The sequence below is a fragment of the Populus trichocarpa genome, chromosome 14 (genome assembly GCF_000002775.5).
Source record: "Populus trichocarpa isolate Nisqually-1 chromosome 14, P.trichocarpa_v4.1, whole genome shotgun sequence".
In the NCBI taxonomy this organism is placed as follows: domain Eukaryota; kingdom Viridiplantae; phylum Streptophyta; class Magnoliopsida; order Malpighiales; family Salicaceae; genus Populus; species Populus trichocarpa.
In genome coordinates this window covers 11,835,854-11,904,804 of record NC_037298.2, presented here as the reverse complement: position 1 = coordinate 11,904,804, position 68,951 = coordinate 11,835,854, and the positions used below count along the sequence as shown (strand labels likewise).

Genomic DNA, 68,951 nt, shown 5'->3' with positions numbered 1-68,951 from the left:
AGGCAGAGAAGCAGTATCTGTTTGAGAAGATTAAGCTGCAGGAGAGTTCGCGTGCATCACAAAGCAGTGGTGGGGCTGACCCCTCACAGGTGTTGGCATATTCCAAAATCCATGAAATTCTTCACGGCTACAATGTCCCCCCAAAGACAGAAGCACAGCCAAACGAGCGCCGCCATTTCAGGACAAATCCCTGAGCAAAAATGCCTTCTGCTAAGTTAAAGTTTGATTAAGATGTTTAGAAATGTCGCTCTCTTGCTGAACGAATGTGACTCTTGCCGAACAAGTGTGAATGAAATGCTATTTGGATTGATTTCAACCTTGTAATTTTTAATTGGCGAGTCGGTGGAACAGATTCGAGTTGTAAGTTGCTTTTACACTTCTGCATAAATATGCAGTTTTTGTGCATGCATGTTGGAAAGTTCTCGCGCACATCTTTGATCATGCAACCTGGGCTGATACCTTATCAGTTTCTTACAGTTGCTAGAGATATCCATGCAATACTGTACATCTGACAGGAGGGATTTTCTGTGAGCAGGATGGGCCGCTTGGTTACTGTACTTTCTCACCGGAGGAGTTGCCTGCGAGATGCACGGCGTAGACAAGTCAGAGCTGCCATGTGCTTCTATTTTTCGTCCATCAACCTAGCCTACGTACTTGCACGCTACAAAGCCGTGCCGGGGTCCCTCTTCACTTGAGCAGATGAAGATGTTGTATTTCTGTAGGTGCTCACGGAATTGGACTCCGAATTAAGGACATCGAGCTGTGGTGGTTCAACGGAAGAATCAACCATGTTGAAAGCAATGGCACGGCTGATTCCGTCTCTAGCTGTGGCACCGTCTCCTGGAGTTTAAAAATGAAAATGCGGTGTTTTTCATATAGCAACAACACCTAAGCAAGATCTGTCATACCCGCCATGTATTTTTTTCCTTTTTATTTTTTTGGAAAGTCCACGCATTCATTTAAAATAAATATGGACACACTTGATCATGAAGATTCTCAAAACACCTTGTCATATGATAAAGATAATGGCTGAAAACTGTATGCAAGCATGTGCACAGGCCGATTCTCCGGTCACAATCTATCGGATTGAAGTGACTATAAATTATTCTCATTAAATAAACTTTAAGATCATATTAGAGAGAGAGAGAGAGAGAGAGAGGAGCATCTTGGCTGCTCTTCCAACATTTTCTTTTTTCTTTTTTTATTTATTTATCTTCAGAAGATTAATCCAAAAACGAGTCGGGACCATTTGTGAGTTGGAAAGGTTACGAGTCTTGGTTATAAAACTACTTTGTTCCATGCTCCAATTATACATAAAGTGTTCAGGAGAAGGACAAAACAAGGATGCAATATCGAACTTCATATCCCATTGAGAGGATGTCTGAAACTTCCTTCGTGTTTTTCATATCAAAAAGCAATTCCTTTTTAAAATATTTTTAAGACAATAATCTCGGTAATAAATTGTATGATTGGATATTCATGGATGGATCTCGAATCTTTCCCTTTCTCCCCCTAACAAAAGGGAGGCTGGATTCGAAGACATCTCAAAAAAGAAGACAAAAATAATGACACGTATGCCTTCCATTAATCTAGTGACAACATGCATAATAAATGGCCTCCAGACTGCATCAGTTTTTATAAATGTGTTTTTAGCATGATTTGGAGTATAGGGAAAGTTGTTTTTTTAAGTGTTTTTTATTTAGAAATATATTAAAATAATATTTTTTTTATTTTAAAATTTTTTTTTTGATATCAACATATCAAAATATTTAAAAATTATTAATTTTTTAAAAAAATTAATTTGAAGAAAGTGACCGAAGGGCTTGTTTGGAAGCAAATGATCGTTAGGTGGTTGAGCAGCAGCAAGCTGTACAGTACGCTCGAAACCCCATGTTTTCCTCCTCTGCCAGCCACAGATGAGCGCGACCTTTGTTGGTTACCTGATTGCCAGCAAGGCACAACTGGTTATGATTGAATATATATATATATCAAGTGTGTTTGGTATTGTGATAGCTGATATAAAAAAATTATTTTATAAAAAGTATTTTTGATTAAGATTGATTTGGTATTTATATATGTTTGGTTAAAACTGTGGTTGAAATTGAGATTGAATAAAAAGTAGTTTAATGTGTTTGGTTAAATATGCTTTTCAATTTAATGGTTTTTAATTTAAATATTGTAGATTTAACTACTATTATTACATTATTAAATAAAGAATATTTTATATCAAATACTTTTTATTATTCCATTAAATTATCTACAATTTCATCACGTATGAAATTCATTTGATAAGAACTATAGTTTCCATGATTTTTTGAGCGTGCAACAAAATCAGGTAAAATATCATCAGAAACAGAATTGAAAGTGCGATCAAATTCCACAAATGCTACGTCATCATGCGATGTTCTTCTAATTTATGTAGTGTTATTAAATAATATTAAACATTATTTTTTTGAGTAAAACACAATTTTAAAAAAAATAAATTTTTTTTTACCAGGTCGGACGCAGTCAATAAATTTTACTCGCATGAATAGTGCAAAAAAATTCACCTGGCACTGTTGGACACTGTTCACTTAAGAAGTGAACAGTGCCAGATGAATGCTTCTCGCGGGTGAATTATAATTCACCTGGCATGGGCACTATTATGAACAATGCCCATGTGAATTACAAGAGAAGCAGCTCCCAGCTGCTTGTGCAAAACGTCGGTTTGATGCAAAAAATTATGGGACCCACCAAACAATAAACTGTTGTTTACATGTTACCAAATGCCTGGTTTACGCGGTTTGCTTTAAAACCTAAAGCTACCGCGTAAACAAACGCCTACTTAGTTATGTCAACCGCGCTTTATTACAGTTAAATATTTTATTTCTTGTAAAATTATTATATATGCAAGTTTTCTCAATTTATTTTTATAGTTTAAAAGTTCAAATAATTTTTTATATATATATAATTAAATAAATCAAGAATGGTGTGTGTGAATAAATAAATAAATAAATAAAAATCATCAATGATATATAAAAATAAAACTTGAAAAATCGAGAGGCAAGTATAGATCAAAATATTTAATCTTGAAAGCAAAGGCTAAGACAGCTCGCCTGACCCATTTTATCAAGGCCCACGCGCAGATCTGTCCTAGCAAGCTCGCGTGACCGTACCCTTAATTTTAACATGTCGTTTGCCCTAAAGTTTTTTGAAAAAAAAAATCAAATGACGTGCATCGTATGATTTTCTTAGATTCTGGCCATCAAAATCGAGACTTAAGTTTTTTTACTTAAAAGACTATTTTCAATTTATTTTTGACCAAAAACACCTATAAATCTCCATAGAAACAGTGATAAATCTATCTATGGTCTAAAAAACACAAAAAAACAGCTCGAAAAACCAAAATCATCCTGAAACAAAAAATGAATTCAAGTTCAGATCTGTTTTTTCACGAACTTTAAAGGTAAAAAAACATCTAATATGAACTCTTATTATCAAATAGAATCATTTTAATAAATATTTTTTTTTTAGTTTAAATTAAGATCAACGATTTTTTTTTTTATCGTCGGATTTTGGTTGAAAAAGTTGTAGTTATATAAAAAAGAGTTGTTCATATGCTTATCTTTTTATGATCATTTTAAACTTATAAAAATTGATGACCAAAATGTTTGAAGCTGAAAATAAAGTTTTTAATAATTTTTTCGTAATAGAATTTGACGACTTAGTGTTGGGTCCATAACTGAACAATAATAGTCCTTGTAGACGTACTATGAACCCCATGCTATTTTGGTTTTTTTTGGTTTAATGTCGATGTTCGGGTCAGCTTGTGCGCACCTCGACTAATCTCACGGGCCTTAAAGTTAACGACCATGTAAACCTCCAGTGGCCATCATATGAGCAACCACAGGGCTCGAACCTGAGACCACAGAGAGAGCAAACCTCTTGGTCCCACGCTCTTACCACTGGGCCACCACCTAAATGGTTCATACTATTTTGGTTTATTTGTAGTTATGGTTGGACTGGTTTTTTTTTTATTAAAAAACATTAATTTTTTTTATTTTAAATTAAATATTTTTAAATCATTTTAATTTATTGGTAATCAAAATGTTTTTTTTAAATATTATTTTAATATATATTTTTAAAAACAATACTTTGAAAATAATTTTAAACACGTCCTGGACATGCTCTTCTATGAGTAGACATTTTAAACTCTTATTTTGTTTTTTTTTCCTTTCAAAATACTCTTCGTGTACTATGGTGGAAGTGACTTCGAGAGAGCTACTAAATTTCTATAAGATATAGTCTTATCACTCGTTGTACGTTGTTGGCTCTAATAAAAGAGAACGCGTTAATATTATGGATATATTTTAAAATATTATGATTTTTTTAATTAAAAAAATATAAATATATTGCTTACACAAACAAACAAGCTGTTTATGTTACGCGTTAACTTGAAAAAAAAAAATTATGCATATATATTTTTATATATCATAATGTTTTTATTTTGAAAAAAAAAAGATATTGTTTATATTTTATAAAATAAACCGATAAATATATATAAACTGATAAATCATATAATAATTTTGTTAACACAAATTAAATATTAAAATGATAAGATAATTTTTTTAGTATGAATAAAAGATAGATATTCATGCAATTATTTTATAATATCTATAAATTTTCATTTATTTTATCTAAACATTTAAATATTGTTGCTCACGAACAAATGATTTTTGTTTTTATAAAAACCTTTTAAAGTATCATGCAACTAAAAAAAAAGAATATTGATCACTATTAAAAAAATAAAACTAATTCAATTTGTTTAAGAAATAAGAGAGATGACATAAATTAATACTTAAATAGAAATAAGTGATGAAAAGGGATAAAAATATAACGATAAAAAAAAGGTCAGATGCAGATGAGTCAAGCACGTGTGCATAGCTTTTATTAAAATCCCAGGCGCACCTGAGCTTAGAAACCCAGGCCCACACCTAGTTTTTTTTTTTTTTAATTTTTTCATTAGGAGTAAATGACATGTTATTTGCTTCTATTAAAAAAAATAAATCAGGTGACTGCCTAGAGTGGAGGTGACCTATCACCAACAATGACAGTCATCATGTCACTGATTGATCTATTGTCTAGTCACCTTTAGTGACCAGAGAAATTTCAGCTCAAGTTTCTGGATCCCTAAAACCTAAATTTCAGTTTTTTTTTAACCAAAAAACACCTTTAAAATATAATATAAACATCAAAAACCATTTGCCAGCTTCAAAACACTTTAAAAACAAAAATTAACCAAATAAAAAAGATCAGTTATACACAGATTAACTTTTCTCTCAATGGTTATAGGAAACAACACTGGTATCTCTATTGAACTCTTCTCAAGAATAGAAATTTATTGACACTAAAATCGTTCTTTTTAGTGGCTAAAATGTGACCAATTGACAACGTTTCTCTCATTTACAAATTTTAAGTAAGTTTCTCTCTTCTCACTCAAATCTATAAATTAAAAAATAAACTAAATATTCTTTTAGACTAAAACAACTTTTAGCATGAATTCTAAATTGGCCAAGTATGTTTTTACATGTTGGTCCTTTTTCTTTAAATTTCCTTTTCCTGTTACAAACTTAACCATAGCTCATTAAATTTGCCACAAAAAAATACAATCGAGAAAAAAAAATTAAGGTATTGTTCATATGAATAAACCTATAAAACAACAATCATGTAACTTAAAAAGAGTTAAAATGCAATTTTAAAAAAAATCTGGAGGGGAGGGGGGCCGTCACCATTCTTATGCAGGTGACTTGTCGCTAATTGATTTGTTGTTCGGATAGTGACCGAAAAATTAGGATCCAAGTTTTTTAACTTTAAAAACCCAAGTTTGTGCAATTTTTTTTTCACTTGAAAATGCTTTCAAACACACAATATAAACCTTGAAAAACTACTTACCAACCCCAAAACATTCCAAAAATAAAAATCAATCAAAAAAAATTAACGAATGTCAATCTACTTTTCCCATAATATTTTTAGGGAAACAACATCTCCATTAAATTCACCGGGAAAAAAAAAATACATTGACACAAATATTATTCTTTTTTGCTATTAAAATGTGACCAACCAACAATTTATTTTTTTTTTATTATTTTTTGACGAGTTTCTTTTTTTTTTTTCTCAAATTTAAGGAATGAAAAATAAACTAAATGAATGGTTGAACTAAAACAAATTTTAGTGTGAATTTCATGTTGGCGACGTTGTTTTGTAGATTGGCCACGTGGTTTTCATGTTTTTTACATGTTGGTCCTTTTTCTTGGTTATAAAGTTTCCACAAAATTAAAGATGCAATGGAAAAAGAGTTCACAGACGACATTGAAATTTTGTTGGAGTACTCTTCATATGAAAAGACCTGTAATAAAACTATATATGATCATATATGTGATGATGAAATTGCAATTTAGAGAAAATTAAGAAAGAAAACCGAGGACCAACAAATAGAGAAGGAAGGAGCAACCTCAACTTATTTTTTAATAAATATAATTTATTTATTTATTAATATTATCAATGTTGATAATTTACTAACAGTTTTAAACTAAACATATAAATCAATGGCCATAAGAAAACCTCATACCAACGGCTTGAAATCCCGCCGAAAGGTCCACCTGAACAAACATATAAATTGCAATTATTTGATTGCATAACCTTCCGGGAGAGAGAGAGAGAGAGAGAGAGAGAGAGAGGTGTCCGGTGGCCATAAAGAAATCCCAGAACCCTTGCAGAAATACAAGTATTTAATTATGCCCACCAAAAAGTAAATTAAATATTAAGAAACTTAAGAAAATCCTCTCTAATACAAGATTAGCAGGCAATTAATTGGCTGCCTCTTTTTGTTAATGCACTAGATAGTCAGTGGTGGGAAAATAACATTATTAATTCTCTTCTTTTAAGTGGCAGTACTCGATGCCCATAGTAAAACAAGCAGCTGGCATGAGGAGACAAAGGTTGTAATCAAACTGTAGCAGTTGGCTCTGGCACATGCCAAGGGTTAGAAAACATGGTAGCATTGATGTCTTAATTATGAACAATTAATTATTAGTCTAATAATAAAGAAAAAAAACGAAACAAACGAGAGGGAGCATCATGGTGGAGTGTGTTCTTATTGATAATAATGCATCCTTCCTCCTTAATCATGCACTCAAGTCTGCTAGCTTGTGGTGGATAGATATACAATGATCTTAATTAAACCCTAATCGATATCTCTTGATACACCGCCACTTTACATAATTCCTTTTATTTTTGGATATGGAGAGCGTAAAAAGAAGAAGAAAAAGAAGAATCCCATTGCTTGTAGAGCAAGTAAAAAGTAATAGATCGATTGATTCTCAAGTTATTCCAGTACCCTTCTAAGAACATGACTCCATACAAGAGCTAGATCCGGATTGTTGGAGATATATATGTATAGAGCTGTACTGGAATTATGCATTGATAGCAAGGTGATTGACCTAGCTAGCTAGAGGGAAGGAAATTAAGAGCATATAGGGACATTGTTCTGCATGCTGAGGGTCTGGGATAATCATTTTTATCAGAGGGATTAGAGGGATAATCATTTTTATCAGAGGGATTAGAGGGAGAATTAAGAGTAATTAATTAATTAGGCTTCACGTCCATCAGATGAAATCGTCATTGGGGAGAGGAGAGGAGATTAACAGCGTTGTGGTGGGTCTACGTCCAACTGGATGGAGTAATTATTGAGGCTAAAATGCTATCGCTAATATGGCCCCCATGCATTAAGGCATGTACTTTGGTAGTTCCCATCACAGCACAAGAAGCGAAGGGCAACAAAAGCATGAAAAAAGATAAAGAGGATATCATAAAGCTTCCATTGGCATTATTATTAAAGTAACTTGCTACGAAGCACCCCCTCCCCTCCCCTCCCCTCCCCTCCCCTCCCAAGTACAACATCACCATATTTCTTGACCTAGCTAGGTGCCTGCATTCATACATATCATTGAGAAATTACTCTATATATATATGTGTGTGTGTGTGTGTGTGTATACAAGAGAGGAAAGGAGAAATAGTTGAGTTACAACCTACAAATTAACATGTTTTCATAGTGATGCTGGACTTTATTTATATATATATAGTACTTTCTCGAACACAGTACTTCTAGTAAAGATTTGGCAGCTCGATTTATGAGATTCATTCATTCAATGTGTGCATGCAATTCTTGACCAATACAATTTTTTCAAGAAAAAAGAAGAAGGAAGAATATGTAGTGAAATTAAATTTAGATACTTTACTTGTTAATTTTAGCTGTTATACGGAGATAAATATTTAGAGTCTGTTTGGTATGTGATAGTATGTGGTTGTTTTTTAAAGTGTTTTTTATTTAGAAATGTATATAAATAATTTTATTTTAAAAACAAATTATTTTTAACATCAATATATTAAAATAATCTAAAAATACTTTTAAAACGCAAAATAAATAACATTTAACATCTTTTATTGCTTGCAATTGCGAACCTGAGTGAAAGAAATAATTTTCAAAAAATAAAATGTACATAATAATATTATGTAAGTATCATTTTTGTTTTCTTATCTCGACTTCAAAGAGTACTTGAACTAATGATTAAAGATTTTTTCTTATTCTTATTCTTAGCTTTTTGGATTCAAATTTTAGGATTAATTACCATCCAACACAATTTATAATTAAATTATTCTAAACAAATCAAATTAAACAAAGGATGTCCTCTGATCTTAATTAATTTGTAAATTAGTAATTCGATGATGATATCTCTTAATTAGTGTGTGTGTCTATATTATATATATAAAAAAACCTTTCAATGAATGACCTCACCAATGGGTGTGTTCACTAGCTAGCGTTTGAAGCAAATCAAGCCTTATTATCTATAATATAAAAATATGTTCCAATAATGGTCAAACTAATCATGGCATATAATATAAAGTTTATTAGATTAATGCCCTTGCTTTAACTAGAGATTTCTAAATTAATTAATGGTTGGGTAAGGTATATAGCCGACATATATTGTCACCGGCCGGTGTGTCCATCCATCATCTATTATAGCAATAATACTAATTAATAAAATAATTAACACTAACTTAATTATTCAGTATCCATATCGATAACCCAATTAAAACCAAACACCGATACACAAGCAAGACTCCAAAAATATAATCTCGTGGTATTAATTGGAAATTAATTTTGTTATCAGGCTCGGAAGGAAGGAAGGAATAATATTAGCTGGCTGTTTTCTTTGAATAAATAGACCAAGTAGCTACTATTATTAATTAGTTCACAAACAATATATATTCTCAAAACTCCAAGTTGGTTTCCGAGTAAGTGGCGATTTTTTATTTTTATTTTTTCTGTTGACAATTGTCAAAATAAATAAATAAATAAACAACTACGAGGTGAAAGTATTTTTCAGATTTGTAGGAAATTTAAAAGCATTTTGAAAAATATTTAGAGATTATTTGGTATTGTGGTAAATTTTATTTTTTACCTAACCATGAAGAAAAAACCGCGGATTAGTTGAATGATTTCTACTTTTTGCACTGACTCGGTGTTTAATTGCGTTTCAAACTTTAATTTTGTAAAAGATAAAACAACTTTATTCTCATTAACTTAGACCTGTTTTTTATTTATTTTACATGTAAAAATCACTATCATAACAGGTTTGATTAAATACATATTTTTTAAAAATTTATTTTTTTAAAAATACAATTAAAGATATTTCTCTTAAATATGTTTTTTTAACTGCAACAACAAAAACTACTATAATACCAAACATACTTGAAAATATATATTTTGTTAGATATTATAATAATAGTTGTTTTCTAAAGTATTTTTTTACTTGAAAATATATTGAAATAATATTTTTATTTATTTTTTATATAAATATATCAAACTAATTTAAAAAAATTAAATTTTTATAAAAAAACGCTTTCTAATCACAAAACAAACCGGCATAAAAAAAGGTGGAATAATAAAAATTGGAAGCAGAAGAATCAAACGAAGAAAGAATCAATGCGTCCTTGTGCTTTGGTAAACTAAATGAAAACTCTCTCTGCAAGAACTGGAAGCTCCTACTGTATTGTATTATACTTTTAAACACCTTTTTTCCAGCTCTCTCTCTCTCTCTCCCCCTCTCTCTCTCCTTATATTATATATATATATATATATATAGTGGGGGCATATGGGCATACATTATACTTAGACATAGGCCCGCGTATAACGTGGATATGTATTTTTTTTCTTTATGAAAAATAATATTTAGGTATTGCAATTGCTTTAGAAAAATAAAAGATATCGAGGTTAATAAGTTAATTTGATTTTAATTAGATAATAAAAATAGATAATAATAACAAACAAACAATTAAAAAAACAGAACAATAAGAAAAATTTCATGGAGGCACAAAATTAGATATAAAAAGGGATAAAAAAAAGATCCAAGTCAACCCGATGTAATGCAATAGACATATAATCCAGGTAATAAGGGGCGAGTCAACCAGTGGTAACTCGTAAAACTCATGGCTCAGGTCATGAGATCGGGATAACCGGATAAAAAAAAATTAAAGAAAACCGCATAGTTAATTTTTTTTAAAAAAAACTAATGTTACACAATGAAATAAAAAAGAAAATAAATATAAATTGACCTACACCAACTTTTTAAATCCATGACTTGGTCATTAAACCAAAAGCATTATACAAGGAAAAATGATGAAGCATAATCCTAGGGAAATTAAGTACTAAAGAATGAAAGGGGGATTTAACAACAGAAAATGATCTAAATTAAAAAATAGTAATTAAGAGAATGAGAGCGAAAATCAAAATTAAAGGGAAATTAAAATTTTTTGATTGGAGGGTTAAATTTAAAAGAAAACTAACTCCAACAAAAAAAAAGGATCAAATTGAAAATAATAACACAAAATAAATTTGGATTGGAGGGTAAAATTGAAAACCAATAAAAACTTTTATAAAATGACCAAGGAAAAAAACAAAAAATTAAAAGAACAAGAATAAAATTTTACTATATATATATATATTTGAATTGAAGGTCCAAATTGAAAAAAAATAAAACTTTAATAAAAATATAAAAAAATCAAAATTAAAAGAAATGAGGCCGAGGTAGAAATATAAAAAACCAAGAAGACCAATATGCAATTTACAGTGAGAAGAGAGAAAAAAAAAAGAAAAAAAAAAGTCACTTAACAACAAACCATCTACTCTCCGATGACATGTGCCACACTAGAAAAAAGAAGGCGTGGCGACGCATCCAAAGAGATAGTAGAAAGGTAGTTTCCACCACTAGATGGAGCTACACGTGTTGATCAAATTGCACATGTGACACCCACATAATGGTACGTTTGTTGCACCTGCCGATAATTTTTTAAAATTTAATATTAAATAATTTGTGTAACCATACAATGATACCCTCAATAACCAAAAAAAAAAAAAAAACCAACTTGAAATGTTAAAAAAACCCTTGACCAGAAAATTTTTATTTTTGAATTTAAGGACAATTAAGCAATCTCATTGTTTATAAAAAAAAACTGGACTACCCCTACAAGCCAAATATTTTTTTTGGTGACCCTATAACCACTCAACCAAGACAAATATTATATAATCTAGGGATAAAATAGTTATTTTATTATTGTAGTCCATAATAAGATTTCTTCGGTGATCCACCAAAGACACTGTTTAAACTTTTTTTTTTTTTTTAATATATTTGTTATATAGAAGGAAACAAGAAACAAAAAAACCCGGCCCATCCATCTTTTATTTAAACACTGAATAATGGAGGAGAAGTCACTTTCAACGCTTCTAAAAAGCAAAAGCAACACCCCAAGCTGCTACCACCAAGAACTAATAAAATACATGGATAGTATTAAACTACAATCTGCATATTGGTTTAATTATAAAATTAAAAGTATTTATTTACACTGTAGTTTTATACGTATCTTTTTGAGAATTCTTTGTTGAAATCTTAGTATTAAGAAACTATTTTCTCATGCATGACAGTTGCCATTGGGGTAATGCAACCACCCTTGATTGTCCAATAACTGTGGTGATAAATCACTGCACATTATTTCCTTATAACAATGCATAATGTATTATTGTTTGCTTTTTTTTTTTTTTTTTTTCAAGTTTCCCCCCACATAGATGATGAGATAATGATGTAGCCAACCTAAATTTCAAAATGCTGGACAGCAAACTGAACAGGAGAGAGGAGAGAGAGAGAGAGAGAGACCCCACTGTCTGATCATTGATTCCAGTTGGGCTTACACAGAAACCAACCTCTTTTTTTTTTTTTTTTAACTCGGTGAGGAGTTTTTCTTTGAAAAAGTAGTTTCTTTGTTTCATTCTTGTGTATAGATGGATGGATGCTCCTACTAACTTTTGTGCTAATACACAGAGCTAGAAAGAAAGGGAGATGTAAGGAAGGAAACAGCTATGTTTTTTCTTACCTCATTAAACGATTCCCTTACAGCTTCCTAAATAATAACTGAGCTTTACCTCAGCTTCCTGTTTGCTATGATTAGTTTCTTCATTTAACTTCTCTCTCTCTCTCTCTGTCTCTCTCTCTCTCACAGACAACAAAAAAGAAAAGATAAAAGAAAAAAGGTGCCTGTTTTGATTTGGATTTAATGCTCTTGCAGAAAAGAAACTTAGTATTGAACCATAAAGTGGAATATATCATAGATCAAAGAAGGTGGACCACTTTGTTTTTCCTTGCAAATTTTGCGCTCTAGCTCCTGCCTTCTAAGTGGGTTTTGTTTGTAAAGTATAAAGGATTGATTTTGATGAGCTTTCCCAGGTGGATTCTTACAGTGTTTGAGTCTGTCATTGGGGAAAGGGGGTGATTTTGATGAGTTGTACTGGTGGTGGAGCTGGGGTTTTTGTCAAGTTTTCTAGGCTCTTTGTGAAGAGACACAGGTGGGAGTTGGTGAAAATGTCTATTAATTGCAAGCTTTCTGGTTCAAATGGCACATCACAAGAAAGTTTCAAGCTGAGGAAGTCAAAGGAGGTTTTGCATGAAACTAATTCTGCCAGGAAATGGAAGAGAAAGTTTCTGCTTCTCTGGTTTCTAGGTGTTGCTGTTACTATAGGGAGCATTTGGCTTCTCTTCAGCTTTGATAGTGGGGCATTGGGAAGGAAAGGTCAGAGTCTAGATTCGTGTGAAGAAGGAGCTCAGGTCTTGCTTCGCCATTTCAATGTCAGCAAGAACCAGCTTCATGCTTTGGGTTCTTTGTTCTCTGATTCAGATCAGGTTCTTTGTTTATAGCTCTTTCACTATATATATACACTTTTGTTTTTGGTTTTAATCGTGTGCTAGAATTAGTGTCTGTTGATTGCTCCTGTTAATTAGTCTAAAAGCTCATTTCCTTGTTATTATTGAATTTGAAATTTATTCTTCTTTGATTAACTTGATGAACATACGAGTAAATTGTGCATTCTGGAATTAAATTAGGACGCAGAAGGACTTGTTACTATACAAATTGTTAGATATGTATTTGTAGAGATTACATGCATACAGATATCATGAGTCTTGTACCTTTTCATGCATGGACGGAAATATATGGCTATCATATGCTGGGATAGGGAAACCAAATGACAATTTAAACACATCTTTTTAAGTATGAAATTAGCAGAAAAAATTGAAGGAATACTTTTTGGAAAAGTTGCTGGAGAAGTCTCTTGCATTTCAGAAATAGAATGCTTGGTTAAAAACTTATTTTCACTGGTCTGTGTATTGCAGGTAGCATCCCTTGATTGTACCAAGGAACCAGGACCGGAAATGCTAATAAATGATGGCATTGCCTGTGCACTGAAGGTACCATGTTCAAAGAAGCAGGAATTTCAACAGCACATCAGATGGGTCGCTGAAGATGTAGGGCCTAATGGAAAATGCCCGGTTCAAGATGAGAATGAATTCAGGAAGCTTGATCGATCATTGCTGGATGAGTCTGCATCATTTGTTTCACAATCTACAATTTCATCAATTTCACAGGATTTTGGAAAGGTAAAGCCTTGTTGCTGAAGCAGTTGTATATGCATGTCTCTTGCTTGAAAGTTTCAGAATTCTTGTTGTCAGTATTCAATGTCCTGAACTTTAGTGCATTTTGAGTATATTAAAATTTTCACACACTGCATGCATTCCTAACACAGACACACACACAAAAAAATAAAAAAACACCATGAAAGAGGGGAAAATATATATGACTCTACCGAGTGGATAATCAAGAGGCTATGCTTTGTGTTATGTTGTGGGTTCTATGCTGCATCACATCCAACCACTAACAATACGGAAATCCAGTAAAAAAGGTTCTTTTGTATATTTTGGGTTTTCGATTTGTCTCTAAGTGTCTTGAATACACAAAGTTAGATAGTTCAGCAGAGTGTAATTGGCTCACCAGAATATCCACCAAGTGAAAGATGAAAATAAGATAAAAATAATTTCAATGTAAGAAATTTATCAGATGTGCTTACAAAACTCTGTTGGAGGTTCTGTTATTGGATGCTTCAATCTATTTCAAGTTTGAAGCTTGTGCTTAGGTACTTTGGTGAAATTATCATAGCTGCATGACATGTTTTCAGTCTTCCGTTTGAGTTACTAACTGCACTGCCAGGATCATGCACTCAACTTTCTTCATTTCTACAGTAAGTATAAAGAGCTGGAAAGTAGCCTTTAGACTTGACAAAATTGATGCAAGAGAAATATGTATTTCATTACTCAAAGAAAATTGATTGGAGAAATCAAAAGCTTATTATACCTTTGAGTGATGCTACATAGGTATTTTGTCTCTTGGGCTGTTTTGACTTTGGTCATAATATTTTGCAGAGAAGGGAAGTGGACTGTGCAGAAGATCATTGTAAACTTTTTTCATTTGATTTGGTAAAAGAATGCTGGTGGGTCCTTGTTGGAATGATAGTGAGCTGCATACTATTGGGTTATAACTTAAAATTTTGGAGGAAACAAAATCAGAAGCTAGTTCAGCTGGAGCCAGTGCCTCAGCAGCGGCAACAATTGTTGCAGATGAATCAACATCAACTATCCCACAGTCCTCCTAGAGGTGCTGGCAAGTGGAGGAAGAAACTTCTTATAATATTTGTCCTGCTTGGAGTGCTTGTATCTATTTGGTTGTTTTGGCACTTGCATGAAAAGATAATATCAAGGAGGGAAGAGACTCTTGCTAACATGTGTGATGAACGGGCACGAATGTTGCAGGACCAGTTCAATGTTAGCATGAACCATGTACATGCCTTGGCTATCCTTGTATCCACCTTTCACCATGGAAAAAATCCTTCTGCTATTGATCAGGTGATATTTGGCTTTCCATATTTGTTAATCTGTTCTAGGAATTGTGTGTATAAAAAATAATTGGGAATGAACTTGTACTAATTGCATTTCCTTCATTACATAAATCATGCAAAACCTCTATAACAACAAGATGCTATGTTAATGTCAAACTTATGCTCAGGGACTGGAGATTTTAACTGAAGAACTCAAATTGTTACCATATAGGAGTACCATGCAATGCCCGGAAGAAAAATGATCTTACCTTGAACTCTCTTTTATTTCACAGAAAACATTTGGTGAATATACCAAGAGAACAGATTTTGAGAGGCCACTTACTAGTGGTGTTGCTTATGCTCTAAAAGTTCCTCATTTAGAGAGGAAGCAATTTGAAGAGCAGCATGGATGGACAATTAAGAAAATGGGAACGGAGGACCAGACTCTAGTCCAAGACTGTATTCCAGATAAATTGGATCCTGCACCCATCCAGGATGAATATGCACCTGTGATTTTTTCTCAAGAAACAGTCTCTCATATTGTCTCAATTGACATGATGTCTGGAAAGGTGTGTTTCCATATAGTATACATAGCTTTGTCATTTCAGTTAATCTGTTTTCTTTTTATCCAACAAGTTCTTTTCCCTTGTAGATAAGCATGATTACAGTGCATGTACTTGATCATAATTTCTATTTGACTTCCTGTATTTTTATTTTTTCTACGAGTATCCGGACTTTTAAAGAAGGACAAATGAAGTGCTTTTGTTCCAAAAATACCCTTCTCAAGATTTGATTAAAAAAATTAAATAAATGTGTTGTGATATCTAATTTTCCTATTGCAAACCTTCCATTCATCAGGGCTTCTATATATTGTTTGGATGATAAATTAAAATTTGAAGTATGTTCATTGTATGGTTCCAAGAATAGAACCTATTGCTTACTCTTCTTCTGTTTGAGGAAAGCAATAAGGGTTGGATTAGAGCTGTTGATTCATATTTAGGTAAATCCTTAGAATTTTAGTGATTTTGGAACTATGAAGCTGCTTTTCTTAAACGGCTAGTTTTCACCTCTCATGCAATAGAGCCAAATTAGTTGATGCCAACCATACTAGCACCTGGGTAATAATAAATCTACACTGTTGCATTAATTTTTAATATAAAAAACTAATAAATGTTTGAAGATGGTATTGAAGAAAGATGTGGCTCTACAACTCTGGATGAGTGTCATACTTTTGTTGCTTCTTTAGCTTGTATGTCAAGCATTTTTTTAAAGGAAAAATATTATATGGATTTTGGCAGATAATATAGGTTTCTGTTTATATTCAAAACCTTGTTCATCTTGCACAACTATCATTACAGGTCAATATGAAGAGCATCTGCTAGTTGATAATTGAGATGCACACTGAATTTTATCATAATATATCAAGAGATACAAGTTCAGAAAAAAATATTTATATTAGAACATTTCTTCCATGTTACCTATATGGAGTTTGTTCTAACAACAATTGCCATATTTATATAGGAAGACCGCGAGAACATCTTGCGAGCAAGGGCATCTGGAAAGGGAGTGTTGACATCTCCTTTCAAACTTTTGAAATCGAACCACCTGGGAGTTGTACTCACATTTGCTGTCTATAATACCGACCTCCCTGATGCTACACCAGAACAAAGAATTGATGCCACTGTTGGGTAATTCTTTTTTCTCCAAATATTCTTGGTTTCTTGCACATGGTATGGTGACTTCAAATATTGTCATATGGTACATTTCTTTGAGATGAACTTACCTTTAAATCTGGGCTCGCTTCTTATAAAGGTATCTTGGCGCATCTTATGATGTACCATCTCTAGTGGAGAAGCTTCTGCACCAACTTTCCAGCAAGCAAACAATTGTCGTGAATGTTTACGATACAACTAATGCAACCGCTCCCATTCTCATGTATGGTACTGATGTTACTGATACTGGCCTTCTGCATGTCAGTAGCCTTGACTTTGGTGATCCATTGCGGAAGCATGAAATGCATTGCAGGTTAGTTCTCTTAGTGACAAGGTTTAGATTATCACAAAGATGAGTGATCAAGAAATCTCCTCATTTCCATTGGGTACAGGTTCAAGCATAAACCTCCTTTACCCTGGCCAGCAATAAATGCATCAGTTGGGCTCCTTGTTATTACTCTTCTTGTTGGCCACATCTTTCATGCAGCCATTAATAGGATTGCAAAAGTTGAGGAGGACTATCGTGAGATGATGGAGCTCAAAGCTCGTGCTGAAGCTGCGGACGTGGCAAAATCTCAGGTACATTTCCTGGTCCTTTTGATGGGTTTCATCCTATAAATATGGCTTCTACTCCTTGCATGTTTATTTATCTTCTATTTGAAATACTATTACTTAAGAAGTTCTACATTCTTCCGGCAACTGAAGTATTCTCATCCTTGCAGTTTCTTGCAACTGTTTCCCATGAAATAAGGACCCCAATGAATGGTGTTTTAGGTAATTAGAAATGTGTTGTTTATACAATGCATATCCTGCCAATATGGAAAAATTAATATCTAAATGCTGCGTCCAACATGTTTTAGGTATGCTGCAAATGCTGATGGAGACTGATCTGGATGTAAACCAAATGGACTATGCCAATACTGCTCATACTAGCGGAAAGGATCTAATTGCACTGATCAATGAAGTTCTAGATCAGGCTAAGATAGAATCAGGCCGGCTAGAATTGGAAGCAGTTCCCTTTGATCTGCGTTCTGTTCTTGATAATGTTCTATCACTATTTTCAGGAAAATCCAATGAAAAAGGGATTGAGGTACATATATAGCAACTCTCTTTATTGCTCATTCTCTTCTCCTTTTCTTGGCATTGATATCATTTCTAACCCAAGCTTGTTTCCAATTGTTCTTTTGGGTGAGAGAAGTTGGCTGTTTATGTTTCTGACCGGCTCCCTGAAGTTGTTATTGGTGACCCTGGACGGTTTCGGCAGATAATTACAAATCTTGTTGGAAATTCGATAAAGGTTGGTTTCAGCAAAATAATTATGGCTACATTTTTTGTTCAATATTTGAAATAATGTTTAATACAACTGCCATTGCTATAAGCTACATATCTAATTGTGGATGGTGTCAGATTGATGATTCATCACTATAACTAAAAGCTTTGTATATGCAGTTTTCTATTTGTATGTAACATCTTATTGGTTGTGCAAATTTGGTTCACTAATGTTTTCCACTGTTATACCCTCAGTTTACACGCGACAAAGGGCATGTGTTTGTTTCTGTGCATCTGGCAGATGAAGTGAGAAGCCCTCTTGATGCCAGGGATGCAGTGCTTAAACAAGGCCTGGAGTTAGTTCAGGATACATCAAGCAAAGTTTATGACTCATTGAGTGGGTTTCCTGTTGTCAACCGATGGAAAAGTTGGGAGAAATTTAAAAAGTCAAGCTGCATAGATTCTAGGGATGAACCTGAAATGATTAGACTACTAGTTACAGTTGAGGATACAGGAGTGGGAATACCAGAAGATGCACAGGGAAATATTTTCACGCCTTTTATGCAAGCTGACAGTTCCACTTCACGAAAATATGGTGGAACTGGAATAGGATTAAGCATTAGCAAATGTCTGGTGGATCTCATGGGTGGGGAGATTGGGTTTGTTAGTGAATGTGGCATTGGCAGTACCTTTTCATTTATTGTTTCTTTCAGAAAAGGAGAATCAACTTCTCTGGATACAAAGTGGCAGCCTTATGATCCAGCTGTTTTGGAGGTCCGAGGAGGGAGAGCCCTGGTAATTGATGAAAGAAGTGTCCGAGCTGAGGTCACAAAATATCACTTGCAGAGGTTGGGAATAACTGCAGATGTAGCTCCCAGTCTGAAGTCAGCATGTGCATATCTATCTAGTGGTTACTGCACAAGGTACATTCGATTTTATTAGCATAGTTGTGTGAAAATTTGAGGTTGGCTTGAATGTGATTAATGTTAAACTGTCATGAAAAAAAACTCTTTTTATCGCAAATGCCAATCCATGCTTGCAAAAATTGTCATCTTATCTCACAATTAGTGAAAAATTTGGAAATTTATGAAAGAAAGTTACTACTTGATGAGTTTCAGAAAAACATTACTGTCATATGATAATCAATTTGATTTTCTGATATGCGCTTAATTCCTTTTAACAGTATTCCAGCCGATTTGCCTATAGTTCTTATTGACAAAGACGCATGGGACAAAGAATCTGGCATTGCTTTCCATCATTTGCTGAAAATGCCCAAGAAAAATGACGGGACAGATATCCAGGTAGACCTTTCAAAGATTTTTCTCTTGGCTACCACCATCAGCTCTGATGAACGCTTAGAGCTAAAAACCTCTGGTTTAGTAGATAATGTACTGGTGAAGCCTCTTCGGTTAAGTGTCTTAATCGCTTGCTTCCAAGAAGCTTTTGGAAGCGGTAAGAAGAGTGAAGTAAATAGGAAGAAACCACCAGCACTTCAGAATTTACTGAGAGGAAAACAAATTTTGGTGGTGGATGACAATTTGGTAAACAGAAGAGTGGCTGAGGGTGCTCTTAAAAAGCATGGAGCAATTGTTACCTGTGTGGAGAGTGGCAAGGCTGCTTTAGAAAAGCTTAAACCACCACACAGTTTTGACGCTTGCTTCATGGACTTCCAAATGCCAGAAATGGATGGGTAATCTCTCTGTTCTAATAGAATAATTATGTTTTTTTGACGTTCTTTCTTTCATTGGAAATGTTCAGTCACAGATTCCTACATCCAAAAATGATTCATAGTCTGTAATCATTATGCAGCTTTGAAGCCACACGTCAAATCCGGTCTATGGAGAGTCAGTTTAATGAGAAAATTGCATCTGGGAAAGCATCAATGGAGCTACCTGGAAATGTAGCATATTGGCACACACCAATATTGGCAATGACAGCTGATGTGATTCAGGCAACAAATGAAGAATGTCTAAAGTGTGGGATGGATGGTTATGTGTCAAAGCCATTTGAAGATGAGAAGCTTTACAATGCTGTGACACGGTTTTTTTAGTCTAGTTGATAGAGTGGATTGACATGCTAGAAGTTGCTTACATCTCTTCAGCCTGCTGGCTGATCCATGTATTTTGGTTGACCCTAAATGCATTTGTTTGGCCAACTGGCAACAAGCCACTGCTACGAGGTCATGGAAGGAATGGTCGATGCCACATTCTTCTAATCTTTCCACCCCTCGTAATTTCTTGCATCATGGTAAGTGTTTTCCAATGGTCATGCATATATGTGCATCAAATTCCCAATGTCTTCATGAATAAAAACTTTTCATCCATATCCTCAAATAAGGCTCCTCTCTTCTTTGAAACTCTTAAATAGATTTACTTTATGAGACCTTCAATGTTTGCAGAAAACCTATCTTGTTCATACCGCATTATTCTTTGTTTCTTTTAAAGAATGTTTCTTTCGCAGTTCTTCTCAAAGGGATACGTTATGCATCAATGTGAAACTAGGTTAGATAGTTGATATTTCTACAAACCATGCCCACTGCTGTTTAAATTGTCTAAGCTTATTGAAATTCATGTTTGCACTGAATTTCCCATATATGATGCTATGAAATGCTCTGTAAAATTGAGAAATGTTAGAAGTGTCAGCAACTGCAGAGTCATCACTGTATTTCGTGAATTTAATTGTTCAACTTCTCATATAATAGGGGGTGTGTAAAGAATAGTTATTTGTTTCCAGGAATCTGAGCTTGCGACAAACTTATGGGTTCAAGAATGCATGGATCTGGTGAGCGCAATCAGGGTTCTTTGATCAGTTGTTGGCACCATTTCCCACTCTGTGATTGCTCCAAGATGACGATAGCTAAATGATGCTGGTGGCTTTTCTGCACATACTAGTTTTGTCTACTATTATTCTATTCCCTTCTCAATTTTGTTTTCCAAATTCTTCATTCTTGTAGGCAGTTCATAAAATGTCACAATGCTGCATTCTTTGAACTCTAATGAGATGATCAATTCGTCTTTCTACCCTTGATGGATTTGTGCATAAGAACATGTGCAAGCTAATGAGGTTAGAATGTTGAACGAGCCATCTAATTAGGGTTGGGTACAGCATTATGACATTTTAATATTTATCTAAATATTCTCCCTCCAAGGAACAGCACAATAATAGCAGGCGATGAACATATGATGTGGTGAAGCCCCAGAGTGTACAGGAAACCGCAGTTACCATGAGGCTTTATAGGGAGCAGATTTTTTTTTTTATTCAAGTGTGAATTTGTATTCATTCTGATTGGTTCCTATGGTCTTGCATGTAGATGAGAATGAGGTGCTGTGACTGTTGGTTATGTGTAAAGTAGGAGCTGTTTGTAACTCGTTCATTCTTCGTTGTATCATAAATTGTAACATTGTATTGTATACGGTGTGAATATGAAGTTAACTAGATTCTTTTTTGGGGGCAAAGGTGTTGAACTAAATCTGATGCATCCTTGTTTTGATCCTTTTTTTTGTATTCATCAATGCATGCCCATGTTTTCGCTGTTATGGCGCCGCGTATAATACCCGCTGATATGCCCCATAATGCATTAGGAGTTGGGAAGGGCCGTTACCTTTGATACTCACCTGCAACCTGATTTGGTGAAGATGATGTGCAGCTAAAATGTGGTTGATAAATGTTAGGGAGAGACTGCTTGGAGAAATACATGGGCATTTGCCTTCACATTGGGCACGAGATACCATTAATCATATTGATGGATACTGTTTACGATCCTAAAGCATAAGCTCCATCTTTTTACACAGTTACTTCATTTTCCCCACTTCTAATCATGCGAGATATGCCACTCACATGGACACCTAAGAACAGGACAAGCAAGGCACCTTTCATATTGCACTGGGCAGAACATAGGATGCCTGCAGATCGAGATTCCATGGCCATGAATAATTTGAATCATTTTAAAAGATGGAGTTGTTGTTCGCTTTATACAATTGGAATCCCTTAAACTCAATGTAAATAATATAGTATAGCAGAAGCACAACCTTTCCTTGTTGGGGTGAAAATCAGCTTATGTGGAACGCATTCGCAAGCTGGCCTCGTATACCCCCCTTCACATGACTGTCACTATGTTGTCTAGCAACCGAATTACCATGTAATTTACTCGGTGTAAGGGTTTTTTTTTTTTGTGTTCTATATATGGATCTAACCAACAACCTTTCTGTGGATACACTTCTCTGCAACAGATTAGGTTATTCTGCCATTGTGACCTGTCTTTGTTTCTTTCTTTCAAAAATATGCCAATCCTTTGGAAAAGGACAATGCTAGCCCTTCTTATCCTGTCCATAGCTCCTAGGAAATCAGGTAAGCTAAGCAATACAGCCTGAACTCCCATCCGAGGAGAAGCTGTATCATAGCTGGTTCGTTTTATCATTATTTATCACAGGTTGTCTTGTTCATATCTCACATAAGTTCTTGTTTGTGTATGTTTGGAAATAAATACTAGATGGGGAGTTAGAGCAATGGTGCATAGCAGATGAGCAGACCCCAGATGATGAGTTGCAGATAGCATTGGACTGGGCTTGTGGGAAAGGTGGTGCAGACTGCAGTAAGATTCAAGTGAACCAGCCTTGCTATTTGCCAAATACTGTGAGAGACCATGCTTCCTATGCCTTCAACAACTACTTCCAGAAGTTCAAGCACAAAGGTGGATCTTGCTACTTCAAAGGAGCTGCTATCATTACAGAACTTGACCCCAGTAAGCACTTGCTAAGCTTTTTTTTTTTTTTTAATTTTTTTATCTCTAGTTATTTCTCGACTTGTTTTTAATGAGGCCCCACCATAGGAAATCTTGCAGCATGTAAATATCAAATTATCTACTTTTGATTATGAAAAGAAAAGGGAGACAATTCTGTCTTCCACATGCTTAGAAAGTGTAAGCCATGTGAGAGTAGCAGCTGGAAATCATTTTCTATACTTTCTCTGTGTTAAATGATTCTCATTGTTCTTTTAAAAAATTGACGTGCAGGTCATAGCTCTTGCCAGTACGAGTTCCATCCCTGATTCAAATCCATGAGAACCATTAACAAAGAAGATCGGCATTTCACTAGGGATAGAGATTTTTCAGTTTCAGATATTTTGTTCCTTTAATTTTTAGCAGCATTGAGCTTTTCTCATTGCAAATTAAATCAGGTTTTCACATGAGATGAGCTTAGACATATACTTTGCCAAGGTCCCTTCCTAGTTTTCCTTCTACTTCATATTTTCTTCAACAGATTTGCTTCCACTAATGTCCGTTTCTGGAACTGAAAATCTTTCTTCTTCTAGCCACACATGAGATTGCTTTCATCATGTAGCAACATGAAGCAATCATGCAAGAAAACTTGATAATAAGTCGCATATATGATGTTCTATGGACAATCACCAATTCATGATTATCTAAGAAAGAATCGTTGGAGTGGACATAGTAGTACATTGGAAAAGCAACTGCAAATCTCTTTCAGAGAAGTTTGAGACTCGGATTGAAGGATGCACTGAAGAATCGCAAAACTTTTTCTCTGCCACAGATTTTTTCGTGGAACATAACAAATTGAAATCATCACAGCCAAATAGCGATTGCACATTTTTCCAATAAGAATACTCGCAGCACGATAGAAAATATCAGCAACAAATGTTAACCTACATTTACTTCAAGTTCCCTTAGACTCCGACCAGTGATTGAGAAACTGCAACGAAGCAATCCAATAATTTCACAAGCAACATTATATATAATACATAAAGATATGAAATATGAACCATCATCAAGATAGTGAATAGATAGCTAAACAAAGTTTCTTCAGTATCTGCTAAAACCCCAAAGCATCGATGCATGATACTGGTGACGCAGAAATGAAGATTCGCCGCCATCTTAAAGAGGTCTATCCTTAGAAAAGCAAGCTTGCCCAAGCACCAATAAATGCAAAGCCACCAAATGGAGCCAGAGTAGAATACTTTCTGTCCTCAAGAAGAGCCACAGTATAACACCTACACAATTCCAGATTAACTTCTTTCAGACTTTAATCTCCAATGGTGTATGTTGCGAATGGAAAAGATAACTTGCTCAAAACAGGACACTAAGAAAAGAGAAAAGAATAATCTAGATGAAAGCAAACCTCCACTAATGCAAGTTAAAATAATTGTAGAAAAAGTAGTGACTGAAATACGGCGTTGCAATCAATTTAGCTTAACTAGAGCCGCGAGAATGGAGCTATCATAAGGTGTTTTCCTTTTTCGAGACAAATGCTACCCGAGCTGTAAGTCCAGTCAAACAAATCATATAGCTTAGTTGGTATAGGAACTCCTTTATACGGCTATATCTACAGTCTAAACTGAGAGCAAATACATGCTTGGTTCCTGGTTTTTTCCCAAGCAGCAGAAATATAACATTGTTCCAAACATAAGCTGAAACAATAAAAGCATTGAGTTCCAGTAAGTCTATATCCTAACAAAACAAAGAAATCAAATGTAATGTATGGTTCTTGATGTTGGTAACTGAGGCTCAGTATAACAATAAGACAGTTGCAGGTCAGTTTGTTATTGATATATTTTAAGGTTTCTTATCATTACTAAAGTCACCTGGTCGATTAAATTGTCATGAGACATTTGCATATGGTCAACGCCCCCCACCAAAAAAAAAAAAAAGAATTTTTCAGTCGCAAATCACCAACAAGAGCAGCTTTAGCATCAGAAAAAAACGATGCAAATGCAAATTCAAAATCTCAACAAACTTTCATTCGAAAACTGGTAAACATGAAAACATAATGACTTACGTTCCAGAGAAAGCAAGAATCCCAGTAGTCAAAAGGCCTCCAAACTGAGACAACAAAGTTCAATCAGAATTAACAAAAGAAATGAAAGGAGAAAGAAGGTGGGAAAGTGGGAAGGAACTCACAATGTTGGGGTGTTTGGTGATAGGAGCAGCAAGAAGGGCTGCAGTGTGAACCAAATGGTATAAAGACGCTGTTTGCCATACCTTCACAATCACAATCAAGAATTGCTTGCTATCATTTAGTACTAGTATTTAACAAAAGAAAGAGAAAGATAAAAGGAGGACCTCTTTGTAAGTGGGATTTTCGGGCTTGAAGACATGAGCACCGTAGGTCCCCAATCCGAGAGCTGCTACCCCTGTTTGTTTGTGATTTTTTCCAGTCAATCAAACATAAATTATACTACCAGGAAATATAAATTTGAAGGGGTAGAATAGCAGTAAATTACCGGAGACAGCAGCTATTCTGTGCCACATAGAAGGATCCATTCTTCTTCGACTTGAACTTCCTTATGCTTCGCTTCTTGATCTCTCTCTCTCTCTCTCTCTCTCTCTGGGTTTCAGCCTCCAGGACAGGAGGGGAGGCAACCACTCTAAAAGATCTATGGGCCAAGATTGATGATACTAAGTGGGCCGATTATCGATTGGGCAATGGGTAATATCTGATTGATTCAACTTCTTTATTTTTATATTGGGCTAGATCTGGAGCCTAACTCCCCAAATCTCACTTACCACATGTAAAGAGTAATTGGTGTCCACCACCTCTTCAAACGAGGGCTCCCCAGCTTAAGACGAATTGTACACAAAATAGAAAAATAAATAGACAAAACTATAGTTGGTGTATAGCATAAAAAACCCTAATTAATAAAGTTGTGTTTCCTAGAGGTTATACCATCGTATGAATTGTTATACATGATCCCGTTTGTTTTCGTGTTTCAAAAGTATTTTAAAAAAGTTTAATTATTTATTTTCTTTTAATTAATTTTTTCTTTTGTGTTTTCCGATAGTTTTGATATGCTGATGTTAAAAATTAATTTTAAAAAATAAAAAAAATATTATTTCGATACATTTCTAAGCGAAAAGTATTTTGAAAAGCAACCGTTAACCCAATATTATACTAACATAACTCATGTGGAAAAAAAAAAAAGAGAGATGGATTAAGTGATAGCAAGGATATCCCCACATGTTGGAATGTTTTTAGTTTTTAGGTTGTACCCAATAATCATGGAAACAAATTAGGGACAGGAAAAAAAATAAAGCTTAGCCTTTATATGGTTTTTGATGTGATGTGTGAAGGGTGTGCACGCTTTTCCTTTTCTTTATTTTTTTTTCTTTTTATCTTTAGATTGCTTGGCAGGTAATGAAGTTGGTGACAATTTAAAGAAGATCATCATCTATGATGCCAAACAAAGAGGTGATTTTGTCCAGCAACCTGCTAACAATGGTAGGGTAAACATTCAGAAATGTCCTCCAACTCAAGATCCACTCCAAGTCCTGTTTCAAGCTCGAATAAATGCGTCAACAAGGCCAATATATCTACATCGATCATATCATGTCCAAGTTCATGCATGGATTATGCGGAATACGGCAAGTTAGAAAAAAAACGATGATATTTTAATTAAATGGGGTTAGAAGGAGAGCAATCAAAAGAAAAAAGGAAGACTTTGATCTTCTGAAAATCAAATCTTGAACAAATTCTCGTAGGCTTTACTTTATTATTTGCATCTTATTCATAGAGAATCTCTACGGTAGTTGTTCCATTCTTGAAATCTTAGGTCGAATCTTTCCGGTTCAAGAACAAATTCTCATATTTAAGCATTGATAATTAATATCTTTTCAACATTCAATCGAATGCTGGGTTAAATTAGCTGCTTCTTGAGACTTCAAGTCTAAGAAAACAAAAGGTTCTTCTTTTAAGCTTTTTCCCCCCTCCAATAAAGAGTATCTTTTAGGGTTCTTCTTGAGATTTCAAGAGGTATTTATTACCCATATCAATTCAGCATATCCAAGATAATCTTAATCTTTGATCATCATAACCAACCAACGCTCGAGTGACATTTTACTTGAATAAAATCAAAGTACTTGAATAAAATGAAAGGGAAAGAGTGTGTGTATATAAATATTAATGTTTGCAACTTGTGTTAATGGGATATATTCTCTTTGGGATATAAGCACGCATGCCAGCGAAACCAATAAACAAGTTCCCGACAATAGCTTTATGAGTTCCAAGAAAGATGTCTAGCTTAACTTTGAATCCCTACGTTGACAATGCGATCATATGATGTCCTGCCGGTGATAAATATTGGCAAGGACAGCATTGAAACTTGTCTGTGTTGAATTTGGTGCGTACGTGCACTTCACAAATGAGCCACGCATGTGTTTTTAGCAAGCAAGAATCCATCGACAACACCAACAATATGTTCCATAGCGCCCATCCATCCCTTGAATTTGGTGCGTACGTGCACTTGTCATTGCAATATTTGCCTTGCCATTCCGACAATGAATCGAGTTAAGGGCCCAAGTTTTGAGTCACAATATGTTCGATAGCCATCCCTTGATCATGAGAATTCGTTGGCCATCCATTGTCATTGATCCCTGGTTCATGCACATTTGCCTACGGTCTCCAATGTTCTGTGAAAGTTGTTGCAGGATTAGCAAAAGCTCGAATCATTGCCTGCCTGGTCTTCAAGAATTAGGTCTTGTCGAGAGACAAACAAGTGTCGAAAGGACCCGCATGGGACCCAAATAGCAAAGTGAATTAAGATGGGTCAATTTGAGGCTCAATTGAAGGGATTTTAGCTTTTACAGAAACAACACCCAATCTGCATAGCATACGCAAGAAAGAGCAGAAAATAAAATGGCATCCAATCTCCCAAAAGCCCATGAATTTGGTCGGCAAAACGAGAGGGATGTTTGCATACAAAAGTCAAAGTCTCATCATGGCTTGGCTCGTCTAGTTTTGTCTTATGGCCTCATAGAAATTTGGGATATTGATTCTTAGAGTCATTTGCATGTATCATGCGCGCGGGGTTTTATCCGGACACCGTGTGTGGGGTTTTGGAATCGAGTAGGAGTCTGCCCCCCTGAGCCTTGACTTTTTTTATTGCTTTCTTGCTTTTTCATCTTGTTGGTCCAATCCAAATAAAAAAAAAATAAAAAAAAATTTGCAGTTGATTTAATGGTCAATGACTGATTTTGCAGACTTTGTCAAATAACGAGCACTGTTGTTTTTCTTTGACAGCAACAATTTTTTTTTGAAATAAAATGTATTGATATTAAAAAAAAAACAAAGAGAGAGAGCAGTGGCCTTGCATTCGAATCAGCCCCCCACAAACGGTAAGATGGGTGTCTCTTCCAACTTTTTTTTTAGTCCTCAATAAATGAGGCCTCTTCCTAGCAACTCAGCGATGGAATTCAATTCCATGGAAAATTTCAAGAGGTTTAGTGACTGCCACACACCTTACTGTCTAGTCAGTCACACTCTCAATGTGGAGCTATCTTTATCATCAATGGCTATCTTTTTACAAGGTGATAACCTTTCTTTATCAATAACTATCTCCTATCAATATGTCTTATTAGAAGAAGATACTAATATTTCTTGTCAATCACCCGAGAAGATCAATCCTTCCCACCAATAGCATAACGACTCATTTTACAAGTTATCTATGCGGTAAAGGAAATTATTTTTTATCATTACTCCACTCTAAAAAAAAAAACTCACCTGATCGAGATATATAAACACCTCAAGTCATCGAGTAAAAGCATAAGGCAGCTAGAAGCCACACACCCCCTTACACACTTCATCTTCATTCTCTTCCTATTTCTTGCACATTTTCTTTATCGATAGCTATCTCCTATTCATCTGTCTCATTAGAGGACACTAACATTTCTTATTAATCACCCGCGAATATCAACCTTCCCACCAATAACATAACAAGACATAACAACTCATTTTACAAGTTATCTATGCGGTAAAGGAAATTATTCTTTATCATTACTCTACTCTCCACAAAAAAACTCACCTGACCGAGATATATAAACACCTCAAGTCACTGAGTAAATGCATAAGACACCTAAAAGCCACATAACACAAATTCATACAAGAACAAACATGCACCCCTTACACACTTCATCTTCATTCTCTTTCTATTTCTTGCACATTATTTTCCCCTAACACCTTGTTAACTTGGACATTTAAGGGTCTTTGAGACTTATCTTGCAGGGAATACCAAATCTAGAGATAAAGCTCGTTTCCAAACCTAAATACTTTTTTGCATATTATTCCCCTCTTATAGCTAGCTATTAATCTAAGCATAAAAAAGGTCCTCTATTTGTGATAGAAAACTTGTTTCAAGAGAACATCAAGATCAAGATGAAGCCCGGATACTTTAGTCCAAGACGCACGGCTGTGGAAAGGCTTGAATCAATGCGAAACTGCTGCATAATTAAATAATTACGACCAAAGTAGAGGATTATGATGATTTTTATTTGATCTGATATATATATATATATATATATATATATATATAGCTTGTAATTTTCTTTTTTCTTGTAGTAGAATCGTGTTTAATCTGAAAAGGAAAAACAGCCTAATAAAGACAGACATTAAACCATTTGCTAATAAATTATCTGGTTTTTTTTGGATCAAACAGCCTAGCTTGATCATTTACTGTAGATTATTATTGTTTCTTTCTCATTGATTCGTACAAAGGAGATAAACACAAAATCCAAGTGGGCATCGAGAGAGGCCCTCGCTTTGGAGGGGACAAGCTATTCCTTCTTTTAGTGATTGTTTTGCACATCCGATTCCCATAGAACATTTTTTAAGAAGGAATCGCTTGGATTAACATGCCCCAGAGAAAGGAAGATCTCTCTGCCTAACAAAAAGAAAGACGACGAAGATTGTTTGTCTGCTTCGCGGGTCTGCTTGAGATTGTGGTAGCGGTTGTGGTTGCGGTTGCGGTTGCGGTTCAAAGTGTTTTTTATTTAGAAATGCATCAAAATATTTTTTTTATTTTTAAAACATTATTTTTGAAATCAGCACATCAAAACAATCTAAAAATATTAACAAAAAAATTAACAAAAAAAATTTAAAATTTGAGAGAATACGGTTTCAATCACGTTCCCAAACGCGCCATCCATCTTCTAGATAATGAGATTTGAAAGAAAAAAAACATTATTATTATTTGATATTAACATAGTTGGATTGAATTTATTTCAAGTTAAGAATTTTTAGGATGCCATGTTCGTGTCTAAAACGGGATAAAGGGTTTGTGTCTTTTTAATTATAATAATAATAAAAAATATTATAATGTTTATCATCAATGTCTAATCTGAAAGATTAGAAGATACTGTAACACTAAAAATTAAAAAGAAAAAGAAAAGAAAAAAAAAGCATGATATTGATATGAATGAAACTAACAAAAAGGAACTCGAAAAGGAAGCATGTCGTTGTTAGCTGAAGTGTAAGGCACTACTTCCACGTCATCTGTAATCTATTTGCCTTTAACGTTAGCTACTCTTCGTGTAGGTCCCTTTCCTCTCTCTCTCTCTCTCTCCCCGCGAATAACCTTTGATTTCCATAGGAATTACCATGACTGCCCCGATCTCCCTCCACTCCAATGACCAAATTTCTTTGGGTGGTGTGTTTTTTTTATTTGTTTTTTTTTAGTTTAATGTGGGTGTCCGGGTCAGCTTGCGTGTACCTTGACTAATCCCACGGATCCTGAAGTTAACGATCATGTAAGCCTCCAGTGGCCATCATATGAGCAACCACAAGGCTCGAACCTGAGACCACAGAGGGAGCAAACCTCTTGGTCCCAATCTCTTACCACTGGGCCACCACCTAGATGGTTATGTTTATTCTTGAATCTTGTTTACTTGTTTTTTCCGTTGGGATGTGTTTTTTTCAGAATATTTAGAATTCTTTAAATTATTATAATACATCGATGTTAAAAATAGATTTAAAAAAATATATTATTTTAATATATTTTTAAATAAAAAATATTTTAAAAAACAACTGCAATACCAACAGAACAGGTTTAAGATTACCGAACAATTGTTTTATTTAGCTAAATAACATGCAAAATAAAATAAACAAATAATGATAATGACAGATTTTCTTTTCAAAATTGATCGACCAAATGCAATCTCATGCTTTAATTACTTGTGGGGTGGGGTGGGAATGTTGATTTCGATCAATCAACCACTAGGAAACAAAGACTTGATTAAAGAATCCGTAAACTTATTTAATAATTTCTTCTCTTTTTTTTTCTTAAGGTGATCTTGTAGATCTTGGCCTGATGATGCTTCCTCTAAAATGCTTTATTTTCTATTTTTTAAATGTTAGGTGGCTAATTCAAAGTCTTCAAGCACTGATTTAAATGATTAAAAAATAAAAAAACTTTATCGGTATAAGGTTTTAAATTCGAGTTTCATCGTTGAGATTTTAAAAAGTGATATACCGTGTTGATTTGATGTTATATTAAAGGTGATATATTGTATCAATTTGGTGTTACGTGAGAGGTTAATTTTTAAAATATTTTTGACTTAAAATATATCTAAATAATATTATTTTTATTTTTTAAATTTATTTTTAACATTAATATATCAAAACGATCTATAAACATAAAAAAAAAATTAAAAATACATGGCAAGTCGCGTTTCATGTGGAGGGTTTCACCAAGCTTCAAGTACTTTAACATAAGTATAGTAAGAGTTTTATCTGACATTTATAGATATAGAATACACAACATTTCTTGTCTAGTATATAATCAATCTATAAATTTTTATACTCATTTTATGAAATAAAAAAGAAATATATTTTATAGTTACACTAACTAATTTTGAAGGCCTAGTCTATTTGAGAAGTGGTTAAGATTATATTGTTAGGAACATGAGTATTGTTATAAAGAACCTACTTAAACTTTAATTGATTTTTAAAAAAAAAATTGATGTGGAAAAACTAATTTGAGCATGCTATTACTATTGAAATAAAAATATTAATTTATTTATAGTTTATTTTTTAAACAAATAAAAACAAGCTTTTTCATCAAATTGTACAAATATTTTAAAAAGTTTTTTTAATAAAAATTGAATTTCTTCTAATTTAAGAAATGAATTAAATTTACATTTTAGTGAGATGCATTAGAGGATGAGTAGAAAAATCAAGGGTATGTCCACTAATAGAAAAATATTTTCCTTTTCTATTTTCTATTTTTGGTTTTCTTTTCCTTTTTCATATTTCTTTTTCTAATGAGAATTTAAAAAACAAAAACATATTCATTGATTGCGAACAAAGATAATAATTTTTTAAAAAGATATACATTGAGATTACAATTATATATTTTTTTAAAATCAAAAGTATAATTTATAATAATCATCTTAATATTTTGTATTCGTGATAATCTAATAATAGAATATTAATTTTATTTTATTTAAATTAAAAATTTCCATTAAAAGATTATATTGTTAACCCCAAAAAATATCTTAATTTTAGATTTATAATAAAAAATAATTTATGACACTAACTATAAAAATAGAAAAATATTTAATCTCTTACAATGTTAAAAAGTGCCTATATATAAAAGAAATATTTATATTGTTAATATCTTTTCTTCATTTGAAAAACAATACAAAACTTGTATAGAAAAATTATGAAAATCTTTAAAATGTGTTTTTCAAACCTAATACAAAATTGATAAACTAGAAAACTAGTTTCTCAATTTTTATGAATGAAGAAATATTCAATTTAAATAAAAATTTCAAGTTCTACTCTTTCTAATTTTCTAGAAAGTCAAAGTATCTCCTTGTTTTTTTAATGAGATCTGACTCGGTCTAAGACTTGAGTCTGGAGTTGACCTAATATTAACTAAAAACTAATTGTCATGGGTGTTTAACTGTTTCTTCTACTATGGAATGATTGTTTGGAATTTTATTTTCATCCTTTGTTTTCTATTTTGCGTAGCCATAAGTTTTTTCATTTTCATTTCATTTCTTTTATGGTTTTTCTTCTTAGAGCCGGCTTTATAGTCTTCTTCAATTAACTTATTATCGGGTTTTCGTTGTGTCGGGTTAACATCCCGGTGTTAGGTTAACACTCAATTAAAAAAAATTACTTCATATTTTCAATTGACAAATAATTAGAAATATAGGGACTGAAATTGATCTTGATTTAAAACAAAAATCCTTTCTATATATATAAAAAAGAAATGCAAGATTCAAGAAAGAAAAAAAGAAAATAAAAGAGAGAAAAGAGAAACTGGTTACCATTGGGCATTTATAGGTTACAACATTATGAGAAAGGTTATTACGCCATGATCCCAACAATATCAAGGAATACGACATTCAATGGTCAGAGGAACCCGCATGTGTTGTGCCAACATGGTGGCTCCTCCAACTCACGAGCATGTGTAATGCATGCGCCATTTCTTCTCTTTCTCTTTTGCATTTTCATCCCTAAATTTATAATAGCTTTTTAATTGGGTCTCGATTTTATATTCTACTTGAGCTCATACCATATTCTTTTATTTTAGCCCTTATTTGTATAATAACTCCTCGATTTAATCCTGAATTTCATAAAACCCGAGACCATTGAAGGCCCACCATGGGAGAGAAGAAAGAGAAGGGGAAAAGAAAGGGATAGCTAGCTAACCAAGTTAGTGTGCTGTGGTCGTGCCTATTATTCGGATCGCGCATTTAACGATTAACCCGAGGTTGATTTGATAAATGGTTGTTCCAATATTACACTTAAAAGATATTACTCTAAATTAAATCAACTTTGGTTTAATTAGATAAAACACATTTAATTTTTGTTACATAATCTTAGCTCTGTGTCTAAATATTATTGCAAGCACTCCTAATGTCTATGCTTTTTTTTTTTTTTTTGGCATTATCTAACAAAAAATCTGTGATCCGCAGTATAGCGGATATGGCTGTCTGGTTTAACTGTTTTCTTGAAAAAAAATCTGAAACAATATTATTTTAATAAATAAAACATTCAAGCTAAATTCCGAATCGGCGGTGTCATGCTTCGGCTAAGATTAAACTAACAGTAATAGACTTCTCTTACACATCAGTGGTAGAAATGTAGTTTTAGAATAATTATAGGGCTCTTGCTGACTCCAATGTTTTTTTCGATTATTTTATTATAATACAATGTTAGAGTGCTAACAGTAACAACACTCTGGTCTGGCAATGATAAGAAGATAACTCTGCTCTCTCTCTTGTTTGTCCGCACTCTCTCTATCAAAAACCTCTGGTTTTTAGTGAAACACCAAAAGAACTTGGAGATTCCTCAAAACAAGGTGGGTGTCTGAACAATTTATTTTGTTTCTTGAAGCGACAATGATGCCCACTATGAAAATTCGTTCCCCTGCCTCCTTGAAATCCTTTGTTTTTTATGGAACTATTTGCTGTCTAAGATTTATTATCTTTTTGGCTTGATTGAGCTTCCATGGATGACTCAATGAAACTAAAAATGGGTTGGTGTTGGATCTCTCGATGGTGGGATTTCATTACAAGCTTCTAAATTTCTTTAGTTGACAGATTTTGTTGCTTTGATTTATTGAAAATTTAAATTCTGGTTTAGTTTGGCCATGAAATGTGCTCTCATTTTGAAATGGCAGTGTCTCATATCTTTGTTTTCTTAAGAATTTATGTTTAATTCAAGAAATGAAATTATTCATGATTACTTAACCTGCATTTCATATTGGTGGAGTGCAATTGTTGTCTTGGGATAGAGAATGTTTTTAGTGAACCTTTTCTTTCAAGCCTACATTCAAGCACTTTGATGATCTGGTGGTTGAAAAAACGTTGTTTGTAATAATGAGAATTTACTTTTGCTTTATCAGATGCCATGTACCTTCCAATATTACTTGTTGTTTTCATTAAGGTTTATGTCACAGAAACTTGTATTCTGATCAGTGGAGAAAAAATTCTGGGAAAAAAACTATTTTTGACTCTACTGGAATTGGAGTTTTGCTTCTCATGGTTTCTTTTCCAAACTGCCTTGAATGACTTCTAACATTGAAGTCTTGCCTTGGTATATACGTTTAGTTTGAATCCAAAAAAAATGGGGTAGGTCATGTAGACTTAGGTAATTTGGCGTGCTTCCTTGTCAATCCTTGTTATGCCACAAAAAGAAAAAAAAAAAAAAAAGAGAAAATTACTTGCTGCTTCGAGAGCAAATGAAACGTAAAGGAGAAGGTTTCAATTTATAAAATTCATGCTATTTCTGGGAGGCTTCTATAAACTATCTTAAGCATTTGAACCATCATTTTTTGTTGACCAACTGGTTCTCTGGTTTGCAAACTTTCTTTTATATTAATGTATTGAATTTCCCATGTGCTGTAGGTATGTATTATTTTTGTCTCTGTAAGATGAGAGAATAGTTTTCTTTGGGTATGGAATTTATGAAGCTGGAATTGCCTCCTGTTTTTTTACTAATGTCTGTGTACAAAATGCTGTCATTGGATTTATTGTGATTTTTATTCTTTTATGCATAAGTTAATAATAAATATTTTCTTTTCTTTTGCAGATTATGCTGGTACTTTGTGTTCTGCTGCTGAGTGGGTGTCCAACAGAAATCTAGATAAAGGATTACATTGTGATTGTATTGGTGTTGTCACAAGGATCGTTTAGCTGATCTATCAGAGGAATTCAAAGGCTTCTGTCATGAAAGCCAAGGCATTCTAATATCGTTCCATATTTTGGTGACTGATGTTCAGTGAAGTTCTGAATCGTGAAAGAAAAGATTACTTGGATTGTTTCTAATTTTATTTAAGGAATCAGGCAGGCTGGTTAAGAATTCAATGCAAGCATCGAAACAACTCAGAGGTTCGGGCATGTCCAGCAGATTTCTCTATCAACCGATGCAAGAAGTTGAAGCCTACTGCAAGCCTCAGTCCAGAACTTTAGACCGCCAGATATACTCCAGTGGCAGCACCCAAGGAACCCCCTTCACCATTCCAAACTCCCATGAGCAATACTGCACGCTGGAGTCATCTTCAGCAAATGGCAGCTATGCTGCTTACAACTCCCCATCAACTGTCAGTTTCTCACCAAATGGAAGCCCATTGTCACAGCAAGAATCTCAGTCATATTCACTTGAGCCACGTCATTCCCCTGACAATGCCAGTGGTTCTCCATTAAGTGGCTCCTGCATAACTGATGATGCCCATGATTTCAGTCACAAGTTGAGAGAATTAGAAACTGTGATGTTTGGGCCTGATTCCGATATTATTGACAGCATTGAAAATGCACTTGAGAGTGGGACAAACATCGAGTCACTGGAAATGGATAGCTGGAGACAAATAATGGATGTGATTTCTAGAGGGGACCTAAAACAAGTCCTTATTGCCTGTGCAAAAGCAGTGTCAGATAATGATCTGTTAATGGCACAGTGCTTGATGGACAAGTTACGCCAGATGGTCTCAGTTTCTGGTGAACCAATTCAAAGATTGGGAGCATACATGTTGGAAGGGCTTGTTGCACGCCTGGCCTCCTCAGGGAGTTCCATCTGCAAAGGTTTAAGATGCAAAGAACCAGCAAGTGCCGAGATGCTGTCTTACATGCACATTCTTTATGAGGTTTGTGCCTATTTCAAATTTGGGTACATGTCTGCAAATGGTGCCATTGCAGAAGCCATGAAGGATGAAAACAGGGTTCATATAATTGATTTTCAAATTGGTCAGGGGAGTCAGTGGATCAGTCTAATCCAGGCCTTTGCAGCAAGGCCTGGGGGGCCACCCCACATCCGCATTACAGGTATTGATGATTCCACATCAGCATATGCCCGTGGAGGAGGACTGAGTATAGTGGGAAAAAGGCTATCTAAGCTTGCTGAGTCATTTAAGGTGCCATTTGAGTTTCATGCTGCTGCCATGTCTGGCTGTGAGGTTCAGATAGAAAACCTTGGTGTTCGACGTGGGGAGGCTCTAGCAGTGAACTTTGCATTTGTACTTCACCACATGCCTGATGAGAGTGTCAGCACTCAGAATCACCGGGATCGGGTGCTGAGGCTAGTTAAAAGCATGTCTCCAAAGGTGGTCACCCTTGTTGAGCAGGAATCTAACACGAATACTGCTGCATTCTTCCCTCGGTTCATCGAGACACTAAACTATTATACTGCTATGTTTGAATCCATTGATGTGACCCTTCCAAGAGACCACAAGGAACGGATCAATGTGGAACAGCATTGCCTGGCAAGGGATGTTGTTAACATAATAGCATGCGAGGGAACTGAGAGGGTGGAAAGACACGAGCTTCTTGGGAAGTGGAGATCGCGATTCACAATGGCTGGGTTTACTCCATACCCATTAAGCACCTTGGTGAATGCCACCATCAAAACACTGCTAGAGAACTATTCTGATAGATATAGGCTTCAAGAAAGAGATGGGGCTCTTTATCTTGGCTGGATGAACAGAGATTTGGTGGCATCTTGTGCATGGAAGTGAAAACTGCATGCTGATTTCGCTCTCTTTAGGAAAGCGGGCAACTAGCTGAGGTAGAACCGCAAGGGTTCTAAGAGGAAGGCAGTGGTCTCAGCTGTGTACTTGGCTTCTGAAACTCTAAGTTACCCTCTCTTGTTTTTTTCTTTTTTTTTTGAATCAGTAGCTCAATGCTTTGAACTTTTTAGCTTTTCCTGGCCTTGGGAGAACCAAGTCTTGGTGCTTTGCGGTTAGAATATGTTCACTTTCTCAGAGCATTAGGTATTCTGATTCCGAAGGTTCACCCTCTGGATCTCTGGCCATTCTGGTTTCCTAATGAAATTGTGGAATTTTTTTCAATATGAATCAGTCTAAGAATAATTAAGCTATTTGCATTGCTCGAGTCTTGACTTCGAGTTCCTATCCTCAGTAACAACCTTAGAATCTGACGCTGCTGCTATCGAGCCAGCAATCAAAGAATCTACCTCTGTTACTGATTGGGAGATAGCCCCTATTGTCATGGATATAAAGCACCAGCTTCATAGCATGCTTAACATCACTGTTGCATCAGTATGAAGGAAGGCAAATCATGTTGCCAGATTAGATAGCTAAGGCTGTTAGAACCAGCTCTTCCTCCAAATTGGATTCATAACCCTCCCGACAGCCTAAGCAATTTGCTTGGATCTGATATTTACGTGGTATGAGAGGCGTTTGTCGAAAAAAACGGGAAAAAAAAAATAACACCTGCCGTCTACAGGCTTGAGGCACGCTTAGGATGAAATATTGGCTGCTCTGCGAAAACTATTAACAAGTTTACAGTTCGAAGATAAGCGCTTCTTGTAAGGACAGTGGTGACTGGCTGAACTAAAATGTAGTAATGTAAATGCTTCAGTGCCACAAACATGCCTGCTCGAGGCCATATAATAAGGCAGATACAGCACACCAAACTAGTTCCAGGAATTGTAAGAGTTTGGAACACCTTCTCTTTACCAAATTCAAATGGTTTTACATCTAATCAGCAAAACAACGGATGAAAGTTGCTGTTAACAAAACAAGTTGCATGCTAGATACTTGCTGCGAAACTCTACAGATTTTATGATAAATTAACCTATAGGAGTAATTTATACATCTGGAGGTCGTTTCCCTCCTCCCCGCTAAAAATCAATCTGTTTCAATTAGCTTTGGACAGGCTCTGAATTTAGTACGTTCTGTTCATTTGGATTACTCTCTGGACCTGGGGTAATATTATGGACACCACAAGCAGCACTGTTCTCTTTTGGCTCAATTCTTGACTCACCATCATGTTGCTCAGTCGATCTACCTGCTGATACAGGATTGGTATTAACAACAATATCAAGGTTAGCAGCACCACTTACTTTCGTGGCATTTGTGTTGCCAGTCTGCTGCTCACATGATTTACTTTCATGGCCTGAATTACTTTCTTTCCATTTATTTCTTGACTCGGAACTCAGTTTCTCCTCCAATTTGATGTTGGAATCTGAACTATTATACACAACCATTTCAAGGGAAATGGCATTGCTTTCTCCTGATTTTGTACCTAACTCGCCATTCTGGATGGTAGTTGTACAAGTGTTGAGACCAGTTGTGTTATGAGTAATAGTCCTAGAAGGAGGCATATCGTGATCATGTTGTCCCTCATAACTGGTTATAACCAATTTTGGGTCATGAGATGCCCTCTCTACATGTTTCTTTACTGGACATCCAGGACTTGAACACCTGTAGTAGCTCCTACATAATGTGATGAAAGAACAAAGTCAGCATGTACTCAAACAGCTTAGGTATTTTTGTCTCTACATGCAGACTAGCAACCAATTCAATATGCTACCAATATAAGGAGGCATCTCCTGACATATCTTCATAAACAGAGGGGAGAGATGTAAACTAAAAATGTATAAACCCAGGTCTAACCTTGTTGAGTTCGTTAAATTTGACAGTTACCTGGGATTTGGATTGCCTTTTACCAATTTCTGCCCATATTTACGCCATCGATACCCATCACTGACAATATCGACCTCACTTTTTGTTTGAATGACAAGACGTGGCTCACTAGTTGGTGTATCTACAGGAGTAGAGCTGTCATTACAGCTACTTTTCTTCCTATTTTGTTCATTTGAAACAAAAGAGTTAGCTCATGCTTGAAACAATAGAGTAAATTTATAGCCATTTATTAACTTACCGTCGTTTTGAGCGTTGATCATCATCTACATCAACCTCATCCCTTATCCTTTTTGGTTCTGATAGCACACGTTTCACATCCTCACTGGACGTAACAGAAGAGATCTGAGGGGTATTTGTTGACTCAATCGGATGAGGTTCATGACTTTCTGCATTTATCAATTAGCATTCAAATAAAAGAACACAATAATAAAATCTTCTGTTGGTTAAGAGCAAAACAAATGGACAAAATGGTGATTTTTTCTCTGATACCTTCAACACCAGTGAATAAAAGATGATCAGGTTTTTCTTCAACAACGGACAGGACGCAACCAACAGCTTGTGGGAGGTTATGTTGAGGTTTGGGATGCTCATGCTCACCAAGGTAAACAATATCAGCAAGCTTCCCATCATGTGAACATTCCAACTGCTTTTTCGCTTGACAACTTGGATGTGTACATTTGTAATAGCTCCGTATAAATTCATTTCCTTTAACAAATTTCTGCCCATATTTTCGCCAGTGATATCCATCCTCTGACACTTTTTCCCGCATGATAGGAGTCCTTCCTTCCTGACCAGATTGCAAGGAACGGAGATCACTGCCAGGGGTATGTGAGACCTTCCGCGGTGTTATAGAAGAAACACTTCCTTCTTTGTCTAACTCCGATATTCGCCCCCCACTATTCTCCAAAGATTTCCCAGGGGCATATGAAGCAGGGATTCCTTCTTGTTGTGAAGCACCTCCAACATCATGGGTCTGTGGTTTTGTGTCAGTACCATCATCTAGGCTCTGTCTTTTCTGCAACTCCTTGGGAGAAACTTCATCTGGAACTTCCTCTGAAGAAACCATCTTAATTTGGGAAGTTATAGAACAAACCAAAGAGATTAATTCAAGATGCCATTACTGCAATTAACCGCGGACTTCATTTTGGTGGTTGTTCATACCTGAAGAGGCATCAAAATAAAGTTAATAATAGCGAGAATTTGCAAATTGACAGTCGAGACCAACTAATTCAAAATTCAAACAAAAAATATTTTAAAGTTCTTCATAGTGATATGGGAAAATTAAGAAAATCTAAATATATAAAAGAAGGCTGGTAATCAAAATCATGTATGCTTGATTTAGAATTAAGGCATGATGTCGATACAGATTTTGTATCAGTATCAATCACTAGTAGAAATAAAAATAGCAAGCACTTTAACCATTGTTCTTCTAGTTGTTGTTTTATTTTGAGTGTTTTATCCCAACCGCGCGCACTGATGAACTCAAGTGTGCGCAGTTGGGATAAAAGGTAAAGCATACTCACATATTATACACAAATGGATGTGCATCGACATTTTATTTGTAAAATAACACTCCCATCTAACAAATCAACGATCTTGTGCAGAGATACGCCAACACTCCCTTTGCAGTAAACAAGCCAAATGATGCACATATTCAATCAACCAACAAGCAAGACAATTAATTCCTTTCACATATAACGTAATGGATTACAACGTTTCAAAGCTATACCCCACATCAAACAATTCGGAAACCATTTATTTTGCGGATACTCACACAGCATTTTCGAACATATAACCAATTTATAGTTCCTGTACTCTTCTTCCATGGTAAATAAATAATTCATGTAAATAAATAAATTCCAACAATAATTAATAAGAAAGACAAGAAAAAAAACATCTATATATCCCTTGATAAGTTGCCAAGAAAAATGATCCAAAATATGTGATTTAATCAGTTTCTTTTTCTCCAAAAATTAATTCTTTCAATTCTGATAATAGAATAAAAATCAAACTGACAGCCCACAGTAAAAATTTATAATTTTACCATGCTAAGACCAGCAGCAGTAGCTTTTGGCTCCAGAATTCAATTTCTTGCATTTTCCCAACAGTGGAAATTATAGCTGACAACTTAAAAGTATAAAGAATTAGCAATTAAAGAGTAAATTAATATTAATTAACAAAAAAAAAATCAATCAGTTCACAAATAATTCAAAAAAATATATATTTAAAAAATAGCCATAAATACAGTGATAATTAAAGTAAACCATCTATCTAGTACTTTAGCAATACAAATTACCTAAATTATAACCTTGTCTTCATTTTACTTTACGATGATGATGATCAGGTGGTCCCACTCCCACGCGAAACCATCGAATTTTGACTCCCAGCTCAATCAGGGTCGTAGATCATGCCGGAACCAACCGGCGACCACCAAGGTTTCGATGAAGGTTTTCTTTTTCGTGATGGGGTGAGACGGAGATAAGAATTTAGGAGAGTTTAAGGTTAGAAAACAAAGAAAAGTCTAATCCATAATAATCAGACTGACTGATTACTAGAGAGAGAGAGACAGAAGGCCATACAAGCATGCGTAGTAGAGAACAGCAAGGGAGAATGATTCTGTGTTACTCGACAGAAAAAGGAATCTGTACTCTTGTTCGTGTCTATTTAAGTTGCCATTGGTTGATTTTATATGTTTTTTTTTTTTTCAATAAATCCTTTTTTTTTAGTACATGTAAACTTCATTCTTACCCTTATACATCATTAAACTTGCATTTCCATCCTTATATTTTATTTTATTTTTCAATATTAACTTTATGGTTCTTAAGGAGTTTTCATATCATCATTCACATATAGTTATGGAATTAGACGTGGGTTTGTGCTGTGAGTCTGTATTAATTATTTTTCATAAGAAGAGATATTTAAGATGCAACAATGCATTTAAAAACACTGTTTTTTTTTTCATTAAGAGTCATCACATCAAATGTGCAGGCGCCTTCCATACATTAAATATGCAGGCACCTTCCATACACCGTATTTTTAAGATGCAACAACATATTCAAAAACACCGTATTTTTTTTCCATTAAGAGACACCACATATGAAATGTGCAGGCGCTTTCCATACACCAAAACCTTTTTTTTTTTTTTTTCCAATAACAGAAAAACTTGAGTGAAAAGACCAAAAGGGCCTCAGATGCATGGTTTATTTTTTTATTTAAAGGATAAACTTGTCATTTTATTGTATTTAAAAAAACTAAAAGCATAATACCCATGTGTGATAGTTTAATTTTTTTTTATTTAGAGAGTAATTAGATCATTTTACTATGCTTGAAAAACTAGAAAAGACACTTATATCCCCAGTCAATTCTTTGATGATTAATGGGCCTTGAGAAAACACCAAAATATCTCTAAAACCAAAGCATTTGATTGTTCTTGGAAGAGCAAAATGATAATTATACTGTAGCGGTGAATAATAAAATATGTTAATGGCCATAATGAATTTGTTTTTCGTTTTAGATTTTTTTTGTTATATGGTGAAAACTTGTTTTTCATGTTTATTTGTACTTTTTATTAATTATTTTGGTTATATTTTCTTCTTTCATCCTTTGAAAATACTTAAAAACCTAAAAATTAAAAATATGTACTCATTGTTAGATTTTGTTATTTATTGTTAGATAATGAAGAATAATGTTGAACTTTTTGAATATCTTAAAGCATAAAAAAAAACTAAAAAAGGTTAGTAAAACACTATTGCTCAAGACACATATTAGTGAGGATTTGAATACTGAAATAATCATTTTGTTATTCTCAAACAAAATCCATTAACTTGCTTTAGGAGTAATATGGTTTTTTCCTCATAGTTCATTGATCATTATCAAATTGATCGGGGAAAAATTAATCTTTTTATTTTTTGCATAGTAAAATGACTTATTTATCCTTAAAAGTAAAAAAAAATAAAACTTCTCTTTAGAGACTTTTTAGTCTTTTATTATTCTAAGTATAGTAAAATTATTTAATTACCCTTGAGATCACTAAATTATTAAACTTACATAGCTTGTTCATCTTTTTATTATGTTTTTGTTTTTTTTTCCTTGTTATAATCATTAACAAAAAATTAAAAGGTCTTAGTAAATTACTATAGCATGTGAGGAGAATCAATGTAGAATGAAGCAGTGTAATGATGATTTTGTCTTTTATTGCTATTAACAATTGCCTTGACATTAGGGGCAAAATCGTATTTTTCATGGGATTCAAATGTCATTTGAGAATTGATCTAGGACAAAGTTGTCGTTCAACTTTATAATGTATAGTAAGATACTCTTTTGCCTTTGAAATCTGAAAAAGAAATTGGTCTTCTGTTAAGGGTTTTGTTTTTGTTCTTTTGTAAAATAACATTTATACCTTTGGGTACTCAGAAAAAATGGCCTTGTAGAGAGGGATTTATTTATCTTTGTATTATTTTTGTTCAGCAAAATTACATGGTTAACCTTTGATTTTTCAGATTTAAAGAATGGCTTCTAAGGACGTTTTTATCTTTGCGCCATGGCTTTTTTTTTTTTTTGTAATAATGGTATGCCCTTGGATTTTTTTTTTTGTAATTGGTCTTATTAAAATATTAATAAATTGGTAAAACATGTTGACGCGTGCCATTTAGCACATCAGAGTCTTCTGCGCTATTTCGAAGGCGTGTGTGGACAATTATGGTGGCAAAAAAAAAATGATTGTCGTCTCATCCAATGCGCAAGGATGTGATGCAGTAGTTAGAGTGGAGTGGCGTGTTCACTAAGGAGGGTGGTGGTTCAACGACGATGGAGTTTTTTTCTCCTACCCTTCATTTCTCTATCTTGGGTCTTGGTTTTCGTGCCAGGCCTTGAAACATTTTGTTTTGTCCTTCATTTTGTTTTTTTTTGTTTGGTCCTCATTCTTTTGATTTTTATTTGCTTTCATTTTGATGTTTCTTGAAGTTTATTTTTTTTAATTTCATCTCTCTCCGCGTTTAATTTAATTTGTTTTTTTGTTTACAATCTGGTCCTCATTTTTTTATTGATGTTTTTTTTCATCATTGCATTTATTTTAATTTTTTGATTTTGTCATTTAGAATTTTAATTCATTTTTTTTTCAAATTTTAGTCCTCATTTTTTTCATTACTCTTTTTCTATCCTTTTCTTCATTTATTTTATTTTCAATTTAGTCCTTGATTAGTTTCTTTCAATTATTTTTGGTGCAAGATTTGGTCATCATTGTTTATTTTTTTTTATTTTTTTTATAATTAAGGAATTTTCTTTGTGATTATTTATGTATTTTATAGGGTTGTTATATTCTCATGACCCAATTCACTAGTTTCAATGATCTACCTGGTTTGAGTTCGGTATTTTTTAAAATTCACTTGCCACATGGATAAAGTTTTGTCCATAAAATTCCAACCCCTATGCAGTTGTCTAGTCCTTCTAGACTCAACAATTCTTTACTTGTTTGTTCGTGTTTGCCTACAACTATGTGTTTTCTTCATCCTAAAAGGTTTCCACACTTAAACTTTTTACAAGCAAACACAATTAACACAAGCAAAGTAAAGTACACAATAAGATTTATAGGAACTTTTTTTCAACCTCTTATTAACTCTTAAAAAAAGAATATACATAAATTCATATATGTATGCCATGCACAAAACTTTCATCAAGCTTGCATGCTACATGACAAAGGCTCTTAACCCTATTTATAAACAATTTTGTGGAAGTTACAAAACAAAGTTGTCACCCCTATTTTTCAGAACATAATGGAGCAGTTTCTCCCCTATGTTTTTTATGAACTTAGTAGCCTCATTCCAATAAGTGTTGGGCAGTCTCCCTCATCGTCCTGTAAACTTAATGACCTTGTAGAGCATCTTCAGTCATGCTTAATGTTTGATGACCTATAACCCATGATCTGGACAATCTTTCTCTTAACTAGTCATGCTTGAAAACTACCAAAACTTCTCACAACTCTACTACCACTTTTCCCATAAAATAAATGTCTAACTACCCAGCCCTTTACTGCTAGTTATGTTGTGTTTCATGCATGACTTGGACTGTCCAACATCCAAGTCCCAGCTTGCATCAACCAATGCTACTGATTTTTATCGATGTTGGTAATTTCATTGACGCTATCGATTTTAACACTATACAATCAGCTACCACTGTCATTGTGTCTTTCCAACAGTGTTTTTGTTAATGTACCCCTGGCAAATTTAACCATGTAACAAACCTCTCCAACCAAAAGAACTTGATTTCCTCATCGAAACAAACCTGAAATACATCTCACTAAATGTGTCCATTGTCATAGTTTTGTGCCACATATATAAAGCCTCTCGATTTTGCCTATATTCAACCAGAACTCAATCCATCAAATCCATAATAATAAAGACATCGACAATCCCATCGTCAATGTTTTTCCAAGTCAAAGATGTAACTATATTATTCTGAGGTCCTCCTTTCTAAACAGAGTCAAACTAGATGCTTTGAGACCATCCCAAAATTGTTAAGACCAATCCCATCAATCTCATTTTGACAAAGCTAAAGTTGTAACACCATATTGTTACATGATGCCATGTCTACCAAAAGTCATATGCAACTCTCCCAATTCACACACAAATAATACTCATCTTCTTGGCAATCCCACATGCCAAATCATTCACTCACAAGTCTATTTTGCAAAGTTGGACACTCTTATAGCATCCCTTAAAGATACCATCATTTTCTTCACAACCACATAGAGTTTTAAACACTCACAATAAACCCCTTTAAGTTTACTACCTAACTCTCCAGTCCCCACATGAAACCTATAAGTATAGAAATGAGCAACTCAATTTTAGTGATCAACATCATCTTGTGTTGAAGTCCTTTCAGAAAGTCATAAACCTGCACATGCATACATACAAAATAACATTCCATCATGAAACCCGTCTGACCTAGTCTTCCATCCACTGTTGTACCCAAGACACTTTATCACAAGACACAAAGTTTTATTAACACAATAACTCTAATGTCCTAACCTTTGTCATATGTTTCAACCACTAAAAATCCGGAATTTATTAACCCAAAAAAGACATTAATACTATTTTCTTCACCAAGGTATATCCATTCATCAAGATGTACAAAACTCTATTTCTGCCTTACCAAAGGTAGTATGACCAAGCTACATTCTCGTCAATTAGGCTAACTTTTCCCATGAATGAATTTTTGATAAAAATCAAGAAATTCCACCACTTTCTTGTTGGCCTTGACATTGATTTTTTCTTTGTTTTGTTAATGTTTTTATCCTTTTAATTTAACTCTCAAATTGAAGATTTGTTGTTTCCCTTTAATTTATTTTTTATTTTGATTTTAACCCTTTTTATTTTAATCGCTATTTTTTTATTTTTAGATTTTTTGTTTATTTTTTTTTATTTCATCCTTCAACATTTAATTTCTTAGGAATTGGGTTTCATGATTTTTCATGTATAACTTTTGGTTTGATGACCCAGGTCATGAATTTGAAAAGTTAATTGGAGTTGACATCTTTTTTTTCTTATTTTCTTTTCGAATATCATCATTTGATATTGTTTTTTTCTTAAAAAAAATACTTTGTAGTTTTCTTCAAAAAATTTTTTCTATCAACTTATCATGTTCTCATAACTTAGGATGCATGATAGACATGTAATCTAGACATATCTCATGTTCAGGTCACGGGTTTCAGGAGTTAGCCTAGCTTTGCACAAGACAATATGTTTTTTTTTTTAAATTGTTTATTGTTGTTGCCGCCTCATTTTTTTCCATCATATTATTAAATTAATTAAGATTTAACCTGGTCATCAAGCTTCTCTCATTTCTTTAAGAACATAATCATCTACTAATTTTTTTTAGCTTAAAATTGTTTATGATCTGACCTGAAGTATTGCGCGGGGCACCAATCTAGTAACTGCTAAAGCTTGAATTTGCTTAAAAATAACAATATATTTGTACCATATTCTTTCTATAATTTTATCATAGTAGAATCATAAAAAAAAATCACTTTCAATTAAATTAAACTTTATACTTCTATATTGTTGAAAACTAAGGGTAGTATTGAAAACTCTTAAATCACAAGAGTCAAAGCATGAGGTCGATGAAACTAGAAGGGCCAAAATGAACTTTACCCTTTTCATTTGGCCGCTGGATATCAAGAACTTGACATGCGTGCCCCCCCTTGAAGGCGACGATCGGACATGTCCTTTATTTAATGAGGAATTCATCATAACCGTTGGATCGCGGACTTTTCAACTCTCTTCAACACCACCAACCAAAGACACACACAGAAATCATTATCACGCGCGCTTAAATTCTCCCGCACCCTTTCTCCTTCGATTCTCGAAAGCAGAAGGAACCCAACCCTAACCATTTCCCAAATTCGATTACAGAAATCTAAACCTAATTCATTATAAATCCACCATGCTGCTCTCTCCAGGGCACTCACCACGCCACCTTTCATCTCCGTCGCCATCTTCAAATCCCGAAAGGACCCTTCAAATCTCCTACAATGTCTCTTCAATCAACAACACCCCGATATATCCTAGAAAACGATCCACAGTTCTCGACGAGGACAGTTATGTGGCCGCTATCGAGAAAATCATCGAGCGCGACTTCTTCCCTGATATCTCGAAGCTCCGTGACCGTTTTGATTGGCTGGAAGCTATGAAAACGGGGGACCCGATCCAAATTCGAGATGCCCAGTTGAAGATTATGGAGCGCCGTGGCAAGATGGTAAAAAATATCCACTCCGATGGCAGCAATCGGGCTAGAAATCAAACCCAAACTCAAACCCCAGGTTCTGCTTTTATTGGTAATTTCACTCAATTTGATGAGTTTGATAGCCGAATGCAAACACCTAGCGTTGTTATGGATAGGGGATTATCTAGTAATGCAGAGTCTAGTGAGAATGAGAATGAAAATGAAAATGCTGTTGATGAGAATTTGGGTTTAGATGATTTTTTTAGGAGATATACGAGTGAGGATAATGACAGTTTTTCGAAGATATTAGAGAAAGGGAATAGGAAAAGGAAAGAGAGATATGGGCACTTCTTAGAAGGTGAAAAGAAGGATGTTAAATTGATTGGGGATGCAAAGAGGGATAGGATTACGGATGGTTTTGGAACCTCCGATCAGCCTCCGAGCACATTGGAGGGGTGGAAGTACACGGCGAAGAATTTGCTAATGTATCATCCGGCAGATAGGGGTGAGGCTCCATTGACCGAGGAGGAACGGGCTGTGAGATTGAAGGGTTTGACTAGAGAAATTAACATGTCTAATACACGTTTTCATGGTAAAATGTTGGATACTAGGCCAAAAGATGATGGTGTTGTTGAGGTGATTTATACTCCAGTAGTTGGGGCTACTCCACTTCCCATGTATGGTAGAGATGGGGATAAGGCGAAGAAGTATGATTTGGAGGATTTAAGGAGGATGCCAGAGAGGCTTTATGTGGAAACAGGGAAGAAGGCAGATGATGGGTATAGTTTTGTTAGGACACCCTCACCAGCTCCTGGAGTTGACGAGTCGCCATTTATTACTTGGGGTGAGATTGAAGGGACACCATTGAGGTTGGAACCTGAAGATACTCCTATTGATATTGGCGGCGGTGGCAATGGGCTGCATTTTAAAATTCCCAATCCACCTGCACGGGATGTGAAGGCCCATTCATTATTGAGGAAGGCTGCACGGAGGTTGAGGGAGAAGTCAAAGATGTTTCGAAAACCACCTTTGCCCTCTCCAAGTAGAGGGGGGAGTGCTAGTCCAAGTGCACGGACACTTTCTCCTGCTGCGCAGAAGTTTGTGAGGAAGGCAATTTCTAGGTCTTTGTCATCTGTAGATGAAACCCTCCGTGCCAGTTATAGAGGGGCAAGCCCTGGAGTTGGTACTCCTAAGAGTGGAAGGAGTATCTCGAGGTTTGGAAGAGATGGGAGCATGGGTTCCAGGTCACCTTCTGTAAGGGAGAATTCTAATCCTCCTTGGTAAACTGTAATATTTTTGTTAATGCTCTAAGCTGGCAAGCATTTGTTTAGTGGCATAATTTATTAGCTCTTATGATACCTTATGTTTTTGAGGAAACATGTACCATTGTCTTTGTGAGGAAACATGCACCATTGCCGCTGTTTTCCTTTTTCCTCTGTTTATATATGACTTGCGAGCTTAATGAAAAGAAGGAAATTATGATGTCTCATGTTGCAAATTAGTATTCAATCCTTCTAGTATTCATGTTGCAAGTTCTTTGTGTGCGTGGTTTGGAGGAAACATGTCTAGTATTCAAGTTTGCTGTGTTTGTAATACCGTCAGACATTTTCAATTCTCAGTTTTGGTGTGCTGAATAAGTTTGAGGATAGCAGAAAACAAAGAATTATTTGATGTGCAATTAAGATTTCTTGAAGACACCTAACTGGATTCACATTTTGGATCAACTTATTATTCTAGTTATTTTGTTATTTGATAGAGGCCAATACATCACATTTTCAAGTTTACGTTTCACTCATTAGAGTTTTAGTACTTACCAAACATAGTTGTGCAGATGATAAATTTAGAAATCGACTCCACCGTCAATCCACTGCAGTGCTTAATGTTTACAAACTAATAAAATTCTTAGGAGCCTGTCTTTGTGCGCCATCATTGAAATGTTAATATTTCGATTGGCATTACTTATTCTAGTGGGATCCGGAGGCAATGCACTTTCCTGGTGACCAAGGGCTAGTCATTTGTCATGTTCAGGTTCAGTTCAGACAACATGCTGCTGTCAATCTAAGCAGCATCGCCATGATGCTGTCCTTCTTCCAGAAAGTTTAGATTTTGTTGGACAAGCAAACATCAAGTAGCTGAGAGGGATAGTGAGATTTAATGTTTCGGTTCCAGGGCAATGGGCAAGCACGGGTAACCCATGAAGGAAGGGTAATGAACATGTTTGGTTCCATGTTCCAGCCCCGTTGCTTTTTACTGATAGGAAAACAAAGCTCAAAGAGGTCTAGAGTCATGGATGTAAAATAAATCACAACACGGATGTCATATGTGCCATCGGTTTAATTTGCTTTACCGCTGGATAGCTAGCATTGCCAGCTCTCTGTTGCCAGAAAATCGGCCAATAATTAATGATTTTGATCTCTTTTTTTTCCCCTGCGAGAGGCGTGGCACCTCTCAAAAATTCCAGCATGGATGTATGAAAATTTACTTGTTTTATTTAAAATTATTGTTTTTATATTTTTAAATTTATTGATATAAAAAATAATTTTAAAATAAATATTATTTTGATGTATTTTGAAATAAAAATTATTTTAAAAAATAACAGTAAAAAACCTTGATATTTTAAACTTATTTTCAGTAATCACTCCATTTTCATCAATTTTTACTTGCAATTATTCTGTAAAGAGGCAAAAAGAGAGGTTAATGTCTTGCTAATAACAACATTAATAATATTATTATTTTGTGGTTTCATTTACGTGGCCAATTTGCTATGTAAAACGTGAAGTCGTGAACTCTTGCTCATGTCAATAAGTAGTCATGGTTCGGCGTCGTTGAAAAATCGAAACAAGAGTTAAGAACGACGTCGTTGACAAGAAAAACTGATACCCCGCGTAAACCTTTTTGCGAGTATAAATATCTGAAGCATCTTCTCGGCCTCTCCCCTCCTCCCTCCGTGTTTGATTCCTGTCACGACGAACTCAAGCAAGGTACTCTATCTAATCTCGCTCACTTAGTCACCGACCCTCTAACTCGCATTCCATGTATTATCATCAGCAGCAGCAGAAGCGCCTGCTCAATTCAATCTCATGCATGTTCTTTTATTTTTGCTGTTTCCACCCAAACCTTAATTTGATTTAATGATTATTAATTAATTAATTGGCTTGGTCTTTGAAGATGCCGGCGGCAAGAAGCAATACATCTGATAGAGACGATGAACCTTTCGTGGAGGTTGATCCGACCGGTCGGTTCGGACGGTACAATGATTTGCTAGGTGCAGGTGCAGTGAAGAAGGTATACAGGGCATTCGACCAACACGAAGGGATTGAGGTGGCTTGGAATCAGGTGCGGTTAAGAAATTTTATAGAGGATCCTGTGCTCATCAATCGGCTTCACTCCGAGGTTCAGTTACTCAGAACATTGAAGAACAAGTACATCATTGTTTGTTATAGTGTTTGGTTGGATGAAGAGGATACCTCCCTCAATTTTATTACTGAGGTTTGTACTTCTGGGAACTTGAGGGATTACAGGAAGAAACATCGCCATGTGTCTTTGAAAGCTTTGAAGAAGTGGTCTAAGCAAGTTCTTGAGGGGCTGGAATTTCTTCATACGCATGATCCTTGTGTCATTCATAGAGATTTGAATTGCAGTAACATATTCGTCAATGGAAACAGTGGTCAGGTATTTAATTTCTTTTTAAATTGTGTTTCGGATTCTTTTCGTTGAGGTTGTTGAGTTTTTGCTATATCTTATCTGTGCAAGTTAATTAGATGTGTGCAAGCTAGGCCTTTTAAGACTAGTATAAATTCTGCGTATCAGGTGAAAATTGGGGATCTGGGGTTTGCAACAATAGTGGGGAAAAGCCATACTGCACATTCGATACTAGGCACCCCAGAGTTTATGGCACCGGAACTCTATGAAGAAGATTACACTGAAATGGTGGACATTTACTCTTTCGGAATGTGTTTGCTTGAAATGGTGACGATGGAGATACCATACAGTGAATGTGATAATGTTGCCAAGATATACAAGAAGGTTACCTCTGGAGTAAAGCCTCAAGCTTTGAACAAGGTGGCTGATCCTGAAGTCAAGGCTTTTATATTGAAGTGTATAGCTGAGCCAAGAGCAAGACCTTCAGCTTCCGATCTTCTCAAGGACACCTTCTTTTCTGAGGTCAATGACGATGAAACTGTACCAGCCACCGCTTGATGACATTTCAGATGAACCATGTGCCTTCAGTTAGCCATTAACTCCCGTCTAATCATGGGTTTCGGCCGAAGGTGAAGCTTCAAACAATCTGTATCTATCTCTCCATTTTCTTCTTGATGTTTCATGTAGCCAAGCAGTTCCAGGTTGAATTGAAAGCAACAATTGTAGTGGTTTCCGTTTAGATGGGTTAAACCATTCTGGTAACTGGCTTTCAATGTAAATCTGCTGTGCTAACTACGTACCAAGAATGATTTGCAGTCAATTTTCATATTTTTCTATCCCGAGAACACTGTACTATCTGCAGTCTGCAGAATAATGTCTGACCAAATAAATCCATTCAACCTGTCGTCAGTGGCAAGTATTTGAGCACTGCAATCTAACAGAACAACGAAACCAATTCTTAAAATCTTGCCAATCTGCTTATGGGTTTGAAGGATGAATGGCTGGAAAATGTTATCCGCTGCTCATTGAAAAGCAATGAAGGGGAGAGCTCTCACTATTGAGGTAAAAAGACTCCCAAGCATAGTTGCTTAATTGACTTTGATATTAAGCCATGGTAGTGTAAATCATCGACAATCTAAACTAAAAGAGGACGACGACCTTTACGCATGTAAAACAAAATGAAGAATTCATGGCTTGATATATACTTAAGGATCCGAGCTGCACGAGGAGCTTGTTTCAACAAGAAGCAACCGGTGCATAAACCGAAATGATCATACAGTCGTTCTCTTCAGTGTGTACGCGCGCACAGGCACTTTCTCTACGAGTATGTCCATGGGTATTTGCAATATTATTAGCCTTCAGTTAAAAACTATACTAGTGGGTTCTTGGTGTGTATAATTGACCTTGTCAAATCGTAGAAAAAATAACTTTGGGGATTGAGATTGACCGGAGGAGAGCAGGCAAGCAGAACCCCTCAACCCAAAGCACCCGAATTTTCAGAAGCCGTGCCGTCTTGGGAGTTGGCATAGAATGGTATGAAGAAGTAAACAAAACAAACTTCTTCCGCACTTCATCTCTCCTTTTGACCAGAGTTTATTCACTTCATCAATTCCCCCTTTTCTACTTCCCAACACGCTCTTCACCCTTCTCATTTCTCCACACTCCCTTATATATATAACTAAACATGAAAAATATTAGTATTATGAAGAATTTTTTTGGTAGTATTATTGAATCCAGTCAAGCAGTTTAATTTTAAAACATGTCATTCTAGCTTCATGCCTAGCTTGAGTTTCGAATTAAATTGTATGGGAGCTGATTCAAAGTGAATTATTTAATTTAATAGGTCCAAAGACAACTTGGATGACTGTTAAAAATATGATATAGTTTTTTTAAAAAAACTTTAAGATAATTTTTTTTTATTGAGACGATACCAGATTAGATCGACTTTGGTTACCTTGTGATCTGTGTTATAAACTTAAATAAGTTTAATAACTTTGTTGTTTTTGTAAATTATTTTTGTTTAATTTTATGATAACATTATATGCCTTTAAAATCGAGCATCAATCCTAAATAAATATTTATTTGAGATCGTGATAACCCTATAAAAAGTAGAAAAAAATAAACCATGAATTCCATTTCTCAACTAATCTTATATTGAATAAGAGTGAAATAAAAAAAACAATTAGAAAAATTAAAAGATCAGAAACTAAAAAAAACATATCAGGTTTGATAGCTAACCCATTAAACCCGTGAATTGGGTAACCGAGTCAACATGTCAAACTCACAAACCGGGTAATGGACTCCATCGGGTTTAATAGCTTGTTTTGTTTTTTTACATTATTGTTTATTTAACTATATAATAACAAAAATAAACGATAGCAAAATTGAGCGTCAAATCAATACTGAGATTTTTTTTAAAACTAGTCTAATATCAAATGATGAAATAAAAAAAATGAATTTATAAAAAGAAAAAGAAAATAAAAGTTAAACTCGCCTTACCCGTCAATAGGTCCATATACTTTCTAAAATTTAATAATATGTTTTTTTTAAAACTATTTTTTTAACTATATGATAAAAAGAAAAATAAACAATCATATAACCAAACTTAATTAGAAAAAAAAAATACTCCGCTAAACTCGCAAACCGAGGCAACCAGGGTTACCTTGCCAAACTCATAAGCCGGGTCATTGACTCCACAAAGTTTATTAATCTAGTTTTTTTAAAATCATTTTTATTTAACTAATATTTTTTAAAATAAATCATACTGCGATGCTGAGATATTTTTCTAATACCAACTAGATACTTAAATATTTTTTTGATACTGCAAAAGCCATATAATAAAAAAATTAAAATAAATTATCAACTCTAAACCCTATAAACATATCATATAAAAATTAAATTAGAAAAAAAACAATAAAAAAAAAAGTCAAAATAAAAAATAATAATAATGTTGATTAATATTATAATCAACAGTGCTAATAAGTATGAGAAAACAGTGTTTTCCCGCATCTTTTAGTTTTATTTATAATATATATTCTACAACAACGTCAGAATATTGTTGTATTCTACAACAGCATCATAATATGGTTGAGCTTAATTACATCCATAAATATGATTCACCATCAAGCTTCCATTTCTTTTTCTTGGCCCACCAAAGGACTTTTATTGCCATTAATATTAAACAAAACATGCGTGAAGATGATTAAATTAAGCCATAATTATTGATCGAAGCCAAGATGAAAGATGGAGAGTTGATGGGATCTTAGTTAAACACAAAAACTTGCCAAGCAAGCATACATAAAAGATTGGTTGCTCTTCCATAATCTACTGGCCGATGCTGAGGAGTACTGGAATTCAACTTCTCGGCATTCGAGGAACGTTGTTGAAGCCTTAAACTTTGGATTTTGAGTTGTTCACTCGTGTGCATTTGACTTTTGACTAGAATGGAAATACAAAAATAATGCTCGAGTGTACTGTGGACACACAGATCAAACCACCTCTTTTTACTCTTTCATTCTATCCCAATATTCTCACTGATTTCTGGATTCTAGAAGCTCGTATTCTACTTTTTTCTTCGATTATTGAGACGGGTTTCAAGCATTTATGGGCATTGAAGGAGAGGGTTAAAAATGAGAAGCGTGTATGCTTGTGCTAGCATTAACATTAGCCCAGATTGATTTCTGTAGTTTGCGCCATCAGTAATATTAAGCTTTGAAATCATTTTCATGAGCTATGCCAATGGAAACTGCAAGCCCCAAAGATAGTTCATCAGCCTCAAGTCCTTTCTCTTCACCTAGCGTGACCGCCCTCTTAAAGATTAAGATCATTTCATGGTAAGAAATGCTAGACCTTGGGTTTTAATTTGTGGTAGCAACATGATTAGTCATCCGATGTCTTTGAAAGGCTGATAAATCTTTGATCTTGTTTCAGGAGTCAAGAGACTGGTTTGCCTGTTTCTGTTCGAGTTCGAGTTGGTGAGAGAACATTCCACCTTCACAGGGTAAGATGGATGTGATTCTTTTACTCCATATAAAGGCTAGCTCCTCCGTGTCTGTGGAGGCTAATTTACTGATACAGACAAATAAAGGCCAGAGAGTTCTATTTTCTGAGCCAGTTATGATTTTAAAGGCTTCTAATGGTGCTAACAAAAGGTTGGAAATATTTAAAACCACTTGTGTAACAACTTTCGTCCATTGAAAGCAGGCCTGCCTGCTCTCTTTGGAATATGTAAGACAAAATGCCTTGATTTGTGACGACGAACATAATAATTAGAGATTTTCAGAGTAACTTCTGGTCTAGTAAGCATACCCCTGAGTTTCATTCTTTCTGGTATTTGCAGAACCCCTTATTTTCAAAGAGTGGATACTTCAAGAGACGATTGATCGAAACAACTCAGCTTGAGCTGCCACAGAGTTTCCCTGGAGGACCAGAAACCTTTGAGATGATTGCTTTATTCATGTATGGCTCTTCCACGTTGATTGACCCTTTTAATGTAGCAGCCCTGCGATGTGCAGCAGAGTTCCTTGAAATGACAGAAGAATTCTGCTCTGGCAATCTTTGTGAGCGTTTTGATCTCTATTTAAACCAAGTCGTCTTACAAAATTGGGATGATACCTTGATCGTTCTCCAAAGGTGCCAAACATTTATTCCATGGTCTGAAGAGCTGCTGATTGTTAGCCGCTGCATCGAATCCCTAGCCTTCATGGCTTGCATGGAGATTCTTGACCCTGAGAGGAGAAGAGACAGACCAGTTGTTACACTGGAGGCATTGGCTGGTCAAGCTTGGAGCTGTGAAGCCGCCAATGAGATACTGAGCCAGGAGCTTTGGATCAAAGACCTCATTGCTCTACCATTTGGATTCTTCAAAAGGATAATAGGATCCTTGAGGAGGCAAGGAATGAAAGAAAAATATGTGAGCCCCATCGTTGTCTTCTATGCAAACAAATGGGTACTCTCTAAGAAGACGATACAATACTGGGAGAGCTCTGGTGAGAGAACTAGCGATGCCAACGCAAATGATAAAGTTTCAACGATACTACAAGGCGTACTTGATTTACTGCCAATGAGAGAGAAGGCCAGTAGAGTGATTCCTGTTGGATTTTACTTTGCTTTGCTTTCCAGATCCATTGGCATTGGTTTGAGAAATGACAGCAAGGTAAAGTTGCAAGATCAGATTGCATCTCTTTTACACTTTGCGCAAGTGGAAGATTTACTCATTCCAAGCAGCAGAGTCGACTCGGATTGTTCCAGCATGGAGTTAGCTACGATGGAGAGCATATTTTCAACAAATGTATCGTTGAACATGGACACAAACAATGCTCCTTCAGCTAGTAACTCAACTGTAGCAGAACTATGGGATACATTTCTCTCCCATATAGCTTCTGATCCCAAAATGAGGCCTAAAAGATTCATGGAACTCATTGAAACTGTACCAATATCTTGCAGACAGAGCCATGATCAACTGTACAGAGCAATGAACACTTTCCTGCAGGTAAGTCTTTCACAAACTTCATCATGCCTCGAATGAAAGCTAAATGCAAGTATCAATTAATTACCATTGTTCACAAAGCCAGGATTCAATTAATTACACACTTATGTTAGTGTCTTCTTTACTTCTCCAGACACACCTAGACATATCCCAAGAAGAAAAGGGGGCAGTTTGCAAGTACCTCAACTGCCAAAAACTGTCACAGTGGGCATGCATTGACGCAGTTCAAAATGAGATGATGCCATTACGTTTGATTGTCCAGGCTCTTTTTGTACAACAACTGAATACGCACCAAGCGTTCAAAGAATGCTCGGACTCGTTTAGGTATGCACAAAGTGGAGAGTTCTCTGGGAGTCTTCCAAGCTCAAGATGCCCGAACACCAAAAGCCAATATCTAGCAGACAGCCCATATATGGATGGAGCAGAGCCAGGTAGTAGAACATTGAGTTTCTTGCTACAAAAAGACATTGCAGTACAACGATGTGAGTTCTCTAGAAAAGAATACGAGTCCACAAGCTTTAGAATTCAGAACCTTGAACAAGAGCTGTTTTCCTTGAAGAAGAGCCTTCAATTGCAAAAAACTTCGAAGAGAACAGAAACACTGCCAACCAAGCCACAGAGCACAAAACCGTATGGCTTGCAAAGCAGATCACTAAGCAAGAATAGGAACCCACTTGGGCATGTTACAGGTTGCGTTGGTTCTGTGAATTTCGCTTCACAAAGAAAATATGCTTGCAAGCTACTGAAGATCTTTCGCCGGATTACCTTGTTTGGAAGTAGAAAATCCAACAGAAAGCCAGGCGTCTCCAGCCTCTGGGGCAAACCGATGTAGCAAAATAAAGATAGCTTGAGATGTATGAGAACCAAGACGAGTAATGAAGAAGAGTCTATTGCAAACAAATTCCATATAACCAAGAAGAAAAAAGCTGGATTGTGAGAGTGAATGAAGCACTTCTGTTTAAAAAGCCATCCTAGAAAGAAACTTAAAATTTGTGTGGGGGTCATGCGTAGAGTTACGTTGTAGAGTTTTTCTGGAGGTTTCGCCACCCCAAGCCAGCGCTAGAATTGCCGATTGTATTATTCAACAATTTGAATGGTCTTTGGAGTGGTTTAAAAAACGAGTCTGAACAGCTAATTAATTACAGAACTTAAGTTCGCAGCAGCTTAATTGTTGAAAACCATCTGTAGCAAGAGATGATAAAAAAATATATTGAGGCATCTCAAGCAAAACTAATAAAGAACGAGGAAAAAGGAAGACTATGGTGGATATGATTAAAAAGGGGGGAAATCAAAATCCGTAGCTCTTCTGATGATTTGTCTTCCAAAGTCCAAAAAAAGCCTGCATATCATCTTCCTCACACCTAATTAAACCACTCAGATGCTTCCATGAACTTTCCCAACCCAGATAAAGGAACTGTTAGAAGAAAGGTGCAGCACATCTCTTCTCAAAGAGTCATTATACCACCTGAGCCTATGTATACAAATAACAGAACTATAACTACAGCATCCAAACAAAGAGTAAGATGCACTGCACCTCCTCTATCCAATAATTACTGCCACTTAATTCATAAAGGCATTAAAAACTTAAGAGAGGAATACAGTACTTGTTAATTGATATTTTGCATCAAAAGCTGAAGTTTTAACTGTGGAAGCAGTGAGAAACAATACAACCACGTTCTCTAACATAGCCTAAACACAACAACGATAACAGTGCAAGTTTTCTTCTACAACTACTGATCGTCCCCCATTTTTGGAACACTGGTGGTGTTAGTTTTGAGCTGCCTATCAGAATAAAATCAGCATTTTACTCTTCATGACACGGCAAGGAAATGCAAGGAAAAAATCAAAATGTTTCGGTTGAAGATATAATGAACACTATGTAGTGAATAGCAAGCATATCAAGAGTACCCTAACAGAAGAATTAACAAGACAATGCCTTCATTTTATGCTTCAACACTTTTATCACCCTGCTTTGCAACATCCTCAACAGTTTCAATAGTTGCTGGAACATCCTCTATTGCAGCTTTGGCATTTGGTTGATCACACTTGTTCACAGGAAGCTGTGAATCTTTTGCCTCTTCAATTGCATCAGGGAGATTTGAGTCATTAGCTTCTTTAGTTGCAACAGGGAGCTGGGAGTCATTCATCTCTGCAGTTGTATTTGGGGTCTGTGAGTCATTTACTTCTTGGGTTGCATCAGGAATCTACGAGTCTTTGAGCCCTTCATTTGTGACAGGAAGCTGTGAATCATTGACCCCTTCTGTTGCACCAGAAGGCTGCAACTTGTTTACCTCATCAATAGCACCACTGCGCTGAACCTCATTAATTGTTGCATCAGAGAGTCATGAGGCATTGACCTTGGCTGATGCATCAAGAAGCTGAGAATCATGAACATCACTTCTCGTTTCCTGACAAATCTGTGAGTCGTTCACCTTATTAGTTGGCTCACAAGACTGGGAATCATCGACCCCTTTACTTGCCTCACCATATATTTTTCCGTTGTTGACCTCAATAGTCATATGACATGACTGGGAGTCATTGTCATTGTTAGCGTCTTTACAAGGCTGAGACTCATTGATGTCCTCTGTAGCATTGCTAGGCTTCGCATCATCTTCCTGATTAACCATATTTTGTAACTCTTCACTATAATCCTCATCAGCTGCATGAGACAGATGTTGAGGATCAAAATTATCATCTGCCTGGCATGACTGTAACTGACCAACCTCGCCATCTGCCTGGTCCAAGTGTAACTGATCAGCCACGATAACTGCACCATAAAACTGAGGCTGGTCATCCTCACTTGCTTCTTGATATTCCACTGGCTCATCCTTTCTCCTGCGTTTCCCATTACCTTTCCTTCTAACCCTTTCCTTCCCCCTTGACCTTTTTCCTAGTTCAATTTGTGGGGGTGCTGATGGCGTGACTGGACTTTCAATCTGGTCCCTCAAACAGTCCTGTGCAATAAACCTGATCCTTGAAATTGACTCAAATTGCTGTCCGTCCAACCCTTTTGTTGAGAATGAATCCGCTAAATAAGAAATTTCTCTTAAACCAGAGATCTGCAACAGTTAAAGAATAGACCATTGCAGATTATATCACAAACAAAGGTAATAGCAAAATTGAAGTTTGAGCATAGCCCTACCGTCCTTTGGAACTCAGATGAGAGAGATATAGGCCTTCCAACAACTTTACGAGTGATTTTCCAGTACCATTGCATGTAGCCACCCTCATCCACGCCATCATCCCCATCCACAATATGGAGTTGACGATCCATCCATTCATTAAGCTCCGACTCCATTTTCCCAGACAAGTCAACCCCGCCGTCAACTCCTCGACTCTTTCTGAGCCACCGCTCCACATCTTCTGGGATTGGTTGAAGCATGCCATATTGCCTAAGGCAACGATCAGGAAGGTGGCGTTCTGCCTTGTCAAAGCATATTAGCATTGTCTTTGATCTCCCTAAAATTAAGGTATTTTTTATATCTTTTGGTATTACAGTACTGTCCATAATTTTGTACGGAAGCCACTCCACCTACACCAAGCCAGTTGCATTAGCATTTTCTATGCATCAAGTGGAATAAGAACTGAACTGAAAGAAGTGAGAACCTACATCAGTTGGTTTCAACGAGTCCAGTGCCTTGCGGTAGAAAACTACATCACGATTTGTTGTTGGCCCACTTTGTTTTCCCTTCCATCTAAGCACAAATGGAAAATGATCATGGATGGGGTCTCGATTAAGCTTTGGTCGGCCCACATTCAGATGGAAGTAGCTCCAACACTACAGAAAGCAAGAATCAGTCAATACCAATATTCTATTTGAGAGCTAGTATCCTTGGATGAAATTAATTGCAGAAAAGAAGTCCTTCAACCTCACATTCCATCACTTTTGTTTTTTAATAATACTAATAAAAAAGATAATCAATGGATAGCTTTAGTATAAACAACATAAATAACCTGTAGTAGTGTTAAGCAACCACAAATGGTACTCTGAGATTTAACACATGCATTGCCGAGTGCTCTATACAAGAAAGCTAATGCTGCTGCTCCCCAGGCAAACTCCTCAGCTTCTTCAAAATTCGCAAACAATGGAAGGTACATTACAGGAACCTTATTCCCAGTGGTGGTGGAAAATATGGTACTACCGACAAGGTAGAGAAGATAAGCGCGAGTGCAGCGCTCAACCATTTCAGTAGGTGCATCTTCAGAACAATGAGAAAAGAACTCCTTCAACCAACTTAACTTCACCATCCCACCACTTGCGTAGTTAGAATCGGGTGATTTCCCTAAAAGCCTTTGGCAAACCGAGGCACAACTGGTATGTGTTATTCCAATAACAGGCTTCCCATCAATGGCAAGTCCAAGCAACAAGGCAACATCTTGAAGAGTAACAGTCATTTCACCAACAGACAAGTGAAACGTGTTGGTCTCCCTCCTCCACCTCTCAACAAGCGCGGATATGAGAGGATTGTCAAGACTAATAGCCGGAATCTTTCTCAAGTAACCAAATCCAGCTTTCTCCACCAACTCAATTTGCTTAGGACTTAGCTTCCATTCACCCAACTTGGACGTGTGCTCATGGCATCTTAGCACACCACGCTCCTGAACATCAAACCGACAACTCACACAATTTGCTTTCATTAATTAATTAATAAGATAATCCAAGAAAAGCAAACACACACCTGGCCATCCCAAACCGCAGAGGAGACATGCTTGTCTTGATCATACAATACACATCCATCAATCGGTCCGGGATTCGTGTCCATTCACTGATTCCCGCCACACCACCAATGTTAATATTAATAATTACATCTAAATCCCAAGTTAATCGTCAAAATGAAAAACGAGGAAGAAGATACAGGAGGAGTTACGAACCTGAAATAAAATAGAGATGGAGGGGGGGATTTTAGCAAAACGACGACGGAAAGAGACTTCTAATTTTTTCTCACGCTACGACCAGCAACTGCTTCAAAACGACGGGTTAAGCATCGAAGCGACGTGATATCAAAACCTAATCCTTGCCATTTAGGTGTCTTATAAACGTGTCTGTTTTGCAGAATTCTGGACCGGGCCTGATAATTGAATGACTATTTACAATATTAAAATAAAAGACTTGAGAGGATGTTTGATATTGTGTTCTAAACAGTATTATTTTAAAAAAATTAAATTTTTATATAATTTTAGATTTTTTTTGATATGTTAATATTAGAAATTTTTTTTAAATATATATATTTTTTAATATATTTTTAAATAAAAAATATTTTATAAAACAATTATTATCATATTTCTAAACATCACTCCGTGTTTTTGCACTATATAAGGTGAATTTCACAATTAAATCACCATTTTACATGTGCACTTGTATAACTTGCAAGAGCAAAATTCATCTCATTCATATAATTAATTTGTCTTTGCAAGCTTGGTTAGGAGTATAATGTTATTTTTATTTTTTTATTTGAGATACATAAAGCTTAATTTTTCTTAACTTTTAGCCTGGAATATTCTTGTGTTTTTTTGCTTTTCAAAAGCAAAATGCAATTACTAAAGTGTCATTGCAAGCAAAAAATATATAGCTTGTATTAAGAGGTTTTTTGGTATTTTCACATTGGTTTTTTTATTGATATCATGTTGGGTAAGGGGTAATATGATCTTTTGATAAATTAAAAAAATAAAAAGAAAAAAAATTATTAGTACATGCAATGCATATGCCAGCGAGTAGAAGGAGTCCATGTTTTTTTGTGGTGCGTGCATGCTTCTCGGGTTGACAAACACCACCATCCACGGTGGTGTTGGAAGCGGCTCCTCGAGATCTTCATAATGGATGAGCGCAATGTGGCACCAATGTACTTTTTTCATAAGAAAAATGCAATTACTAAAGTGTCATTGCAAGCAAAAATATATATAGCTTGCATTAAAGGGTTTTTTGGTATTTTTGTGTTGGTTTGTTTGTTGATATTATGTTGGGTAAGGGACTATGATCTTTTGATAAATTAAAAAAATAAAAAGAAAAAAAGTGTTAGCACATGCAGTGCATATGCCAGCGAGTAGGAGCCCACGCCTTTCGGGTGGTGTGTGCAGACTTCTCGGGCTGACAAACACTATCATCCATGGTGGTATTGGAAGTGGCTCCCCGAGATCTTCACAATGGATGGGCGTGATATGGCACCGATGAACTATTTTCTTCTCCTCCCCCTTTTCTCTCTCTTCTCCTTGGTAAAATACAAAGGTGTCTTTTAATTTATTTTTCATATTTATTTTAGTTCTTATTTTTTTGATTTATGTTTGATTTATTTTTTATCTTTTTTTATTAATTTTTTTCTTCAACTTAGTCCCTCATCACTTGGTTTTATTTGTTTTTTATATCAATTTTGGTCTTCATTCTTTTAATTGCTATTTATGTGTCTTTTTTTTTTTTCATTTCTAATTTGATCTTTATTCTTTTAATTGTTATTTGATTTTTTTTTCATCTTTTTTTTTCATTACCTTTTCTTCTTCAATATAGTCCCTCTTCATTTGGTTTTATTTTATTTTTTGTACCAAATTTGCTCATCATGCTTTTAATTGCTATTTATTTTCTTTTACCATTTTCCTAATTGAATTGTGTTTTGTATTTCATCCCTTGGTTTTTTTCTTGTTTAAATCCCTTTTTTATTTCATTTTTCTCTTAATTTCACCCCTCAGTATTTTTTAATTAAGAATTTTACGTTGTTATTTCTTAGGGTTTGCTTTGTACCGAGGCTCATGATATGGTTGAGAGTTTCAAATATTAACACGAGTTGACTTCACTCTTTTTTTTAGGTTCTTTTTAAGTTTTATTTTTTTTACAATCTCATCCTTCAATATTTGATTTATTGGGAATTAATCTTCATGTTTTTTTTTTCTTTCTTGTTTACGGGGTTATCCCAATTTTATACCCATGATCCTAGGGTTAATGAATTAACTCGAGTTGACATAAATATTTTTTTTCTGTTGCTTTTTTCTTAATTTTTTTAACATTAGATTGTTTGATAATTGAGTTTCATTGTTATATTCAATTTGTTTTTGATGGGGTTGCCCTGGTATCACAATCGGGTCGTAGACCGGTTGGGCTTCAATATTTTTTTTTCTTTTTTTCATTATAATTTTTTTGTCAGTTTATTTTTTGTCATTACATTTTTTTTATTTCATGTTATCGAAATCATATAATTTTATTAGACCTAGTCAAGTCAATCACCTGCATCTCAGTTTTTTCTTTGGAAACACTTATGTCACCTTAATATTTTTTTTTGCAATGAGAAAAATTTGAACTAGTCACGTTATGCGGACCACCTATTTAGTTTTATTGCTAGATGGCCTACTTTAATATCGTTTTTTTTTGGATTTTTGTGAATTGGGATGTTTGCCATATATCACAAACACAAAACACATTATAATTACAAATTAGATCAATTGCCTACAATATGTTGTGGGTTAGATAATTTATTTTTTTAAAATGTAAAGAGGAAATATCCAAACATTGTTAATGTTTTTCTAGTAAAATAAAATTAAACTATGTAGGAGTTGATCCAATATATCTCGATCGACTTAGCTGGTTTAAAGATAACCTAGAAGACCGGTAAAAATATTATTTGACTAAAATAAATTTAAGACGATATTATTTTAAATATTGAGATGGAAACTTATTAAATTGACTCGGGTCAATGAAGGTTACCTTACTAAATCCATAACTTAGGTCGTGAGACCATGATAAACTCATAAAAAGTAAATCAAAATAAATTATGAAGTCGTATTCTCAATCAACCCAGTGTTGAAGGATGAAATTGAAAAAAAAAATTAAAAAAAGAATGAAAAAAACTTAAATCAACCCGAGTTAACTCTCCAAACCTATAACCTTGTTCATAAGACCTAAATAATCTCATAAAAAGCAAATCGAAAAATGACTGGAGTCAACTCAGGTTAACCTGTGAATCGGATCATGAGATGAGATAATCTCATAAAAAACAAATTGAAATAAATCATGAAGTCCAATTCTCAATCAACCCATTACTGAAGAATGAAATAGAAAAAAAATCAATCTAAAAAAAGAATACAAGAAAATAACCCGAGTAAACATGGGTTAACCTGTAAAACCCGTGATGTATGTCATAAGACCAGGATAACTTCATATAAAGCAAATAGAAACAAATCATGATGCTTAATTCTTAATCAATCCAATGTTAAAGGATGAAATTGAGAGGGGGAAAAGAAAAAAAAGAAAAGAAAAAACTCAAGTCAATTGAGTTAACACGCCAGACTCGTAATATGAGTCATGAGACTAAGGTAACCGGTTATATATAAAGCAAACCACAAAAAATATATAGTGGAAAATAGAAGGGGAAAAAACATAGATTGAAAAAAAAAACAAAGAAAAAAACACTGTTATAATTAATAATGTTTTGTTAGTTAGTGCAAAGTAAAAGCACCACTTCTTTTAGTTTTTTTGTTAATTACCCTTAACACATTAAAACATTAACACAGAAAAACTAAAATTAATATGGGGTTTACTATTTAGAATTCATTGTCCACACACTTACCATACTATTTATTGACTAAACATTTTTGTTCCATTTTTATATTTTGATCCCTGTAGTTTGCAAAGTTCACAAGTCAGTCATTGAGCTTTATTTATTTTTTAATTTATTCTTTGAAGTTATCTTATCATAGTTTTATACACTTAGGTATATTTTAATTTTTTTTATCTAGCTTACCTAATTTGTCTGTAAAGTTTTCGATGTTAAATCAATGACCAATTTTATAAAATAGAGTTTTAGCTTTTACTTAGAAAATAAATTGAGAAATAGAGGAAAAAATAGATATAAAGGAAAAAAAATACTCATTTTTCCATAAAAGATGAGCAAAAGTTTCATTTAACCTCTCGAGTTTCATTTTTCTCATCTTTCATCTTTTTTCTTTTATGTTACTATATTCTAATTCTAAACTTAATTTTTTGTCACGTTTTATTCCTTAGAGATTTAAATAGAAGAGTTAAAGATGCTAAAAAATTTAAGGAAAGAAAAAGATATTGAGTGGCTAGATTTTAACCATCAACAACTTCGATTTTAGTATCTATGGGCTTGACTTTAAAAGAAAAACTTAATGGAGGTGGTTTCTACATTCAATGATGCTGAAAAAAAAGTAGATATGGGCTTGAAGTTTTTTATTTGAAATTTAGTTTTTAGGCATGTTAGAGGTTGTTTTGGGTTGTTAATTAGGATATTGAGATTCTTAAAATACTTTTTAGGTTTTTTTAGATGAAAATAGATAGAAAATTGAGTTTTTTATGGTCCACATACTCTATACCCTAATTTTTTTACCACCTCCGGTGACCGGAGCTTGAATTTAACAAACGACTTATTGTAACATGGATTAAAATAAAAAAATAAGCAAATGATGTTTCATTCAAATTCTTTGAAGTAAAATAGGCTCTTGGGCTTTTACTTAAAGCCATGCGCTTGGCTTGACCTTTCAAGCCCGCACACTTGGCCTTTCACTTTGTTTTTAAGTTTTTATTGTGTTTGTTTTATTTTATCATAAAATGTTTTTTAATTAGGATTATTACCATAAAATTTTAAAAACCATTCATTTATACCTTACTTTTCAAATAAGATTTGAGCTTTTATGATAATATTTTCAATTAGTTTATATAAATTATATATATCTAATATGTAATTTTTTGAAATTACTCATTAATATTGAATGAGATTGTATTTTTTATTTTTATTGTTTACATAATTTTCTTTAATTAACTTTCTTTTGTGTTTTGATTGTAATTTGCTTCTCATATGATGCTAAATTTTAATTTAAAAAATTAGTTTTCTAATAAAAAAAGACATTTTTACTAGAAAAAATGCATGAATTAGGAATGAGGATTTTGACTAAAGAAATATTTTTTTCTCATTGATATAAATCATTTGAATTATTGTGAATGTTTATTTTAATTATATTAGGTTTTTATCCAAAAAATCATGCTACTTATAAAAATACGTGTTTTTTTTTTTGTCAAAACAAAAATGAAATGCATTGGTAAGAAAATTAAATTTTAACTAAAAAATATTTTTCTTATTATTTAAATAATTTGAATTCTTAAAAGATTTAATAGAAAGAAATGCATGCAGATCAAGTTTAGACTTTCTAGAGTCTACAATATTAGAATCATATTTGCATTTTTGCCACTGATTTTGTGTGTTTGGTATTGTGGTGCATAATGTTTTTTAAAAGTGTTTTTTTAATTGAAAATGCATTAAAATAATATTTGTTTTATTTTTTATTTTAAGACATCAAAACCATCCAGAAACACATAAAACACATCAATTTAATATTTTTTTTTCAAGCGACAAACAATTTTAAATGCACTTTAAAAAACATGTTATAACACAAAACAATTCAAGAATAACCTACCATCAGCAGTGGTGGGAGCAAATAATCTCAAATTATTGGACCAATTGGAATATTTATTGTATACATTTATATGATCCTGAAGAAATCACAATAATTGGAAGTTAGCTTTTCTGTTGTAGATTTGTTCATACATATAATCCACTAATTCAAGTTTAAAGTGAGGGTCAAGAACTACGAAGATTCCGAAAGCCAAATTATTCTCACTTCAAAACTCAAGAAATTTCATCTTTATTGATCCAATATACATATGTTCACTCCTTTTCTATTTTAGAAAATTCTTATAGACGAAACAAATATTCTAAAAATATACATCTATGCTTGAAAAATTGCTTATATATATATATATGGTTGGTTTCTTGCTCAACAATTACCATGATATTTAGTTTTAGGTCCTTCAGTTTGACAACACTTTCTTGATTGCTCCTTCTTGTGCTAGCAATATGTGGAAGTTCAAACACCTATTTTACAATAATAATCTCATCCTCACATGTTATTTTGAGATTGATCACAAATTCTATCTCAGCTATAGAACTAACTATTATTTCTTTGCACCAGAAATCAATGTCGTACTCTTGAGCAAGTGGAATGATAAGTTTCTGACTATTACAATTTAAAGAGAAGAAGACTTTTATTTTTCCCATATAAATATGGGAGCTTTACTAGAAGATATACATAGAATTTTGTTTTACAATGTAACATAAACATGAATTCAAAAACATATATGAATTCAAAAAAAATAGTAAACCCTCTCATTTATCTTTATCCTACTTTATCTTTAGCAATAACAGTTGACGATTCTTCATGCAGGTTTTGGTTTGAACTTGAAAGTGATTGAGTTGAGTTGGATCGTGCCTCAATTCACCCCTACAAGTTCGACGAGAGCTCACAGATGTTGAGGTTATGTCTAATAGATGTAAAGTGAGTTGGAGGTAATGGCTTTCTGAGAGCATCTGCAAGTTGATCCTTTGATGACAGAAACTTTACATTCAGTGATTTGGATGCAACCTGATCTTGAACAAAGAAATAATCTATAGAAATATGTTATATTCATGAATGAAAAAGAGGATTAACAGTCAAATACGTTACACCAATATTATCACACTATAGAGTAAGTGGGGATGATAATTGAAAATGCAATTATGTGAGAATAGATTATAACTAGATTAGTTTTGAAGAGGTGTTAGCAATAGCTTTGTAGTTTACTTTTGTGCTAGACTGTCTTTTGCTTTCATGAATTCTAAGA

At 34.6% G+C, this 68,951-nt stretch overlaps 10 protein-coding genes across 17 annotated transcripts in view; 7 read left to right on the top strand and 3 right to left on the bottom strand.

Moving 5' to 3' along the window:
- Positions 1-316, top strand: part of LOC7455992 (OBERON-like protein) — a 4,698-nt gene extending 4,382 nt beyond the window's left edge. For all 4 annotated transcript variants that reach the window (XM_002321146.4, XM_024584833.2, XM_024584830.2 and 1 more), the window contains one exon: positions 1-316. This exon is cut by the window's left edge and continues 429 nt beyond it. In XM_002321146.4, coding sequence (XP_002321182.4) covers positions 1-194 — 194 coding nt within the window. In that variant the 3' untranslated portion in view covers positions 195-316.
- Positions 317-12,261: 11,945 nt separating this feature from the next.
- LOC7455991 (histidine kinase 2) lies at positions 12,262-21,728 on the top strand. Of its 2 annotated transcripts, XM_024584363.2 has the most exons (14): positions 12,262-13,268; positions 13,758-14,021; positions 14,841-15,320; positions 15,586-15,861; positions 16,814-16,980; positions 17,105-17,317; positions 17,397-17,583; positions 17,727-17,778; positions 17,865-18,094; positions 18,203-18,301; positions 18,529-19,196; positions 19,457-19,963; positions 20,083-20,520; positions 21,007-21,728. In XM_024584363.2, the coding sequence occupies exons 1-13, from the start codon at positions 12,867-12,869 to the stop codon at positions 20,321-20,323; spliced, it is 3,786 nt and encodes a 1,261-aa protein (XP_024440131.1). In that variant the 5' UTR covers positions 12,262-12,866; the 3' UTR covers positions 20,324-20,520; positions 21,007-21,728. The 2 variants fall into 2 exon arrangements, with proteins under 2 accessions (XP_024440131.1, XP_024440132.1); XM_024584364.2 differs by lacking the exons at positions 12,262-13,268; positions 13,758-14,021 and having other exon boundaries at positions 14,955-15,072; positions 15,228-15,320.
- Positions 21,729-22,230: 502 nt separating this feature from the next.
- On the top strand, positions 22,231-23,528 carry LOC7468555 (glucan endo-1,3-beta-glucosidase 4). The gene is made up of 4 exons (XM_002321144.4): positions 22,231-22,411; positions 22,503-22,620; positions 22,763-23,014; positions 23,285-23,528. The coding sequence occupies exons 2-4, from the start codon at positions 22,554-22,556 to the stop codon at positions 23,317-23,319; spliced, it is 354 nt and encodes a 117-aa protein (XP_002321180.1). The 5' UTR covers positions 22,231-22,411; positions 22,503-22,553; the 3' UTR covers positions 23,320-23,528.
- Positions 23,529-23,878: 350 nt separating this feature from the next.
- Positions 23,879-25,678, bottom strand: LOC7455990 (uncharacterized). The gene is made up of 5 exons (XM_002320476.4): positions 25,510-25,678; positions 25,349-25,419; positions 25,187-25,267; positions 25,065-25,108; positions 23,879-24,279 (listed from the first exon to the last, which is right to left on the bottom strand). The coding sequence occupies exons 1-5, from the start codon at positions 25,547-25,549 to the stop codon at positions 24,180-24,182; spliced, it is 336 nt and encodes a 111-aa protein (XP_002320512.3). The 5' UTR covers positions 25,550-25,678; the 3' UTR covers positions 23,879-24,179.
- An 8,478-nt stretch (positions 25,679-34,156) lies between these two features.
- LOC7468554 (scarecrow-like transcription factor PAT1) lies at positions 34,157-37,848 on the top strand. Of its 2 annotated transcripts, none has more exons than XM_002321143.3 (2): positions 34,157-34,365; positions 35,598-37,848. In XM_002321143.3, exon 2 carries the CDS (start codon positions 35,872-35,874, stop codon positions 37,513-37,515), a length of 1,644 nt encoding a protein of 547 aa, XP_002321179.2. In that variant the 5' UTR covers positions 34,157-34,365; positions 35,598-35,871; the 3' UTR covers positions 37,516-37,848. The 2 variants fall into 2 exon arrangements, with proteins under 2 accessions (XP_002321179.2, XP_024440286.1); XM_024584518.2 differs by lacking the exon at positions 34,157-34,365 and adding an exon at positions 34,390-34,564.
- A 600-nt stretch (positions 37,849-38,448) lies between these two features.
- Positions 38,449-42,093, bottom strand: LOC18105351 (WRKY transcription factor 1). 3 transcript variants are annotated; one of them, XM_024584519.2, is made up of 6 exons: positions 41,744-42,093; positions 41,492-41,574; positions 39,937-40,608; positions 39,686-39,833; positions 39,448-39,606; positions 38,449-39,237 (listed from the first exon to the last, which is right to left on the bottom strand). In XM_024584519.2, the coding sequence occupies exons 3-6, from the start codon at positions 40,511-40,513 to the stop codon at positions 38,664-38,666; spliced, it is 1,458 nt and encodes a 485-aa protein (XP_024440287.1). In that variant the 5' UTR covers positions 40,514-40,608; positions 41,492-41,574; positions 41,744-42,093; the 3' UTR covers positions 38,449-38,663. The 3 variants fall into 3 exon arrangements, with proteins under 3 accessions (XP_024440287.1, XP_006375555.1, XP_006375556.1); XM_006375493.3 differs by having other exon boundaries at positions 41,492-41,567; XM_006375494.3 differs by lacking the exon at positions 41,492-41,574.
- A 5,621-nt stretch (positions 42,094-47,714) lies between these two features.
- Positions 47,715-49,663, top strand: LOC7455988 (uncharacterized). The gene has a single exon (XM_024585835.2). It carries the CDS (start codon positions 47,887-47,889, stop codon positions 49,447-49,449), a length of 1,563 nt encoding a protein of 520 aa, XP_024441603.1. The 5' UTR covers positions 47,715-47,886; the 3' UTR covers positions 49,450-49,663.
- A 1,330-nt stretch (positions 49,664-50,993) lies between these two features.
- LOC7455987 (probable serine/threonine-protein kinase WNK11) lies at positions 50,994-52,646 on the top strand. The gene is made up of 3 exons (XM_002321141.4): positions 50,994-51,146; positions 51,334-51,837; positions 51,976-52,646. The coding sequence occupies exons 2-3, from the start codon at positions 51,334-51,336 to the stop codon at positions 52,363-52,365; spliced, it is 894 nt and encodes a 297-aa protein (XP_002321177.2). The 5' UTR covers positions 50,994-51,146; the 3' UTR covers positions 52,366-52,646.
- Positions 52,647-54,859: 2,213 nt separating this feature from the next.
- On the top strand, positions 54,860-58,196 carry LOC7468553 (BTB/POZ domain-containing protein At5g48130). The gene is made up of 4 exons (XM_002321140.4): positions 54,860-55,640; positions 55,738-55,807; positions 56,147-57,298; positions 57,429-58,196. The coding sequence occupies exons 1-4, from the start codon at positions 55,540-55,542 to the stop codon at positions 58,125-58,127; spliced, it is 2,022 nt and encodes a 673-aa protein (XP_002321176.2). The 5' UTR covers positions 54,860-55,539; the 3' UTR covers positions 58,128-58,196.
- An 886-nt stretch (positions 58,197-59,082) lies between these two features.
- On the bottom strand, positions 59,083-62,321 carry LOC7468552 (protein MAIN-LIKE 2). The gene is made up of 6 exons (XM_002320474.4): positions 62,168-62,321; positions 61,975-62,061; positions 61,250-61,894; positions 60,906-61,073; positions 60,438-60,827; positions 59,083-60,354 (listed from the first exon to the last, which is right to left on the bottom strand). The coding sequence occupies exons 2-6, from the start codon at positions 62,056-62,058 to the stop codon at positions 59,638-59,640; spliced, it is 2,004 nt and encodes a 667-aa protein (XP_002320510.4). The 5' UTR covers positions 62,059-62,061; positions 62,168-62,321; the 3' UTR covers positions 59,083-59,637.
- Between the last annotated feature and the right edge of the window lie 6,630 nt (positions 62,322-68,951).

What these genes read in the sequence shown, in the direction of transcription:
- LOC7468554 (XM_002321143.3), top strand. Translation starts at nt 35,872, where the DNA reads ATGCAAGCATCGAAACAACTCAGAGGTTCGGGCATGTCCAGCAGATTT.
- LOC7455991 (XM_024584363.2), top strand. Translation starts at nt 12,867, where the DNA reads ATGAGTTGTACTGGTGGTGGAGCTGGGGTTTTTGTCAAGTTTTCTAGG. An exon ending in TTTCACAGGATTTTGGAAAG is followed by an intron (nt 14,022 to 14,840) that starts GTAAAGCCTTGT and finishes AATATTTTGCAG; the next exon opens with AGAAGGGAAGTGGACTGTGC. An exon ending in CAAATGCCAGAAATGGATGG is followed by an intron (nt 19,964 to 20,082) that starts GTAATCTCTCTG and finishes ATCATTATGCAG; the next exon opens with CTTTGAAGCCACACGTCAAA.
- LOC7455987 (XM_002321141.4), top strand. Translation starts at nt 51,334, where the DNA reads ATGCCGGCGGCAAGAAGCAATACATCTGATAGAGACGATGAACCTTTC. An exon ending in TCAATGGAAACAGTGGTCAG is followed by an intron (nt 51,838 to 51,975) that starts GTATTTAATTTC and finishes TCTGCGTATCAG; the next exon opens with GTGAAAATTGGGGATCTGGG.
- LOC7468553 (XM_002321140.4), top strand. Translation starts at nt 55,540, where the DNA reads ATGCCAATGGAAACTGCAAGCCCCAAAGATAGTTCATCAGCCTCAAGT. An exon ending in AAGATTAAGATCATTTCATG is followed by an intron (nt 55,641 to 55,737) that starts GTAAGAAATGCT and finishes ATCTTGTTTCAG; the next exon opens with GAGTCAAGAGACTGGTTTGC. An exon ending in GAACATTCCACCTTCACAGG is followed by an intron (nt 55,808 to 56,146) that starts GTAAGATGGATG and finishes TGGTATTTGCAG; the next exon opens with AACCCCTTATTTTCAAAGAG.
- LOC7455990 (XM_002320476.4), bottom strand. Translation starts at nt 25,549, where the DNA reads ATGGATCCTTCTATGTGGCACAGAATAGCTGCTGTCTCCG. An exon ending in TCACCAAACACCCCAACATT is followed by an intron (nt 25,109 to 25,186) that starts GTGAGTTCCTTC and finishes TTGTTGTCTCAG; the next exon opens with TTTGGAGGCCTTTTGACTAC. An exon ending in ATTCTTGCTTTCTCTGGAAC is followed by an intron (nt 24,280 to 25,064) that starts GTAAGTCATTAT and finishes GGAATTGTGTAG; the next exon opens with GTGTTATACTGTGGCTCTTC.
- LOC7455988 (XM_024585835.2), top strand. Translation starts at nt 47,887, where the DNA reads ATGCTGCTCTCTCCAGGGCACTCACCACGCCACCTTTCATCTCCGTCG.
- LOC18105351 (XM_024584519.2), bottom strand. Translation starts at nt 40,513, where the DNA reads ATGGTTTCTTCAGAGGAAGTTCCAGATGAAGTTTCTCCCAAGGAGTTG. An exon ending in TTTATTCACTGGTGTTGAAG is followed by an intron (nt 39,834 to 39,936) that starts GTATCAGAGAAA and finishes TGATAAATGCAG; the next exon opens with AAAGTCATGAACCTCATCCG. An exon ending in GATCAACGCTCAAAACGACG is followed by an intron (nt 39,607 to 39,685) that starts GTAAGTTAATAA and finishes TGAACAAAATAG; the next exon opens with GAAGAAAAGTAGCTGTAATG.
- LOC7468555 (XM_002321144.4), top strand. Translation starts at nt 22,554, where the DNA reads ATGCCAATCCTTTGGAAAAGGACAATGCTAGCCCTTCTTATCCTGTCC. An exon ending in CATAGCTCCTAGGAAATCAG is followed by an intron (nt 22,621 to 22,762) that starts GTAAGCTAAGCA and finishes AATAAATACTAG; the next exon opens with ATGGGGAGTTAGAGCAATGG. An exon ending in CATTACAGAACTTGACCCCA is followed by an intron (nt 23,015 to 23,284) that starts GTAAGCACTTGC and finishes ATTGACGTGCAG; the next exon opens with GTCATAGCTCTTGCCAGTAC.
- LOC7468552 (XM_002320474.4), bottom strand. Translation starts at nt 62,058, where the DNA reads ATGGACACGAATCCCGGACCGATTGATGGATGTGTATTGTATGATCAA. An exon ending in ACTCGTTGAAACCAACTGAT is followed by an intron (nt 60,828 to 60,905) that starts GTAGGTTCTCAC and finishes GGCTTGGTGTAG; the next exon opens with GTGGAGTGGCTTCCGTACAA. An exon ending in CATCTGAGTTCCAAAGGACG is followed by an intron (nt 60,355 to 60,437) that starts GTAGGGCTATGC and finishes TAACTGTTGCAG; the next exon opens with ATCTCTGGTTTAAGAGAAAT.